Below are 50698 nucleotides of genomic sequence, written 5' to 3' on the forward strand. Positions count from 1 at the left end.
TGTAAATAAATAGTTCATTTACAAGAGCTTTTTAAATGGAAAAAACATATCCAATACACCAAGACATTTAAACTCAATCATACAGTAAAATACGGCAAACTGAAAAGCTGAATTCCAGAATGTTTTTATCTTTCCTTTCATGAAGTTACAGATACATTGAAATCTAATTTTTAAAAAAATTCAATGTCCCTTTAACTTCACAGGGTTTTTTCCTACTTGCTGTGCTTCAGAGATGTACAACAATTAATCATTTCATTTTTCAATAATTTCATTTCTCAGTCTAGTCTTTCTCTTCTACCAAGCTATTCAGAATCCTGCCTATGTGACATGGCCAGTAAAGGATATCCAAGTAAACTTTTTATATGATGCAAACTCCTTCTTTTATTTCTGGATGACTGATATGTTCATTATTACCTCAGTTATACTGGCCAAGGAACAGCAGGTACCAGTCCTGTAAGGGTTGTGCCAATTATCTGTGGTGGGAAATGGGTGGGTATCCCTTAACTCCAGCCATAAACTATTTTTTCAAGCATGTAGGCAAGAGGAGCTGGAGGAAAGTAAGGAGACCTGTACATTATCACAGTGTTTGACCAACAGACAAGGAAGTCTATGTTCCATCCCACTACATCAGCAAAAAAAAGTCCCATCTCTCTCTAATGGAGGACTGGTGGAATTCCACTGATGAGCACAGACCAAGAGAGACTGATAAGTGCCTTGAATAGGAAAATCAGCAGCTTGTGTAGGGTGTAACAGCAAAGGAGATGAAAAGGTGATGGAAGTCTGGACAGGAGAGATTTAGCATTTGTTGATGTACAGGAAAGGCTGCATCAGCCATGAAGGGAGGAGAGATGACATTCTTCACTGTTTTCCTCCTTCTGCCTTGAGCACTGTGCCTGCCTGCATTTCCCTGACTCTAAAAAGGGCCTGGATCTATCTGCAGCTCATGACAGGTGACACATACCCATGAAAACCTCCAGGCTTCAGCATCTGTCACTGAACACATCCAAAGCTTAGCAAAGTGTACCTGTTCATCCTGGCATTTATCCTGCACTTGCCTTATTTTGCATTGCTCAGGAAGTACAGTGAGAGTCTGGTTCCAGCTTCTTGCAAATAGCCCAAAAGCAAAGGTCAAAAGCAGACTTTAATCTTGTGACTCATACTTATGGTATTTTTCTTGATGCTCTGGAAAAAATTCCTGAAGATTAAGAATTCTCACTAGTGCACAGACACATACAAAATTTTGTCCTCTACAGCAATAATCTGGCAACAGAGATGTAACACCTTTTGAAAAAAATCAGGGAGTTTTTCAGTTGAAAAATATACCAATGACTTCTGTAACTCTAACTGAAGTTCTGCATATGCAAATGGTGCACAACTTGGGCAGAAGAAACTAAAAAATTTGGTGAAGTGTTCCAGTGTATGGACCATAATCTGTGTTATGGGCTAACACACTGGTATCAAAAGTAATTTATAGGTGAGCAATAGAATAACCAAACGTGTGCAAAAATCCGTATGGGATGAGCTTGAAATGAGTTGGATTGCTTACCTTAAAGGAAAGGACATACAAGAGAATCAGATAATAGAGATCAGCTAGGTCTAACTGAGTCAAAACACAAAGGGAACATTAAAAATGGGAAATTAAAAACTGGTGGTTAACCTTATTTTCCCAATTTCTCCAAGTGCAACAGAAAGCCCTTGAAGCCAACAACCTAGCGAGATTCAAGAAGGGACTGGACATCTGGACAAACTTCACTGTCCAGAGAAGTTTCAGCTCTGCTTAGCAACCCTCTGGTAAACACATTACATGATCATTTTAGCCATTCTTAGACTGCAAATGGCAGAGAAGTGTGAAAATTGCAAATGGCTGACCAGTCTCCCTATTGTTAGGCTTTACAACACAAATGTAAGAGTTCCCAGATTTCTGGGACTCATGGCCCACCCCAAAACCACTGATGTCCCTATGGATTGCCACCTAGCAGTGGAGAACTGATAGACTTGCTAGAGTTGCCATCCAGCACAGATCCATACATGATTCCCTTGCCATTCTCCCAGATTGACAGCCCATGCTGGGAAAGCTGGTACAAACTGACTTCTGCTGGCGTGCTCCTTGTGCAGACTTCAGTTCAAATGGGCACAGCACTCAAAGAAACAAGGCCACAGCCCAACAGACAACAGGACATCCCTTTCTGCAAGCAGGGTTATCTCCCTAAGCCAGTGATCCATCAGGAGCATGATTCCTCCCTACCACAACCCCTCATCTCTGGAGGAAGATCTGTAATTCCCATTCTTGATTTCCTTTCAACCTGTTTCTCTAAAACAATCTTCCCCTCAGGCAACGTGAGTCTCCAGCCTTTGTTTGGCTGAAGATGTAAATATTTGGGCACTCACTGATTTGATATATATACATATTTGTTGGAACATTTACCACCTGCTATTCAAAGTTAAATCCATAGATTACAGAAAACAAGTTCTTTATCACTTTTTGCCTAATGTAAAATTAAAGACAGCTGAAAGCCTACAAGCTTTCTCTTGCATGTGAATCACTTGGAGCATAATTACCCCTCCAAGGCTTGAATAGCAGTGAAGAGCCAGATCTCTCAAAGGCCCATCATCCCAGCAAGAGCTTCAGGAATTTCTCTGCTCCTGAGAACATTAAATCAGAGGTCACAGCCTAATGTAAACTCCTCGACTGTACTCTCTGTGAGCTCTTATCTGCCAGTGCTAAAACTCCCTTGGCTCCTGAAGCAGGAAGACCCAGGATCTCCACAAGGCATCATGTGCCTCCTTTGAGACCAGTGCTGATGCCACTGTAGTGGTGCTTGGCACAGGGTTTTCTCAGCCCCATTCCCAAAGGTAAAAGGAATTTGTAGAGGTCCATTATATCTTTACACAGCCAAACCCTTCCTGTGTGTGAGGTCAGATCTACCAAACATGCATTGCTTTCCCAGGGTGGATTTTCTTCAATAAAGGACTAAAACAGCTCTAGGAACAAGATCCACCACTTGCTATGGGCAGGTTTCTGCTCTCTGCAGGTTTTTTGGAAACTTTCTCTAACACAAAATTTGCTGAAGCATCTGGAGATGTTGTAGTGTGGTTCTGCCAATGTCCAAAACCAAACAAAACACTAACCAAAAATCCATGATGTGTTTTCCAGGAGAATTGTGCTGTGATCTCATGCTTATCATTTACAGTAGGTTTTCAGATGGTGATCTGGGTGGTGTGAGCAGAGGAGGGCAAATTACACAGAAGCAGAACATGTGTGTGGAATGTAGAGTAAACCTTGGACAAACTGCAGCAATGCCATGACCTCCAGTATCAAATTTGGCTTGATGGTCAGTGCGACACACAGGCCTCTTTAGGCTTATTTCACTCTGGAAGTTTTCAAAATATGCTTGAATAAAAAAATTACATCCCTAAAAGACACCAAGCTTACCTCAGACCTTTCAGAATTTCCCAGTCCCTCGTGGCTCCACCCAGCAAATAGGTCCCAGCTCAGATTCAATGCCCACATCCATCCAGACTCCAAGCACAAAACCAAACTGATCACCTGGTAGCTGCTGTTTTGCACTTAATTTTGTGTGTGCCAATATTTTTGAATATCCAGCTGTGTGTATGGGACTGACAAGACATCTAACAGGACACACAACAGCACAAGCAATATCCTTCAACCCAGAAGGTTTGAAAATCTGAGAAGCAGAAGAGTTGATGGCTGGTCATTAAACTGACTGTTATAGGAGAGGAAGGGAATGTCTCTGCTCCTTAATGAAAAGGATAGACAGATATTGAAGAGGACTAAGTTGGACTTTAATTACTGGTTTTGATGTCTGATCTATAACTCCCTAAAAGTTTTGTACGGGAGTAATAGGGAAGCATCAGAAAATTCCACTGGGATATAGACGAGGTCCAGTTTGCAAAAATATCCTCTTCATAAAGAAGCTCAATGCCCTCTTTTACTTGGCAAACCATCATGAATTTATGATGCATTGCATTTGGAAGGCAACACGGCGCACAGCTGAGGCAAGTAACTGAAACGCCGGGAGAGTAAAAGCAAAATGTTCTGAGAGTGAGGGTGCATATGGGGATGTATTTGAAAAAAAAAATTATATCTATATAAATATACACACACATTTGCTAGAGAAAATGTATATGTATTTATAAAAAAATCTAAACTTCTCACCAGTCAAAAGTTAGAAATGATGCAAAACGCATCTGCTTTGATAAGTCTGTTATAAATCTCTTAGCTTGAAGCTTTTAACTGACCCTTTCCAGTTCATGAATATTTTAAGGGAACCCAGTTTAATTTAAAACAACCCTGGATCAATATATGCATTTTTTCTGGCACTGTCCAAATTCCAGATCCTTGTATTATCAAAAATTGTATCATATATCTCCAGTTTGGCTCCAAATATGGGGTTCATTCAAGGCTGGAGCCCAAATTAGGGGTAAACCTAATTGGACTGAAACCTAAAAATGTCTGTATGAAACCTGGACAAGGAAAAGAATTAGGCAAACTATATTTAGAGCAATCCTGTGACATAAAGGCTCCCCTATTTCCTGACCCTGATGTCCAGTGAAGCACAAAAATATCCTGGGGAATGGGTGGTTCCCATTATCACTTTGGGATTTTGTTCAGCTTGGGAAAGCAGCAAGGAGACATTCCTGTGTGCTTCAGAAACTTGCCTGCTTGTTCCCCAGAGCACTAATGGGGAGAAGACATACCTGCCCCACCATGAACTGCCACCTCCAACCTCACCAGGAGCACCTTCCATGAGAAAAAATTTTAACAGCCCAAAACTGCAACTGCCCTGAACAGCCCTTGGAAGAATCCCTCCTGCCTGACATCAAGAACTGCAAGAAAGAAGCTGAGAACTGCAAGGCTGACAAATTATTCTTTGAAGATTTTCAGGATCTTGGAGCACTGGCATGACTTTGCAAAGCTTGCAAAAAGCATCTATTTATAAGAAGAACTCCAAACGTACTGTCCACTTTAAATATTAATGGCATTAACAACTCTTCACTGTCCCACAGATCAGCTCCATCTCTCATCTTCACATAAGTCAGAGGAATTTCTTAATAACTACAGTTAAAATTTAAATCCTGCCTTCCTCTAAAAGTCAGAGTTTTGCTCTGAGTCATGATTTATTGTATACTTATGTTTTTCCTTCCTAGCACTGTTCATTTTTTAAAAAAAGTTCTCTTGAAAGACACTAGCGCATATCCTACTGCAATAAATATGTTTTTCATTTTAGACCCTCTCTTTCCATACATCTCCATCCACTGCAAAATTCATTTGGTGCCACTAATGCAACACAGATCCTGTATTAATCCAAGCAGGATACTTCTACCATCATTAGGTTTTGTAGCAGTGATGGCTGCCTGACAATCATCCTCTCACCTGGTGCCAATTCCTGCACTGGGACACCCTTGTGAGCACAGCACCCTTCAGAGTCTTCCCAAAAGCATGGACACAAATTTACAGGTATCTCTGCAAAGAGCTATGGTGTTTATTTGTTCTCAGGCATCATTTTGATGCCTGAAAAGCATCAATTTCCATAGGAAGGAGAGCCTGAATCAGCTTCCAGATGCCTTGGTAAAAAGAAAAGCTAATGGTCATTTTAAATGCAATGAAAAACAGATATTTAGTCGAGACTGCATCACAACGCCAACATCTCCACCTAATCACACATGCTACCGGTGATAAAAAGGCAGAAACATGGACTGGTTTTGCATTTGAGGTGTATCTGTGGGGGTTTATTCTGTGCACAGATTGTGTAACCAACCTCTAAGGAAATACCTACATAAACACCCAGCCTGTGACTTCATTAAGCTGCTCCCTGACTCCATGGGAAGTCCGGAATAATCATCTCTATAGAAAGAACACGATCAATATGTTATCGAGAAGATAAGTCAGTGTCAACTCTAATGTTTAAATATTCATCTACTTGTACCAACATCTTGTCTGTTACCGAAACAACAGGAATATTCAAAGATTAACTCTACATAAAAGACTCGGTAATTTTTTTCTCCAATTCCTTGTTTTTCTCTCGTCAGTTCTACGAACAGTTGTTAAGTAGAACAGGTTGGCATTTTTTCATCAAAACGTTACTTATTTGAAAAATGGGTCTTGGAACAAACCAAGACTTTTGCAGGAAATTTTCATTTGGGGAAATTTTTCAGCTTGTTGTCAAGAAAAGTGAAAACTGAAAAGAATTCCTTTTCCAGGATACACAATAGTTCTGAATATATAATCAAAAGAGCTAAAAGAACCAGACGGTATTTGTTTTAATCCAAAGAATTTGAAGGGAGAGAATATAAAAGGACTCATATTAACTGCAAGCACATTTATGAGGAGCTTCGGAAGAGAGAAGATTTGCTTCTTCATTCAGGACTACTTAGAGTAACTCCAGAAAGTACCGGAGGAGAGAAGGAGGGAGGATAACTCCCAAGCATCTGCGACCCACTCAAGCCATTTCTAGCACTGAGAAGAGACTTTCCAACATTTCTGCAGTGAAAGATCTGTTTAAAATTAGAAATAAAGAAAAAAAAAATGCTATGCAGACGATGCAGGAGCATGTGAAATGCTTGGACAGAAAGATGCTGAAGTTCATTGAAGCTTGTGTTCTGCGTGGCTCCGCGTGGAGGATCTAAATATAACTAACGTTTCTGCCACCAGAGGCAACAGTCCCCTGCACAGGAGGAGAAAAGTGGTCTCCCAGATGATCATCACACTGCCCTGAGAATTGCTGCTGAAAGGCATTGGCTTGGTTTCATGCAAGATGCCGAGTACATCTACCTGAAGTCTGGAAAAAGTAATATATAGTGGTGAGCCAAGCCCTGCATCTAATTCCTCTGTAACAGCATAGGCACTTTGCAGCGTGTCAAAAGTAAACCAACACTTCCAACACCTTATTCCCAGGTAAGCATTAAAGTAGAGCCTGTTACCATTTCTTAGGTGGGATTTGAACATCAGAATTGGATGAGTGATGTGACAATAAGAGAAGTAACGGAGATGAACCACACTGTCATCAAGGGAGGATTGTAATGGAACAGCATAGCTTTTGCCATTTTGCTATTTACCAAAAGCCTTGTTTCAATCAGGGCTGTAATTAAAGCCCTTAATCATTCTGAACAGTTTCAAGTGAATGGCTTCTCTCATGCGTTAACATATCATTTATGCAACAACTGTACATGTAAGGTAGTGTCAGGAGTCTGTCTGGACATAGCAAGTAGCCTATGGAAACATAAATCTATTTCTCGGTATTTTAATACAAATCTGAAAACGCCAGTTTACACATTTAAGGAGCTGTTACAAACTGTTGAGAAAAAAAATATGTATCTTGTGAATTAATGAGGCTTCCTAAAGACACAAAGTGTGTCTATATACAGCCTGCTATGCCGGAGAGAGGGGAACAAATAGAGCATGGCAGAGAGCACTTGCAGTGTGGGGTTGTGTCCTGAAAGACATCTTCCAGGGTAGGGAGTATCATCCCCACACCCAGCATATATTCAAGAACATCTTCATGTCTTCAAATACATGGGATGGGACTGAGGTGGGAGTTACTTGTAGTCACCCATCAACAAGAGCCTTCCTGCTTTTGCTATGGCTGATGGAGTTCTGCCACCAGAAGCTTCATGGATGGGGATGGAGCCATTTGGGGGGCAAGCAAATGAAGGTTAAATCCAGGCCTTGGCACTGAGAGGTTTTTCTGGGCAACCTGAACTCTGCTTGGTCCATCTCCAGCATTCTTCTTTTGCTTGGTGTGATGGAGTGGCAGTGGCAGCACTGGCAGCAGAGCAGGGGAAAGAGGTCAGGTAGGGCAAGTGGGGAAAGAAGAGCTCCAGAGAAAGAGGAAAGAGGTCTGAATGGAAAAGAGACACTAGATAGGTGAGAATCTAGCACCAAGCACTTGCTGTGGGTCAAGAATTTAGAAGAATTCCAATCTATTGTAGTGAGAAGGCATTTGCTGTAGGACTGCATTGGGGCTCTCCATGGAAGAGCATGCACTTTTCTTCCCTGCTTTAAAGAATTGAAACAGTGTGGAAATTAGTATATAATCAGATTTATAATTACAGTGTAAAACACTTAAGATATTAGGCAAGGCTGGGAAAGTTATCCGATTTTCAGTCCTCACCTCCTTGTGTTTCCCCTCCCAACAACTGTTTAACTCTCTAGAAGTTCATAATTTTCTTGTAATGGGGTACTACTGCTCCATTTGTTCCTCCAGAAAGTTGCTGGAAAGGCAACAAGAGCCTCCCAGAGCTTTCTGCTCCCTCATCCAGTGGGAAAGGCAATCCCTTTCTAAGTTGCTAGCCAAAGTTGTGGGAACTCGCCAAAAAGCCTTTTGCCCTAATAAGGCAACTGTTAATTTCTTTAAGAAAAGGTTCCAAAATGGGTTTTGCTGAACTTCCAGTAAAACACTGGCAAGTTTCTGAGGAAGAACTGGTAGACTCTCAGGGCTGTGGTGGATTTCACAGGGATGTGCTGGCAATGGGATGGACTCCGCAATCTGGGCATGCCAGAGCCTGGACCTCCCAAAAAGCAGAAAACCATGAGGACTTGTGTCCTCACAGCACCTGGTAGGTCCAGTTTCCTTCACACGCAGCAGGAAGCCCTGAGAGCCGCATCTCACGGCGTGATGTCTCCTCTCCTGCTTCACACTGGCAATGTGAATGGTTCCCACCACGTGTGCTCCAGTTCTGGGCTGGAGCAGAAATGTGAAATGCACCTGCATGAAACACTTCACTGACCTGCAGTCCTTGGCTTTGCACACCCACATCCTCGAGGCTCCTGTGTCCCAGATGTCTTCCAGCACCAGAAATATTGTGTTGCCCCCCAGGGCTGCAGCAGGGGGTACAGGCAGCAGGTACTGCAGGTCACTGTCCTTGGGTCACCAGATGTCACCTACAGCACCTCTGCCTTCAGAGGCGCAACCTTAAAACATTTCTTTCTGGGTGAGCAATGAGGGACAGACCAGCTAGAGGTATAAAATCCCCCTTTTTCTCTCAGAGACCACAGCAACATCCAGCCCCACTTCTGTGTCAAGCTCAGGTCTGCATTTTAACATATACATCGATGAGACTGTGTTTAAAAAAAAAAAAAATCTAATATTATGCTTTTGAATATAGAATTTACCTAAGTAAATAATTATTTTTAAACCCAAGATTTAAGCAGCTTTAGTATTCCACATTATGCTAATGTTTGACAATTACTAAGTGTGGGTATCAGCCAGCATTTTTTTTTTAAGTTTAATTTAAAGCAATTTGACATGGAAAGGTTATTACTTTAGTTGCCAATAAAAGCTGTACTTTTAACATAAGTGTACACCAAGCCCTAGGGTATGTGACTATTATCTTTTCTGCAATTATGTGGTGTTCTACATAAATGTTTAAAAAAAAAAAAAAAAACTTAGAAATATCAAAAGTACTAACTTAGCTGCAATATAAAAGTTGAATAGCAGAGCCGGGAAGCACGGCTCCCGCAGACACAACACAGGTTGAGGTTTCCTCCTAGAGGTACCGCCGGGAACGGCGCCTCCGCCTGCACAGCATCGCATCCCCCGCACTGCATCCATCCTCCCCGCACTGCATCCATCCTCCCCACACTGCATCCTCCCCCCACATCATCCCCCGAACCGCATCCATCCTCCCGCACAGCATCCCCTCCACCGCATCCCCCGAACCGCTTCCCCCCGCTCTGCACCACCCCAGGGCTTCATGCCAGGAGGGTAAAAGGCTTTTCTCACATCCACAGGATCACAGAATGGTTCTGGTCAGAAGGGACCACAGTGTGTCTCCTGGTCACACCTTCACGCCCAAGCAGGGTCATGCTAGAGTACATAGCACAGGATTGTAGCCAGACAGTTCTGGGATATCCCCAGTGAGGAACACTCCACAGCCTCTCTGGGCAATCTGTTCCGGTGCTCAGTCACTGCACAGAGAAGTTCTTCCTCGTGTTCAGGTGGAACTTTTTGGGAAGCAGTTTTTGCCATTGCCTCTCATCCTATATACTCAGCACCACCACCATCCTCTTGACACTTTCCCTTTGGATATTTCTACACTTTGACATAAATGTCTCGAGTTTTGTTTTTCCCTAAAAAGTGGAAATTGCTGCTTCTGCTTGGCTTTGGGGCTGTGTCTCCAGAAGAGCCCCCAAGGCTGTGGCAGTGAGGTTCCCCCTCGGCACAAGGCAGAGCCAGGGCCTACATGGGCACATGGTGATGTGTCCAAAAAGGAGCCAAGCCACACATCAGCCTGTGAAGGTAAACTCACTCCTCTGCTCTGCCCGCTCAGCCCTTCAAAGGCAGAGCCTGGGGGCAAACAGAGCAGGCGAGACAAACTCTAGTCCAAGCACCAGAGGCTGCTTAGTTAAGAGATCATTGTGAATTTTTTTTTTCTTAAGTCTAGGTGAGCTTTTTTTTTATGTCTGGGTTTTGTTTTTCACTTGAAAATTGTGAAAATCTCAGCATGACCTTTGCTGGCTGAAAGTCTTCCCAAAACCAGCCAGCACCAGGGCAGTGAAGTTCAGCTTCCTGCAGTGCTCTGCCAGTGCCTTTTGGTGCTGAACTGCAACCATCTCCAGGCAGGGAACAGGAGTTTAACCCCAGCAGTCCATTCAGTCCTTTGTCTTTCTGCTGAGAAAATGAAAACACTGCTCATAGCTCCAGTGCCAACTGTAGTTTGTGTTTCAAATTAACTAAAGTTCATTATTTTACACTTTAGGTAGAAGCTGCAACAAACTGTTCACCAGCAGTCCAAGCAATAGTATACAAGCCCCTCTAGGATCCCTTGGAAGAGCTCCTGATGAGTTCACCAATGTTTGCACATTAACCTCTGGATGAAAAGCCAGCCAGACGGATGTGAGAACTCCGCCGAGCCCTCCAGAGCATGACACAGAATGATGCAAGTGTGGGAGCTAGGAGAGAAAAGGTTTCGTGTGCCCAGAAAAATAATAAAACGTTTAAATCCTTAATTGTTTTTCTTGAAGATTTATCCAAAATCAAGCTCTACTTAAGCCTGTGAGTTTGCAGAGCATTGTCAATAAATTAGATCATGCACACAAGGCAAGGATTTCAAGCCAAAAAGCTCTAGCCCTGAGTCGCTTAACAGCAACACTCCCCAGAAAAACGACTGGAGATGAAACATGAGATATGTATTAATTATCAATGGTCTAATAGAAAATTTAATGAAGACAAGTATCTTCTTGCACTTTATCCACGATAACGATGATAGTACGTCAGCGAGGCGCATACCTTACAACAGCAGCGAATGTCAAGTCTGAAGCCATTATAGCAATTCCCCACAATAATGGCCAGCCAATGCATGGGCTTGTAGCACTTAATCAAAGTAATGACATCCATCCACAATTATTTATGTTATGGTAACAAAGAGCTGCCAAATGCAAAACAAATGACACGAGGATTTGCAAGTGAATTTCTTCCCGTAAATTCTCCTTAGGTTATGCTTAAGGGCCCTGGGGATGGAAGTCTGTGTGTATCCAGAGCGAGATCAGAACTGTGGGGTTATTGTGACATGTTTTACTGCCTGTAAGCAATGAAACCAATGCTATCACCAAAATGAGCTCTTCAGCCAACAGAACTCTACCAATATCATTTGAGCTGGCCTTGGTTTATGCCCAAGAGTTGTCTTCAGAATTTTACAGGAGGGAAAAAAAAATATTTGGAAGACAACCTTTGCTTACTTCTGTCCATCAAGGAAAACAAGGACCCAGTTGTATCAACACTTAAACATGCATTTAACTTAAAGTATATGAGCAGTCCCTACTTACCTCAATGGGCTTTGGATTAGAGCCATTATAATTACCAACCATGAATCTCTATTAAGTGCAGCACTGTTCTTTCAGGGGCATTTATGTGGGTGTTTGTATAAAAACACTGTCAAAAACTAAAGAACACCAGTAAATATAAAATGGCAACACTCAGGTTCAAATGTAATGAACTAATTTATTTTTTTTAACACTACATCCAACTGTTTTTCACCACTCACAGATGTCACTGGAACAACTTGAATACAAAAAAATTGCCTAAGAACAATAAACTACACAGACCAGCTAATATTGATTGCTTTAAGAATGCCCCCTGTTAAACTTAAATAATAGCCAAATCTCACTGCAGTAAATGTACTTTTATATCATTAAATACTAATTTAACAGTAATGTGACTGCTCAGTGAAAAACATGAAAATGCTGTAACTGAAAGATTGCCCTCTTTTTTCACCTTATTTTACCAGTGCATTACACAAGCCTCCAAAATAACACCCAAAAGAAGAAAACAATAATTTCATGTTAGCTGACCACACAGTCACACAAGCCAAAACTGGGACTAAGCTAGACTCTAACACCCACTTTCCAAAGCCCTCTGAGAGGGAGACTGGATGACACTCCTCACCACAGGCTCTGGCCACCCTCGATGACCAGGTTGTGGCCAGTCATGTAGTCAGAGGCTTCTGAGGCCAGGTAGACCACGGCAGCCTGCAGGTCAGTGGGCTGGGCCAGCCTCCCGGCCGGAATGTCCACCAGCCAACGCTGCACCAGCAGCCGCAGCTCCGGCGAGTGGATCAGCGGAGTGTCCACAATGCCCCTGCAGAGAGCACAAGGGACAAGGGGTTACAAGGGATCCTGCCTAGAGGAAAGGCAGCACCCAGGGGTGTTGATTCAGAAGGAAAGCAGTGTAATAGCACAAAGGAGATGAGCACGTCCCACCTGCTCTGCCCTTGCTGAAAGTCATGGTGAAAACTTCCACAGCACTCCTTTCCTACCATTGTCTTTTGCTGCCCATGGGCAGCTGAGATGTTTCCTTTAAGGTAAATACACACACAATCTTCTTAGCTAAATGCACAACTCCCTTACTTTTAGGTTACTCATAACCACCGGTTTAAATTTTTTTTTCTAGAAAACAAGCACAGCATTGGAAACAAAAGTGCCTTGAATCGGATCTGTCACAGCTTTGGGGAATGGTTGTCCTTCTATCAATTTCTCATCACTCTACAAATAATGTCACACAGCGTGTTTTTTGTGTACAGCCCAGAGACTGAAAACAGACCAACTGCCCATATGTCAAAAAATGAGGGAAACAAAAGCCAGCACCCTTCCAGGCACCAGACCCTTTCCACACAAAAAAAGGAGAGGCAGAGATAAGCACAACATGCCCAGTGCAATCCCCCTTAAACCAACACCTGACAAATCACACTGATTTACCTGCCTTGCTTCTTTTACATTTATGAGTGATTCCACCATTTACTAAAACTCTGCTAAGTTCATTTTTTCTCAGGTGCCCTAAAAGTGAGTGATGCTGCGGAAAGCACAATGCAGGGTGAAGATTTGGCTGGCTTTTATGACTTTAGCTGCAACTGATTTGTCATACTCCTCCTTAACAACATATTTGTATTTTGTGAAATGTATAATTTTTTCAGCCCCTGAACAAATATATTTACATAACTGTGTCTAACGAGAAATTACATTTAACTTCTCAGAAATGACAATAACTAAAACCTGAACTGCCAATTCCACTTCATTAGTGTGGTAGAAATGCATTCCAAATGTTAATAAAAATTCCAACATGCTGATAAATTAGCGCTTCTAAGGAGCATGTGACACCTTGGTTAACATATTCAACCTCAATTATATTTCTCTTCAGCACCCTGTTATCTGGAACCTTTGCTGGCAATCAGAGGTGCTGTTTTTCAGCGGCCAATTTTCTAGATAATGTAGCTTATCAACACTGTGGGTAAACTTGCCAATGAAATCAGGCTGCACTGAACCACACACACGCTAATTGCATCTCTTTTTTATGCATATTTACAGACTGTCACTTCAAAGAAATCAGTGGCCCATTGAGGCAGCCAGTTAGCTGGAAGAATTGCCTCTTGCAAATGAAAATTAGCAAACAAGCTAGTGATAAATATGAAATGAACAAAGTATAAAAATACCCGTTTTGTTCTGAAACTTCATCGGCATCCCAATTTAGACTTCCAAGGAAATAATTTTTTGAGACAGACTGGATTCTGGGTATGAGATTTACCTTTTGTTTTAAATGAAGGCTGAAATCCACTATTTACTCTGTTATGAAGTGGAACTAATTCAGATTTTCTCCCAAACATTTCTGTTTGCACTAATCAGGCAGGATTTAAATATCGGCTTTATATTTTATTGTAATTGTCAATAAAGAGCAGAGCAGTTCAGAAACACTGAGCGATGCAGCTCACTTAAGTTCTGGCAACATAACAAAATCAAGCACATTCCAGTGTAGGACTGCGGATGGTTTACTTATTTCCTGCAAGCACAGCCCCCTGCTCTCCCTCCTCGCTTTCCCAAACTCCTCAAGAACTGGTTTTCTTCAGAGAGAAACGTGCTTTGAGCAGCAGACATGAAATATATTGAACTCCTTTCCCTTACGTGCCTCTAGCCCTGCTTACAAAACCATCACCGTCATCATCATTCTGGCTTTACACCATCAGAGACCAGAATAAGATCCATATGATTTTCTCATTTTTTTTCATTTACAGATATATTTTAACCCCAGGGGAATGCAGATTAGGAAATAAAACACACAGTCCTCCAGCACAACAGATTTTGCTAAAAAGAGGACGTTTTTCAATCTGTTCAGAAAAAATGATCTTTGCTCTGATCACTGCAGCCTGTGAATCACCATGCTGTGCTTCTCACTGGACCTTGCTTTAGGTTCATTTCATGTAACAAAAATTTAGATGTGCAACCAAACTTCACTACAAATTTTTGCTATAGAAATGAGAAAAAAATACAGCGCAAAACTTAAAAGTTGCAAACACACATACTGATGGCACTATAAATATTAGGCATGTCATTGATACTACACATCTTCTGGGAAAGCTTTGGTGCCAAGTTGGGCAATTTAATGTTGTCGAACCCTTTTAGGCAGATTTTAGTTGGCTCCTAACCAGTTCCAGCAAAGACAACTGCCAATGCATTAATTCCCTACCTCATCTTGTATGCAGTGCTGAGCCTATCAGTACTTTCTGTTGCATCTCGATGTAATATCAAACTGCTGGTTCCTTAATGTTAGATATGAGCATCAATATTTCATTATTGATACACAGGACAATTTGAGACATTAGGGAAAAAAAAGACCGCAAAAAAAAAAAAGGGGAGGAAAAAACAATTGCCTAAAACATTTCCACTTCGAGAGACACATTAGGAAAAATATCACTTACCAGATACTTAACTGGAATTGTTACGTGCACTCAATCCCCAAATGAGAGCAAAAAAAAAGATTCCATCTGTGTGTAACTTGATTTCTTTCAGATGAGTTATTAATTTGAATGAGTTAAGTACACTCCACTTAATCAGGAAGTGTTTAATCACAAGATCCACTTAATTGGGACATCTCCCAAGGAATTAAGATTTAAGTCCAAAGATACTTACCAGCAACGACTGCTGCTTAATGGGGATAGTAATGCTGCTTAATTGGGATGCCTTCAGGTGATGCTGGGGTGCTCCTCCTGCCAGCTCTGCCTCTCCTTCCCCCTACTGGGGTGTTCCCCAAACCTGCAGTGATCCTGCCCTGCCTGCTTTCTGGGGCCACAAGCCTGGTGCAGCACTGCCTTCCTGCTGCCCCAGAGGAGCAGGGCAGCCTGCAGGGCACACAAAGCCTCTCTGCCCATCAGCTCAAACCCAAATCCCTGCAGCCCATAGTGGGGACATGGTTAATGCCCCAGGGCTGCTGGCCTGGCTGCAAACTGACCTTAATATCAACCTCCAGCTGCCCATCCCAAAGGTCATTGCATTATGGCATTTCATGCCTTGCAAATCAAGAAGAGGGTAGTCATTAACCAAAAAAATGGACAATGAGTCAGTGTAATGGCTGCAAAAATGACATGTTCTAATGCCAAAAACCAGACACCTTCCAGAACCCATTCTTCTGTCACACCCAATGCATTTCCATATCCTGGGACCAACAAAGAGACTAAACCATGTGGGCAGCTGAGCATCAGCCACCAGTCAATGCTCTGTAAAGATCCCTATTCACACCCACGTCCCCTCTGCAGTTCAACCTCCACAGCCCTTTCAGGAAGACTCCAAAATCTTCTTCTTTTTTTTTTTTTTTTGTTGCATCATCTGTGCAGCAGGCTATGAGGTGATGGCACTGGATGGTGGCACAAGGACAGAGCACATTTTCCACGATAGCAACTGCATAAGTCAGCCAAAGAATCCAGGGAATCTCAGCTACCTTCTCTCCCTGGGCATCAGGTTTGCCTGGCCAGCAAGAGAAGCTTGCATGTTCAATTTTATAAATGCAATAAATCATCCTAAGGACTCTGTCATAACATTTTATGCATTGCTAACTTTTATGCATTGCTCTGCATAAGTTTTATGCACTCATTAAGAAATTAAGTTGATAAAAAGTGACCAGATAGGAAGAGGGGGAAAAGGCCAAAAGGTTTGCATGGTGAAATAATGTTTAAGGCCAGACTGGAGCACTTGGAGCTTCAGACAGAGGCCCACTGAGAGTGCCTTAAAGCTTTAATGCAACCACAACTGGGATGGGCAAAGCACTTAAGGACACAGATATTTTACTTATCCAGAGATGTTCTTGGGTAGCATCATGCCCTATATCTACATCTGTGCTCCTCAGACTCCTTAAAATCCCATCCTGTTATAAGATGACACTGAGGGTCCTGCTGGTGTTGGGTACTCAGATAAAGTGGGTTGAAGGTGTCCCTGGTCCTTGAGGAGTCATGTCAAGAGACAATGTCACTGGTGGGGTCCATGGTTCTGGGGATGAGTCCAAATGAGCCCTGAGATGCAGGGTCACATCTCACACAGACTGAGGTGTAAATGTGGATGGTAATTCACTCAGAGGCAGATGTGGCTTTTGTTCATGGTGATGAAGGATCTGAGCTCTATGAACTGCTGCAGGCTGCTTCCTCTGAACTCTGCCCAGAGCTCCCTGGGCAGCTCCATCATGAGGGGCTCAGCCAGAGCTTGGAATCTCCATGAGGAAAGTTCTGCCAGTCTCTGGAGCAGCTCTGTCCAGGTTCCCTCCTGCATTAGGGAAAACTGTTCTGTCCAGAACAGGGGACCTCAAAGACAGCAAAACTTTTGCTCTCTGTGTGCCCTTCCTGGCTATTCCTCCAAAAAAGCAACACACCACCCCTTCCTGCTGTAGGATTTTGAGCTCAGAGCTAGAGTTTAACACAGGTAGAGATGAACAAAATGCAGCCCTGTGTTGCCTTGAAAAGTAGAAAGAGAAGCTGCCTATTTTTATTTTGTGCTCTGGCAGCTGTCTCCAGAAACAAAACTTCTCTAGATGTGAGAGCTTGCTTCCAACTTGTGCAAAACAATGCATTTTGATCATTCAGCATCTATTTTTTAAATTTATTTAAGCCCTCTAGGAATGGCTAATTCCTCCTCTGAGAGCCTTCTCATCTGTAATTGCTGTGAATGTGGCACAACTATCCCACCCCTGTTGGTGCAGATTACCCGTATGTTTTCAGCCACAATTCCTGCCAGGTCCTGCTGAGCTTCCCTAATTCCCTTCATCTCCCCTGGCTCCCAAAAGCCACTGTAAATTCACCAGCACTAGTTGTGGGAACACTATTACAGTGCTGCTAGCATTGGCAGGGGGAAAATCCCATTAGGAAGTAAGATGCTGTTGAAAGAATCTGTGGATCACATAGAGCGACGGCTGGAGTCACTGGTATAATTAGTAATAAATAATCATAAGGAAGACAGCTAGCACAAGCAAGGGGAGAGCAGACCGGCAGTAAAAACAGAGGCACTTGCCATTAAGCTCTGTGATTTTTTTTTTTCCCCTCCACTTTGTGGATTAAAATATGTAATTTGTTTTCCCTAATTTGATGTACATTATTATCTTCATTATTACAATTTAACTCCTGGGTTAAAATCCTGCCCTTCTTACTTACTCTGATTGACTTCAATGGTCTACAGAATTTGACCGCTTCCAATTAACGCTATCCACTTGGGTTTCTGCTCAGCACTATCATGCACTGCTAATTGTTTAATGAAATGACTGGTTGGGCATGTGTGTGAGAAACAGGGAGAGACGGAGTGGATCTGGTAGGAAAACTTTTCTTTGTGAATAAATATCCTAAAACAGAGAGCTTGAAGTCTCTAAAATAAGGAAAATGTAATTTGTAATAAATACATATATATATATATACATTTACAAAACTACACCTGGCCCCCTGTGATTGTCAGAGCTGAACAGTAGCTCAGTAACAGCAATAAAACGTAGCTTTTAAAGTGCCTATATATTCGTCTCAAGTAAAAAGGGAAAAGAAGTATTGTCTATTAAGTGTCAAAAACCTTTTCTTTAACCACAGAAAGCTTGGACAGACTAAGGAAATATTTCATCTGGAAGGGAAATGCTAAAAACTACCCTTCACATTATTGGAAAACCTATTATCAAATGCTAAAACCTCTCCTTAAATCCCTGAGTATACACAGCAACAGAGCAGGCTTGGTTCTAAGTATTTAAACCTTTGTTAAGGAAAAGACAACCTAAAAAGGGATGCAATCCACCTGCTAATTAGAAACTTTATTTGCTGAGATAGTGTTCATTTGAGCTTTGTAGAACATTTCATTCCCTCTGTAGTTTCAAAATGAGACTACATTTTACTTACGGGGAAATGCAGTTGACTTTTACTCCTCTGTCAATCCACTCGGTTCCCAATGTCTGTGTTAATTTTACGACCCCAGCTTTGGAGACATTGTATGCCAACTGCTTCTGTGGGTGAGGGACTAGAAGGGATTCAGAGGGAGAAAATTATTTATTCTTCCCAAATTAAGATAGCTTAGGCACTACACAGACAACTCCCTGCATTGAGATGAGCTATTTGCCCTTTTCCCAGGTAGCAGGCAGGGAGCAGCAAGAATTCAGCCACCTGCAATACAAAACCCCAAATATGTATTTTGCCATTTAACAATTTTTTTTCACCAGCTGGGCTACTGGAAAACAATGGAGAAAATTGAAATAAAGACATTTAAAAGGTTCTCTATTCAGGCAAAGGAAAAAAAAAAACCAATGTATTAAACATATATATGCAATATTTGACTCCCCTGAAAAAAGAACAATAATAATAGAAACACATTCATATTCATATATCATCCACATATGTATTTTTATATACTTGTACACTGTAATACTAATAAAATATATTATATAATTATAAGGTATTCTATAATTAATATTATAATGTCTAATATATTATCTCTTGTGTATTCTATGTTATATAACATATTGGTATTATTTATAATATTTTAGATCATATATGATGTGATATAGATAATATATGATGCCATAATTGAATGTAACATTAAATTGTTTGATATGACATTATATGATATAATACGATAGAAGTGTATAACAGATTTTATATAACATATTATATATAGCTACTTGGAACAAATTATTCTCCCTAATTTTTAAATTATCCATAGTCTGAAGCAAACACATCTTATTATCTAACTGGTGTTTGTGTGGATGTGAACACAGGTGCATCCCAAAAATTCAGAACACCCACCACTTTCAAAATCTGAAGCTTTTGAAAGTGTTTCAGAGATGTCACATGTCAGTCAGAGACAGAAAATGATCAGCTTGCTAATTACAATGTTCAACTTGTTAGTGCTGTGTGCTCGGGTGGCTCTGCCCCTCTCCAGCTCAGTGAAAGCTACTTAAGGACAAATCCCCAGTGGGTGTAAAGTGCTTTAAACCCACGGGAGGCAATCCAAGGCAGCCCAGGTGTTGAGATTTACACCCACAAAGTGTCTCTCCTTGGACTTTTCTGGCTGCCATTAGGACTTCATTAAACAAATCCAGCGCAAAGCATCAATCCATAATTAGCTTTGTATCAGCACTGAGCTTCTCTGAGCTGCTGATTCTGGTGGAGGGAGAGTGGGGAAAATCAGGGCTAAACATCAGTAGTCACAAAGACAGGCAATTCCAGCCTGTGGGGCTGGATAATGCTGAACCCTGGAAGAAAGGGAATCACTGGGTTTGTGCAAAGGTTCAGCAGCCAAACCCCAACACAGCATTTGGATAAAAGCACATAAGGAATGCCGGTAGCTGGCATTAAACTGGGCTTAATAAACCAGGCTGATGCATCAGTTCTGTATCACTTCCACCCGTGGCATCCCAACACACCCACTGCTGATTTTATTGACTTAAACTCCTGGGTTTGAATATGTCAATGTAAAGGGAGGAAAGAGAGTGATAACGGAGTTACCCAAATTCAGAAAGAGTCAAAAGCCCTGCTGCAAATTACTGAGCATATGAACAAGGACCTTTGCCTTGAACAGAGATGTTTGTGAGTAGATTCAAAGCACACACATGATGGGAGCAACAATTAGAGAGTTTTTTTCCTACATGTGCAGCTGGTTTTCTCAGAATTCAGAGGCTTTTTCCTCACTACAAAGAGCATTTCATACTATGGCCTTCCTCTGCCAGCATTTTTTCTGCGCTCATTTCTTGTTCCATATGAAATAATTTGCATCTTGACCAGCAGAACTGCCTTGCCCTCTGTGTGTGCTGTTGCCCCCTGATGCAGCACGCCGTGGGGGCTCTCAAAAGATGTGGAGCACAATTTCTTGATTAATTGCCATGCATCAGCTCCAAGTTACATACAACTTCGGTAGTTAACCTCGTAACCTCCCAAAAGCAGTCCTTTGCTAAACTTTCCAAACATGTCTGTCTGTGATAAATCATTTTGGTGATCCCTTGCTAAGAGGAGAGGAGTTCTGGCACTGGCTCTGCACCTACAGTGCATGTGGGTGAGAACAAGTTGCTGCAAGCTACAGGAATCAGCTTCTGACTTGGGGTGGGGATGAGACAGAGTTATCAAAAGTCCTTCCATGGACTTTTGTCTTTATAAGAATATTGAAGGAAGGTAATTAGGAGGATGAAATTTTCCCCTGCTGAGACACTCAGCCACTCTCAACTGGAAGAACTCAAGGAGAAGCCAGTGGGTGCTGTGAAGTTCTGGGGATGGATGGGATTTCTGCAGCTAAGCACCCCACACCACCTCCTCTTCCCTTACCCAAGGTGGTCTCTTACAGACAGAAAAGCAAATCGGTAACCCTCCATACTCATACAAAATGGGGCTTGGGATTAAAGCTATGCCTTCAGCAGTGTCACCAAAAATTCTGCATTGCTGAGGCTTCTGGGAAGCTAGGACACTCACTCCTGTTCAACACAGAGATGATAGGAGAAAGCAGATAAAAATTCTGCCAACATTAGCTGCATTATATTTTAAACACCTTTGTCCTGGTTTTGTCTGGGATAGGATTAATTTTGTTCCCAGTAGCTGCTACAGGGCTGTGTTTTGGATTTAGGATGGGAATAATGTTAACACACTGATGGTTTAATTGTTGCTACGTGGGATTTAGTCCAAATCAAGGACTTTTCAGGACGTCATGCTGCCTTGCTAGTAAGGAGGCTGGGGTCACAAGAAACTGGGAGGGGACATGGCCAGGACAGCTGACTCCAGTTGGCCAGAGGGATATTCCAAATCTCATGGCATCCTGCTGAAAAATAAAACTGAGCTGAGCTGGGAGTCTGACTGGGCACTGGTCAGTGGCAGGTGAGACACTGCATTGTGCACCACTTGTTCTGCATGTTCTTTTGTCCTTATTACTATTTGCCCTTCCTTTCCTGTCCTAATAAACTGTCTTTTTCTCAACCCACAAGTTTTATCTTTTCTCCCAGACTATCTCCCCCAATTTTGGGGGCAGGGAGGGAAGGGCCATGGTGGTTATACCACAACAACCTGACACTGATTTTGCACCCTGGTTTTGGGCACCAGCCTGCCAGCCTGACCTTGAAGCAGCCACATAATGTTAATGAGAGAGAACACAGAGCAGAGCAGAGCAGAGCAGAGCAGAGCAGAGCAGAGCAGACCACTTCCCACTAAAGATATTCACTGTAAAAATTACAGCTCTGAGCTACACCTGTGTGAACCGCCGAGCCGCTGCTGCTGGAGTGTATGCCTGGAATAATTCCAGTGCAATACCAGAATCAAAATGCACATATGCAAAATGTATGCAGCTTATCTTCAATTAATTAAAGCTGATTCTGAGCAGTGTATCTGGAAAAATCACAAACAAAAACCTCCCTATCCTGCTAAGTGTCTCCTCATTTTCCTGTATCTCTGAGGAAGGACTCAACCTACAACAACAACAAAAAAAATATCCCCTAACTATTTCTAGAAACATTTCATACTATGCCAGTTGGCCAACATACTTAAATAACCAACCAACCAACATATTTATTTAACATTCAGCAGATGGACATGATATGAACATCGTGGTTTTCAGTCGTAGTTTCATAACTACTAGATTTTTTCAATGCCAAGACTCAAACAGGTTCAGAAGGTAAACACATCTCTCCATCTCTTAACTTCTGGCCTAGCATGCATTAACTTTCCCTGACATTTAAATGCATCTTGGAATGACCCTTGCAGGCTGCTCTCAGGGCTGCTTTCCAGTGTTCATTCCTGTTCCAGGACTGGTCCTGGCCTAAAATGTGATCCCCAGGTGGATTTCTGCACTTGGCTCACCAGCCAAGGAGGTGCAGCTCCAACTGGGGCTGGGATGGATGCTGTGCTGGAATGGCATCACCTCCCAGCTCAGCAGACCTGTGCCAAGCCCCAGTGGAAAAGCTGGAAAATGCCTCTGCCTGAGCAGAGCAGACCACTGCTGGGAGCTTTGTGCCAAACCAGCAGATCTCCAGTTGGTGCCAATTGCCAGAGCTTCCCAACTTTCTCCAGGATGGACTACCTCCCTGGAAATATTGCTTTGTGACAATGATGTGGATGGTGACAGCCCAAGCACAGAGCAGAGCCTGACTGCTCAGAGTAGAGCAGGAAAGCTTGAGGTATTTGAAATTTAAAACCCCACGATCTTTTCAGAACTACTTTTCTTGGGGAGATTTTGTAACTTTACAAAGCTGGGATGGAGGAATGGTGCCTGTGTTTAAGCAGAAGTAAAACAGCTGGTAAAGACACTTGAAAAAAATATTAACAACAACATTATAAATGGATTTTTGAAGAACCATTTAAAGTTACTGTGCAATAAACTGAGTAGAATGTCATAGAATGTCAAACTGGGCACAGTAAAAATAAACGTTATTCCGAAGGAAAATAAAAAGACTGCATATTTATGTAACATTCAGCAGATGGACATGATATTAATACAGGGGTTTTCAGTTGTACTTTTATAGCTACTAGATTTTCTTGCCTAACTTGGCAACCCAAGGCACCATTTGATTGTTGGATTTGGACAATACTGCAACAGATGTCCAGACCAATAAAATAAATTCCTAAAGGGCTATGCTTAATTTGTGTAATTGATCAATTTTTGTTACATGGGCTTCAGCTCAGCAGCCTTCCAGATTAGCTCAGCAGTAGGGATTTCATTCCATATGTTCCAATGGTTTATTGGTGCTTTTGATGACACTGCTGATTCAGCAGCATTGGTGAAGCACCTGTTGGCAATGAGAATGTTATAAAACCCATGGGTGCTGGGGCAAATAATGGCACAAAAATCCTTTTGGGTGGCTTGTAAGCATCTTGTGGGCTCAGCTTCCCACATGCCAAGGGGTTTTCCTGGAGCAGCATGGAGGGAATCAACACCTCTCCCGTGGCACCAGAGTCAGAAAAGGTGACTCCACCTTTTCTATAAAAAGTAATAAGTGCTCTAAAACATCGAGGACAGATAAATGTTGAAAAATGATATCAATAAAAATTTTGTAGTACATTTCCTCTAATATGAAATGTCAGTGATTTACTCCTTCCCAATACAGGTTTAATTGATTCAAATAGCATCGGTAGTAATTAAAATATGGATTCTGAAGCACAACTGTTAGCTCTCATCACTCACCTATTAAACTTGCCATAGATGCTGTGTTAATTATCTTCCCATATCCTTGATTCAGCATAATGCGGCCTGCAGCCTGTGACAGAAATTAAAGGGAAGACCAGTGACCCTTTCTGTGATTGTGCTAATAATGACATGATAATAAATTAGTCTTCACTTTTCAGAAGAGTTGATGTGCTCACACTTTTTTTTTTTAAGCACTTGATGTAAAAACTTGGTATAAAAATGGCTGATGCAGGAAAAAATCCCATTGCCATTTCATACCTCTTCACTCTTGGCAATATTTTTACAAAATAATCACTAATGTTGGGAAATTCCCCCTCTAAACCTTCTGGTTTTCAAATAACCACCCTTCAAAAATTTTTTGGTCATTCTTTAATGTCTGGGCTTGGGCAACCAATAGGTACCAGCTGCTTTTAAACATATTGATCAAAATCTGTAATTGATATAAATCAAATCTCACCTAAACTCCACCAAAACTAGGACCAATTTTATTGTGATAATTATCAACATAGTGTTATTAAATATTGAGATAAAGTAAATACTTAGAAAATGATTAGCCATTTGCAAAACTAATCAGTGCATTTCCCACTTACTTGGCAGCACAAAAATAATCCTCGTAAATTGACATTAATAGTTTTGTCCCATTCCTCCAGGGAAGTCTCTTCACTTGCAGAGTTCAGATTGATTCCTGCATTGTTGCATGCAATGTGAACTGTGCCCCAGCGAGCCACAATTGCATCCACCATCCTTTGCACATCCTCAGGCTTGCTGACATCTGCTGCCAGGGCAAGGCTCTTGATGCCTGCATTGAAACAAGAGTGATGGAGTCAGGACAGAAATTCAGAGGGAAAGGAAAAAAAATCTGTTTCATTATTATCCTTAATTCATATGTACATATATATTTATATGGCTGTATTTTATACGTAAAATATATATAAATATATATATTATATATATTTATATGTCTGTGTTTCATATATATATATATATACATATATAAATATATCTATAAATATATATAAAAATGTATAAATATATATATACACATACACATATATTCCACCTTAATTAATTTCTTCACAAATCGTAGCAAAACGTGTGTTTGTTACTTCAATACCATTACAAAGTTACTGACTGGTGTGAGGGTTTTTTGCCCGCTGGATTCCAAGCTGGAGCCCAGGTGGAGCGAAGGCTGCCACTCTGGCAGGACGAAGCTTGGAACACTGCACCATCTTCTGTCCAAACCCTCAACTGCAGCCTCCCCAGACATTCGCAAAAGCTTTTCTTATGGCAGGTTCTCCCGAAGAAGATCAAGAAATCAAATTAATTTGTCCCAAAATGCTCTCTGGGTGAACTACAGCATCCACAGAGCTGGGAGCCTCAGAAAAAAAATCAAAGCAATTTCAGGTGGGAGCTAAGTGGGAATATCTGGAGGTGCACAGGTAGGGTGGTCACAGTGCCTGGGCTTATTTACTGCAAATCACACTGCCAGAATAATGCAAACATCTGGAAGTTAAGGGATTTAACAAACTTGAAACATGCAGAAGTTTTGCTGGTTTTCCTGAAAATAATCCAGCCGTTGACTTTTGCACCAGCACCGATCCATAAATAACTTCATTTAATTTATTATAAAAATCAGCTTTAGATACACTTATTATTAAACAACATAAGAAGCCTGCTGAGGCCCCTGATGCCACTGGGATTTTACTCATCTTCAAAGCCAAACAAGGCTCCACCAGTAAGGGCTGTGGTGAAATGGGTCCTAGCTCAGAGAAAGGAAGAGGGACAGCCACTGGAGTTGGACCATGGATCAGCAGCCTGGGTAAGAAGTTACAGCCATTAAAGCAAGATTTTTTTTTTTTTTTACATCTATATAAATGACAAATTTGTTCCACATTGGTCCCTCTTTTAGATCATTCTGATAAAACATTTAAAAGAAGGGCTGAGCCTATTCTTAGGAGAATAGGAGACTCTCCCAAAATGAAGCTGAGATGGAGGAATCCAGGAAAGCAAGGCAAAGCAGGAATTGCCCAGTGGTGTGTGAAGAAAATGGCAGGAAAGAGGCTTTTGCATGGAAAAGCTCCTCCTCATCTCCAGTGCCTCCTGGAGCCTTTCAGAGTGCACAGCCCGAGGTGATGCTGCTCTGCAGTGCCAAAACATGGGAGATCCTGTCCCCTTCAGCTGTGGCACAGTTCTCTTGATTTCCATGGCAGAGAAAAAAGACAAATAAAAAAATATGAATGCATGCTCTGCCACACAACAAGACCTCTTATTTTATTTTATCTCAGGTTTTATGCTAAATATGCTGAAAGAATAAGAATAGCCAGACAGCCCCTGTTGCTCCTCCTAATTGTTATCAAGACATGTAACACACAGGGAGTTGCTGCAATCTTTTTTTCAATTTGCAGACAAAATGGGTGCAAGCGTGTTACTAATGGTAACAGAAAGACTCTTCACCTGCCCTCCAACTCTCACCCCATTTAGAGCCTCATCTTATAGGTCAGTTCATAAAAACAGACAAAAGGTGCCACGTGTGAGTGCCTAGCAAAGACACAGTGAAGCCACGCTCACTTCAAACCAAAGTCCCACACTCGACCTGAATCAATTCAGTTGATAGGCCTGCACTCTGAGTGGGGGGAGGAAACCACTTTCTGTCTCTCCACCATCCCCCCCAAACCACCTGTTCAAAATAATAAATAAAACGAACCATGAGAAAAATAGCTTCAAATCTGCAGACACAAGCAGAGGCACAAAAGCCAGCATAGGACCAGGCTGCTGGTTGTGTGATGGAGGCAGAGCACCTCCACAGCCCCTCAGTTCAGCTTTGTGGGGCTCCTGGAGGCAGTTTTGGGATGAGAGGGGCAGGAGAGGAGCCCAGTGGCTCTGTGCTGGAGAGAATCGCTGTGCTGAGCCTGCCCAAGGTGTCCTTCTGCAGGGACACACATCTCCATCTCTGGTCTCTGGCTGTAAATGGAACTAACACCTTGCATATAGACAAGAAGATCAGGAGTGACATTGCACAAGGCATTTGCATAGTTTACAGTGAAAATGCACATTTTAAAAATCCCATCAGACTAATTCTTCCCTTAGGGTAGAGGCAGTGATTCCCCCTGAAGACAGAGGTGTGTGTAGTGGAAGGTAACCCTTAGGAATTTTTGGTTGTGTTTCATCATTTTTGGTTCTTCTGTCAGGATCCATTAGCAGCTGTTGAAAAAGGTATTCACACAGGATCTAGAAACAAAGACCCCTGCAGCCAAGGGACGTACACCCGAGCTGTCTAACAAAGCTAAAACTGAGATCACAGGCGTTCTGATGCTCAAAACTCATCATGAAATGATGGCACCATCCCGAAAGGCACTAAAGGGCTCCTTGGTATGAGAAGCAGAGCAGCTCTAAGCAAGCTAAGCAAAATGTTTTGAAAAAGTATCAGTGTGGGAATGACTTGGGGCACTGAGCTTCCTACTTTGAGTTAGAGATCTACAGCCATAGAGGAGGAGAAAAAAAAATCACAGCCCCTTTGTCCTTATTACAGCAGGAAAAATATGTATTAATGTTATGATTGCTTTAATTTACTCATGTGAATATTTTGAGAGTAAAGCCAGCTGAACCTTTTTGTCAAAATTTATTTCCAACAGAGCAAGATACTTCTTTGAAGCCAAAATGTTTCATGGAAACATTGATTTCAACAAAAAGTTTTCAAGGGAAAGCTTCTGAGGTCCAGGCTAGACTCTCTAGTTACCTCTGGAGAGAAAGAGATTGAAAACCTGACCTTTTCAGATCCTTTCCAAAAACGGGCATTTGGATATAATTCCCTTTCACAAAAGCCTTACAAAGTTTGGGGGTTGTTCCAACAGGGAACGACAATAAATTCGAAACCTCAAAACCCATCATGAGATGGAAGAGATGTGCCCTGACCAGCTGCACTGGTCAAATTGACAGATAATATTTGACCTCAAAGGATAAAGATGTGTAAAGAGAGAGAAGTGAGATTTTCTTTACTTTAGACTGCAATAATATTTGCTATGCCTCATGACCTCTCTGGCTGCATTTTGGAAGAACCCCCCACCTCCTCCAGGCTGGCAGCCCACTGCTGAAGGAGCAGGGATGTAGGGCAGCCATTGAAGGATGGATGATCAAACTCCTACTGCAAATGCCCTGGAGATGAGTTAAGTTCATTTTGCAATAGGCTGTTGGCATCCAAAGTCTCATGGCTCTATCAAGCAGCCCATTTCTACCCGAATAGCTCTGCTTGATATGCAGGAACTCACGGGGAAAAAATGTCCAAAAGGTGTAGGGCACTTTGTAGCTACTTTGTGCCAAAACCATATGGCTCCTGTGCATGAGAGAGTGAAAAGCTTCAGGGAAGGAGGGGTTGGATGACTCAAGAATTTGTAATAGGAACAGGACACTTTCTATTCTAGGTCGTTATTTGGGATCAGAGCTTTAACCATTGCACTGACACTCAGAGCAAAGTGTCTCCTGCTTGCCAGAGCTGGGACTGTGCAGACAGGGATGTTTTGTTTTAAATGCACTCTGGGATGGTTCAGGGAAGTATCAAAGCCAGAATGACACCGTTCCTCACCCCTTCCTGAGACTAGGTAAGATAAATACACCAGCAGGGGCTGGTTTTGCTGGAGAATATGGTTTCTAATGGTCTAATCTCTTGCAGAAGTCAGAGTGGAAACAAATACTGGTGACTTTATCCAGATGGGAATGTGAAAATTTCCTGGGTAAAGCTCCATCTTTAAAGACAATGAAGTACTGAACTTCAAAGAAGGCTCAGGTGCAATCTCACAAAAGGAATTATAAAATGAGTAATACTTCCTTTCTTTGGTCATTAAAATTATATTTCCAGTTTTCTTTTTCTCCTTTACAATTGCAGTTTAGCCCAGCTCTAGGGGGAAATTCAATTTTATGCTACATTTTCTGTTTTTACTGCTGAAACAGAAGTGGCTTGTAGAGGATTTTACCTCTTATTTGGGATTTTACTTATTATGTCTATTAGTATTTTGTTCCCATACCTGACCTTGCATACATGTTAGAAAGAGGGCTTGAAAAAGGACTTGTCATCAATTTGAGGGCACAATGAGAGGTTCAGACTGACAACACAACCACCTTGTTCTTGTGTTTTGGCTCATGGCACAGACATTAGGTCTGGCAGAAGGGGTAGGTGAGTTTGCAAGCTCTATCTGTCACTGATCTGTGAAGTCTGAGGTGCTGCACAATTTACTCTGAGCAACACCATCTCTGTTCAGTGCTGGTTACACAGATCTCACTTGTACCAGGTGTCCCTTCTCTGCTCATGGCTCACCACTTTGGGCACTTTTGGCAAGTTTTTTCTTTGATTGTTTTGCCTCTCTAGTTGAGTTTATATTGATAAATAACTCTTGCAGAAAGCATGATATCAATGACTGGTGGAACAACACTGCCAGGACAGGAGAAATCCTCTGCTCTAACCAATTCCCAGCAGGACTGGACAGGAGGTGACTGCACTGCAGAGAAGGGTCAGGTTTGGAGAAGAAAAGCCACCCTGACAGTGCCCATTGCTCTCAGTGCTTACCTTTGAGGCTCAGCTCACACACCACCCCTTCTGCCTTGGCAAGGACCAGATCCACCACAGCTACTTTGGCTCCAGCTTCCCCCAGGGCATGAGCAAAGGCTCTCCCAATTCCCTGCCCTGCTCCTGTGACATAGGCAACTCTGCCATCCAGGCGCAGCCGCTCCAGGATGCGGCGCCTGTTGCAGCCCCAGAAGATGTCATCCCTCACCACTTCTGCCTGAAACAAGAACAAACACACAGAGCACAGTGAGCTCACTGACAGCTGGGAAGGACTCAGCTGGTGAGAGCTAGGTGGGAGCACCAGCAGGGATCTGTGTCTTCTTGGCCCATTAATTAATACCAAAATAACATTAATTCAAGCCCAAAACTCCCTTACCTGTACAGACAGCAATATAAAATAAAGCACTAAAGTGTCAGACAATGAAGCAGAAGGGCTGTGCTTTGGGGAGATGCTCCAACCAGTACACTTTCAGGAGAGTAGGGTATGGCATTTCCTAGCCTGGCTTCCCATGGGAGATGGACTTGGTGCAAAGTCTGAGAAGTCAACTGATTAACTCTTCCAAATATTTCATCCCCAGGGTCCAATCTTGCCCTCAGGCTCAGCTAAGAGGCTAAGAACAAAGCTCCAAAGGCAGGATTTGGGTCAAGTTGAGTGCAATCAAAATATCTTCACAAGGCTGGTGCACAAATAAAGATATCAGCCAATAACTTAAACCAAGCTGTCATCTGATCAGCTGCCATACATCATTTCCCCCTGACTGGAATCAAAATGCAAAATACAAGATGTTTAAAATATTGAGTTTGAAATGCCAGGAATTACCAGTGGGTGTAGCTTTGGGAGCACTCAGAAACTGCAAAACAACATGGATGTTTGGGTGTGGGTTTACTGAGCTAGGCCATTATGATTCCAGATGGGAATTTCATTGCAGCTGGATGATGCCCACTACATAAAACAGAGAAAGATAAAAGCACCATCTCTTCCACAGAACAAACAAAATCTAAGGCCATGAAAATACCCAGCTCAGAGAGCACAGGAGGGCATCATGTGCTGCCTTTGGGCAAAAGGAGCTACTTCAGAAATATTGCACTGGTTCATCACAGCTGGTCCTCAGCTCCATCTCCCCACACTCCTCTGCATGGGAAGGATGGGAGAGCACCAGGCACAGACACACCAGTCGCTCCAGAGATTCATCACAGGACCAGCTGATCTGAAAGACTTTGCAAGGAATCAGCATTTTACAGCTTTAGTGTAACCCTGGACTAGGGAGGCTAAAAGGTGCCAAGTCCTAAGCTACCAAGTCCATGATCACAGCACCACGTTTACCACCACCAAATCCCTGAAAATTATTTTGTCCTTGTCCTTGCAAAGTCAAAATTTTCCCAGAAGTGCTCCCAGAGAGGAAATACCCACCTTGGATTCAATCACTGCATCTGGAGGCACAGGGCTCCTTCGAATGATGCTCAGTCCACTCTGCACAGGTAAAATCACCTGCAAACATAACACAAGTGCTTTGTACCTGGCTTTCTGTCACCCAGATTCCACGGATATGAAGGAGAGCCCTCAGGCCACAGTAGCTTTTCCCCCACTCCTATTCTTTAGATGAAGTTCCCTCCAACACAAACAAGCTGGGTATTTGTTTGTGCTCACATTCCTCTTCCAAACTCATTGCTTTACAAGTGCCAGGGGAAAAAAATGCAGTCGTATCTCTCCAGTTTCTAAAATCACAACATATTGTTTGTGCATTCTATTACTTCTTTTTTTCTCTTCTGCTGGAGCAGGACTTTGCTGACTCCTGTTGTGCTGGTGATGCCCTACAGCCCCCAGAGTCTTTAAAGCAGAGTGGTGATTCTTCAGTTGTGCTGTAGAGCTGATTATTCACTCTTAAGTGCTCTCCTTTTATCTTGCCTTTAACACTCTATAAGATGTAGACAGAGTAGGGACCACTCCTGAATATAGAAACTCATACCTAGAGCTCAAGTGAGGTGAATTATAATAAAATCTGAGTTCATTTTAGGTCCTTTGGATAATGGCACCAACAAAAGAAACATTTTAAAGAGTACTTTGCAAAATCCATAGATACAGCACCACGGGCACCTTAACCAATGGCATTGCACTAACCTGCTCAACACGAGGATCTGAATTAATCACTGAATTTAATTTTCTGACAGCTAGTACATTTTCATCTGATATGTTCTCCAGGTAGACTTGTCCTTTCATGAGTGTATTCTCTACACAGATCACTGCATCCATTCTCACCAAGTGGTTATCCATGACAAAGCTGTAGTACTGAACAGCATTCCTTTGATCAGCATCAATAAAGACTATATCAAAGTGCTCGTCCTCAGCATGTAATTCCTGGGGAAAAAAATTATGTTGGAGAAAACACTAATTATTTACCTGAAAGTTTAAAATGCTGCCATTAATTTGCCCTTTATATAAATCCCAAACCAGAGGGAAACTTGTTCTTTTAAGGTAACACTGCTAGAAATGCTTGGGAGTTTTCTACACTTTGCAAACAATTCTTCAGCAACAAATTCCTAAAATTCTCAAGGAAAATCAGGATATAAAAGAGGAGGCTCATCTGAGCTTGTGGTGTTAAGAGTCTCAGCAGAAACATCTGCATACCTTGAGTCAAAGTAAATAGAACCATCAGGGTAAGTCTGGCATCAAACTCTGCCACTGAGGTGCTGCAATAAGTTCTCTCTTCTCAAAAGAGCAACTATCAACAAATTGAAGAGTGGCAATTATATCAGTCTGGGGGGGAAAAGAGGCGTAAGGCAGATCTGGGAATTGCAAACTAGTGTGTCCCACTTCAGTAGCAGGAAAAGGGTTGAAATCCCAATTAATAATAGAATTATAAAGCACATGAAAGAACAGGTCATGATAGAGATAAAGCAGCACAGCCCCTGTGAAGGAAAATGATGTTTCTTTAATCTAAAAAAATGCTTTGGATGGCTCAGCAACAGAGAGGATAAAAGAGAACTGGCTGCTATCATCTAATTGGATTTTCAGAAATGTGGCACACCTTCCCTCCAAGCAGGCTGCTGATGATAATGTATAAAAGTGTTGATGGATGACCAGATGGGAGCCTTTACAGCCTTCTCCTGTGGCAGTTAATGCACTCGCTGCCCAAGAGGCTGCTATGGAATATTTCAGATTCCATCTGGGACTATTTAACTGCATCTGTGTGCGTTGCAATGAAACAACAGCTCATCCACCTATCTCGGCGAGCAGAAATGCTTTCAAGTCTTCACATTTCAAGGGAAAAGAGAAACAGCTCTGTTTTCCAGAAATCACTGTCTCTAGCACAACTTTTAATGGCACTTCTTGAGTCCAGATTTCCCTTTTGTGTTTGGAGATGTTGTGCACAACGAGTGATGAGCCATCCCTTGGGATGTACCAGCAAAAGCATCAATAATGGCAACAGAATGTGAAAAACTGGTTGGGTTTTGGGAGGGAGGTTAATGGCTCCCAAACAGATTTCAGGAGACTTTCTGAGGCAGGGACTGTGTGGATCTGAAAAGGAAATAGGGAAAGTGGATCAGTGAAGCTCTGAATTCCTCTATCACTGGTGTCATTGTGAGCTTGTTAGTGGTGAGGGAATTAAGCTTGGACAGTCACATTTAACTGCAGATGCTTGATAGCACAGAAACTCTGCCAAAAGCATTCATGAGTCCACATTTAGGACACCTTTTGATACTACAGTATAATGAAAGAAGACCTTAAGGCCAAATATATGCTGGTTTATAATAAATGTAGCAGAAACTGGGACATCTGGATTCCTGGGATTCATCTTTTCATTTCATGACCAGTGAGAAAATCTTGCCCTGGCTCCCTCTTGAGCCATATTGGTGGAAAGCAGCAGGAACATTTTTGCTACTGTGGAGGAGTATCTCGTGTCAGGTTGTGCCTCAGTCAGGCTGTCCAACATAGATACTTCAGGAAGGGTCAGAAGATGAAAGATGGGTGGAGAAGCCCATCAGGAAGAGAGATTAGAGTTCTCATTCCCCAGGGAGAAGAGCCAAAGCCAAATTCAAGTAATTATCATGACTTATCACTTCTTTCTGACTTGTAACCTTCCTGGGTGGAGGAGGTGGGGGGCAGACATTCAGAAACAGATGTGGCCATGGCTGAACATATGTTACTCCTGCTCTGTAGGATGGCTCCCTAATGAAAACGAATCTCACTTTTATGCATTGACTTCATTAGGTCCATATGGAGTTGTGCAGCTCTCTGGATATTAGCTGGACTTCTCATTTCAGCCATCTTTCTGTACCTGCTGACAGCTTATCTCCTTCTTATCTGTCTGCTGGTACAGATAAACCACTTTTTAACATCCCAGCATCCATCCCAGGAGGGTGCCTGGGTTGGATGTGTATCCAATGCACACCTGGCTTGTCCTTGCACTGCCTGGGTGTGCCAGGCCATGGTTCCTGAGGCATTTCTCCTCTGCCACTTCACTGAGTCCTGAATGACCACAAGAAAGGTCACTTGGGCTCCTTTGCTGTCTTCCAGACACCCAATGCCTGGCACATGTAAGGAATGGCCAGAGCTTGTCCTGGGACCTGCCATCATCTCAGCTTCTTTCCACAGCTTCAAAACTCCTGCTGAGTTTTCTGTATTTAGCTAGAAACAGCTCCAGGGATATAAGAGGAATCCATGAAACTGCCTGAACCAGCCTTGCCTCTAGAGCAGCCTCTAAACAGCAGGATTACAGCCACAAGCAGAGGAAAGTTCCCTGTGTCCTGGAGCCCCTTGGCTAGCAAAACACAGGTCACCCAGACAGGTGGTCACCATGGCCAGGGCACCACACTGCAGAGGGTTTCCTCACTGCCAGCACCCACTGCTGAACCAAGACAGCCAGAAAGGAAAAAATCTGCTCTAAGTGCAGAGCCAAGCACTGGAAAGATGGGTGCAGTGATGGAGAGGAGAACTCCATGCTGTCCAGTATGGATGAGGAGGTTTAAGAGGTGGGAGTGACCACCCTGAGCCTCCCAGCACAGACTGGGACCTCTCAGCACTCTGGAGATGCCATTGTCCTTTTCTTGGAGAGAGGCAGACCCCAAATGCCTCCAACTGTGAGGAAAGCTGAGATCCAGAAGGAAATAATCTGCCTGCAAAATATCCTGCTGAAACTAATTTCCTGAGTGTTTACAGAGCAATGCCTGCTCCTTGCCACAGAGTCATCATAGATGGTAACAGATGGCAATAAGAGTTTTAATTCAGAGCTAACTTGGCTAAAATTAATGCTTTTGCTTACAGTAAGACATTGACTTCCTTTTGGATTAAAATAAAATAAGTGTAACACTGCATTCCATCAAGGAAATGCACCAATAGGGACCACAAGAAAGGGCACAGCAGCACTGCTGATGGATAAGCAAAAGATCAGGGAGAGGACATCCCGAATAAAAACATGAATGAATCTTCTGCCAAAGCTCAGACAAAACCCAACTGCAGCCCTGATCAGAGACAACACTCTCATAAGGCTCGTACAAACTCAATCAGAAAAAAAAATGACTGCCCAGTTCCTTTGATATGGATCATACAGTCAGCATATTTGTAATAAAGATGTACTCAAAACTTATTACCTTTCCTGTGCCTTGTTCTTGACCTAAATGTAATAGCAATCCATCCTTGGGGTGCACAGAACACATGAAAAAGTACAGTTTCCTTTTAAAACACCATTAGAATATTTTACTGTGTGTGGACATACACTCTTGTTACTCCTAAATGCTATTCTATTGAGTACAGTTTATATTCACCGGCAAGGCAAAATCTCTGGGGAAGCCAGGGAGGGAATGCAATTTCTAGTAATAACAGCTCACAACAGTGAATACTATCCACTTATCCCCACAATTTCCAGCTATTTTGGACTCCTTTCTGAATTAACCTTTCATATCAAAAGGAGCAATTCTAGAGCACACTAGAGACTCCGACACAATTTCATGCATAATTTATTCACTCAGTTCAACATTAAACGCAGAGTCCTTGACTTTGTCAAGGTGGATTCTGTTGGCAGACTTCACAAGCAGCAAAACAGGAGAAATGAGATCTGCAGCTCAACCTCTTCACCTATTCTGTCTGCTAAAAGGAGGGGAAAAAAAGAAGAAAGCAAACCCCGACATGCTTCCACAATGCCCTGCAATCAGCAGAACCGGCTGCAAACACTGTGTTATTTTTTGTGTTGCATTTTCAATTTGAAAAGGGAAGGATGGAAATAATGGACGGGAATAATTTCCTGATAGTTTGCATTCCCTCCAGACTCGATCCTGCATGCATTGTTCATCAGAAGTCCACTGGGGATTGAAGGAAGCTCTTTGTGCAGGATCAGGCTCTTGCTGGCAGCGGATCCATGGCAAGGCACATTATCCAGGCACAGCTCAACAGAGTTCAGACTTAAGGATCTTGCTGGGAAATGTTTTTAAATCCTGACCCAGCACATCTCAAACAGGTAGCTAATTCCCACTGAAGACACCTGTACCTGAGACTGAACCCAAAGAAAATCTTCCCCTCAGTCCACATTTCAAAATATTATGAAAAATTCCTGAGGCCCTTGGGCACAGAGAGTTGTGTTGTGGTCTGTGTGAGCTCTGTGCTCTGGTGGGGACCTCACCCAGCCTGGCTGTGCCTGTCCCTCACCTCTGGGGAAGGTGGATTTTTATCACTGTGCTTTCAAGTACCAAATGAACCTCACGCCAAATACAACTCTTGGGTGGACTAGTTTTTCACCAGAAGGGAGAGATCATACACCTTCTGGCAGTTTGGACATTTCAAATCATAGCTTTATGCAGCAGGAATGGAATTCCCTGACAGGTAACTGATCATATGACATTTTCTTGCTTTGAAAGGACCAGTGCAGCAAGGTAAATATACTCCCAGGAGTTGGCATTACTGCAAAAAAATTTGAGGAGCAGCAGACAAGCAGAAATCCTGCCCTGTTCTGCTCAGTTTAGAAGCAAAATTCAGCCATCATCACCAGAGCAAGAAAGCTGCATCAGACACCTCCAAAGAGCAAGTGGTGGGTGACCATCTCTGCCCTCTAATTTCTCCAAAGGGACAAGAATGACACCTAGGGCTGCAGACACTGTAGGCAGCAAGGACCATCCTTGCCAGAGCTTGTTCCTGCTCTTCACTGTGCTTTTCAATAAATGTTAACCAGCTGTGCTCTAGAGCAGGCTCCCCACAGACTGTCAGGGACAGAAATGTTCTCCACCTCCTCTGTGAAGCTGAGCTGTGAGAGCTCTGCTGTGCTGTGCCATTCCTCACCCATCTCCTGCCCTGACTGCCTCATCCTCCTGCCTTTCAGCTGCTCATGGGGCAGCAGGGGAAGCCTCATCCCTCTCCAACCTAAACTGGTCATCTGGAGGGAAAAGGCAGCACTCTGTCCACAGCCTGAGCCTCTTCCACACCTCCAGCTGGGCGAACCTCAAGCAGCCCAAAATGCAAAGGCACCAGAGAGGCCACAAATTCATTGCTTCAGCATTTACAGCCATTGTGGATTAAAGCTGTAGGACAATCCTGATTGTCCTGATAGCAATGACAAAACAGCTGCCACAATGAGCAGCAAAAGTTCAGAGCCCAGCACAGAAATCCTGCACAGAGAGGTGTTCCCATGCTGGGCTCTCTCCTGCCAAACACGAGCATCTCTGTTCCCAACAGCTCCAAGAGGTATTTGAAGTCCTGAGCACCTGCAGAACTGGGGTCAGGATGTGCCTTCGTGTTGCAATTGGAGGATATAAAATCAATTGCAACATTCTGTTTTAAGGATTTAATTTTCATGTCTTTGCTCCCTTCTTTAATCTCTACACAGCATGTACTCTGCCTGCCTCTAGATATTTTAATTCAGTCACAGTAAGTCAGTTGCACAGAATGGGCACTAGAGAGCAACAGCAATTCAATTAATTTCACACTCACTGCGGGGAGCTGGGATTTTAAATGCTGCACATTGCAGGTGATCTGTAACATTTCGTTTATTCATATACTTCCAAAGCTCTTTGTTTCTTTTTTATCAAACTTGGAGGTCATGGAAACCAGAGGTCAGAAAGCTCCTGGCCATTTCATTTTAGAAATAAATATGGTACCTGCTAATGCAAATAAAGTTACAATCAGGCTCACACTGACACATCCAGATTGAAAATGGAATCAGATCAAATTGATTTGTATTAATAATAGAAAGGCTATTTAATGAACCTGGTATGGGCATCACCTGTGTCATGCTGGACCCACAGCAAGGTCCTGGAGATCCACAAACTGGAATTAAATGAGCTGCCAGCAATCATAAGATTTCTCTTTCTTGGGACAAAGTCACCAGTCAGAATGAAACAAGTACAGCTAATGCATTATTTGTCTGAGGCTTATCACATTGCTCTGGAAGTGAGAAAGTGCAGTCTAATTCCTCTGAGAGCTTGCAGTGGGGGAAAACAGTGAGAGGTTTTGGCAGAATTACAAACTTCTCCAGGACTTTCCCAATTCTTGTGAACATTGGGAGCAAGCTGTCCTTCTCAAAAGCTGGCTCAGCAGGGCACAGATACACTCTTCCTGTTTGTTATATTTGGAATTAGGGATCTGAAACAAAGCCAACCCATGTTGAGTTAAACTGCCACTGAAGCCTATCGACCTGCATTGAGAGCCTGTGATTCCTCTGATCAAACAGCTGCAGGATTTCAGTTAAAAGGGAGAAAAACTGCCTTGTGTGACAGAGCTGCCCCATCACACACCGAGAATAAGAAACAACCTCAGGGTTCACACGTTTGCGAGCAAACCAGGGCACCACCCAGCACCTTGTGGGCAGGAAATAGGACCTGCCTGGAACTCTCTCATGTGCTCTGCACAAGGATTCCCAAAGTCCCCTTCCAGCTGGCTTTACCTGCAAGGTGTCTGCCACTGGTCCCACTCGCATGCTTATCTTTTTGCCATCTGAGGAACAATCCAAAGCTTCCTGGCTGTTCACTCCGACATAGGGTGCTTCTGCACAGGCAAAGATTTTGCCATCGTCTGGCAATTCCTCTGCAATACCAAGGATACTGTAACCTTTAAGCTTGCCAATTAATAAAATCTTCCTGGCTCGGATCACATGAACAAACATCCTAAAAATTTGGCCTGCGGAAAGACAAGAGTGAAAATTTGAAAATAAAACCATGAGAAAGGCTATTCCTTGTTCACAATGAAAATTAGATGTGCCTTTTAAGTGATTGTTAAAAAAAAAAAAAACCCTAATCTTAAAACACTCTCAAATAAGGGTTTAACAACAGAATCTGACAAAATTTCATCTAAAATGCAGCTAAAAGACAACAGAATAAAGGGACTGGTTTTAAATGTAGAACCTTTATCATCAATGCTGCTATTGTTCAAGTGCTTGTTAAATAGTGCTTGAAATATTGCATATTTTAACATTCCCCCCATATGGAAATGGCTTTGAGATGGTTCCATATTCTTTCTGGAATCCAGTATTAAAAAAAAAAAAAAAATCACTACATTACCTTGCATTTGCTCTTAGAGTCATTATCCCCAGACAGCACCATCATTTAAGAAATTTATCATCAGTGGTGTCCGTCGAACAATGTATTAGTGTAATAGATTATAAGAGTACTTCACTGGGATGATCTATTACCCCAAAGATGAGAACATCTGGGAAGAATGAATCTGGGAATAGATTTAGTGTAATAGGCTTTATAAGGGGATATGAGCCTGGCTATTGCTGCTTGTGAAGGTGCCATGCTTGGCCACAGCCACCTCCACCACAAAAAGCACACAAACCCCTATCAGACACCCTGAACCCAAAGCAGAAGTATTTTTCCCTCCCTTTCCCTTCCAGGAAGGGTGAGGATCTCTTTGCTGCTCACTGGGGATGGAGCTGGCACTGTGAGGTAAAGCACCTGTGTGAGTGAATACAGAGGTAGGGCACAGGGAAAACTCATGCCAAAGGAACATGAAAGCCCACAGAAAGCTCATATCCTTCTTTTTAAAGTAATTTTCCACATTTTCTGCACATTTCCATGGCATTCATCCCCTCCTTACTCAAGACAAAGTACAGGGTGATAACTCCAAATTCAGTGAAAATATTTCCACCAATTTGGTGCAATTTTACCCTCTTGGCTGACCAACTTTGCCCAACTTGCCATTCAAAGAGCCAGAGGAATGTCCTTCCTGCAGCCTGACTCTGCTTTCAGCTCCTTCAGCATCCCCTGGGATGTGGCCAGGTGAAGTTTTTCTGAGAAAAAAAAAAAAAAAAAGACGTTTCAATATTACGATAACAACCAAAATCTGAGAGTCCAGCATAAAAAGCAGCAACCAAAAGGGAACTCCTGGAAAAGTTCCACCTGTGCATGACCATGAAAAATTAGCCCAGCAGCATCTCAAGTATCCTAAATTCCAGTCCTAAAAGGACCTGGCAGTCCTGGTAGCCACCCCAGCCATAGCGACTTGGGAAGAAGGGACCACGGGATTAAAGGAAAGAGTTCCCCACTGTTCAACCCCAAACTTTTCCCATTTCCAGCTGGTCCCAGACAAGTCTCCATCTATCTTCTGGTTTGGAGTAAATTACTCTGGTTACCCTAACCAGGTTTTGTTCGGTTCTTCAAGGATCATTTTTTTTTTATTTCAGACAAAAATAAGGTTTCGTAGCAGAATAGGGGAAAAGATATAAAATCTAAATATTTTTACAAGACATGAAAAAAAATGTTTTTCCTCCCAAAGTGCCCAGAAAAGCAGGATGTCTTCAGATGCTATTTCACAGAAGCCAGGCCTGTGGCAAAGTCTGTGGATGAAGTGAGATGCTACCTATTACAGAGGGAAGGCAATAGATGACTGGAAGAAGTCCATAGCCTCCAGACAGGTTAGATTACCCCATCTGAAGAAAGTAACCACCAGAAATGGATGGTGATCATTCTGCAGGCCAGAATTTAGAGCCATTTCAGTGTTTCTTTTACCTCCAGCTCCCCCCCTCCACTCCTCAGTAAAATGACAAAGAATTCATAACCCGTGTCAGCCACACTCAGATAATCCAAGACTTAAAGAGTAGAACATTTCATATAACCTCTTTTCTGCCCCTCACAAATGCTTTAACAACTTTAATAAGATAATGTATAGCTATTATCCTACAGCAAGTGTAAGTCAAACAACTATCAGCTATTATTTCAGCAACAGAGAGAACACTCAGCGTTCCCATAATCCACAGCCTGGAACAGTTTACACATTGTCAATTTTAGACAGAACTGGCTTTTTCCACATATCAAAATGTACACTGATAAATGGGAATTGTTTAGCAGACCCCACATGGCTGGGTAATATACTGTAGCTCAAAAAAAGAATAATGAGGGTATCAGTTGGACTTCTGAATTAATGATACCTTAAATTAGTTTAATTAATTAGTTTAGTTACTAGAGTAATTTAGTTAGCAGATTAATTAATGTTTGTTGAGTGCTTGGAGATAAAAGCCACACATAAAGGCTGTTATTAAGAGGGTGGATCCAGAGGTGCAGATTTTCCTCACTCTTTATTTATCCCAGCACAAATTGGATCCAGGGGCTCACCCTCTGAGCCTCCAGCAGTCTCTGTGTGGAGGTTGGTGTTCCCCAGGATAAGCTCCAGCACAGACACTGCCACAGTCAATTGGGAGAATATCTGCCAAAATTTAAAGCTTTTTGTAGTTCCCTCCTCTCCTCCAGGCTGTGGGCTCACACTCACATCCATGCACACTTTGCTAGGTGTTTGGGTGCATTAAGCTCTCATTAATCCTTCCTCCCACTGTCCCCCATGTTTCTGGCATGTTCTGGACAGAAAATCCAGCAACATACTCATCCCATCACAGACAAAAGCACAAGGCTAGAGAGGAAAATCTGTACCTCTTGGGAGTTGCCATCACATCCAGGTAAGGGTCTAGGCCAAGAGCAACATCAAGAGCATTTTGTAAGTAATTCCTGAGCTGTTCAGGTACACGAGAGTCATTCAGGGCTATTTCTTTGGCTTTGAGAAGGTTCTCAGCAATGTGCCCGGCTGGGCTTTCTGAAATGGAAATTATAGGGAAGAATAATGATTTTGTAACTGCTGGAATCAGTGGAAGTGGAATTTAGTGTACATAAACACAGGTGGGCTTTATTTTTGTATAAAATACAGGTATTTGAAGGACTATGAAAACGATCATGAAAACCTTCCAAATGGAAAAATTCTTATACTTCTAATACATTTTTTTCTCATGTATTTTCCCTTTTTCCACTCAGAGCTTATCAATGTTTTAAGTACATGAATTTTGCTTTTAAAGCTCCAAGACAAACACCAAACAACTGCATACAATCCCCACTCCTCCAGGTAGGATTTTTCTTGGAGAAAACAGAATGCTTACAAAACTGCTCTTGCCCAACCAGGCAGGAGATGCAGGCAGTGGGTGAAGCTTTGTAAAAAAGGAATGCACAAGTGTCCCTGAGCTGTGTGTGTGCCAGAGAGGCTGCTGTGCACCACACAAAGGCTGTGAGAACATCTCCAGCATCCAGATCACCCTGCCCTGGTGGCAACAGCAATGCTGCTCATGGCAAAAAACCCTTCCTGAGACCCCAGAAAACCTTTATGATCCACCTTGGATCACAGCAATCCACCTTGGATCACAGCAATCCACCTTGGATCACAGTAAACCACAGCCCCAGAGAGAGAGGCATGGCTCAGAGGAACTCCCCCACTCCTCAAGTGGAAGAGAACGTGCTGGGTTATGAAAGCATCTCAGAGACACAGGCCAAGAGGCTGGGAGTGTAAGTGGGGTGGAGCAGATTGCCCCTGGCAGGGTTTTTATTGCCTGTGATAGAAAAGCTGCAGAGAGCTATGTGGAGTGAGTGAGAGGAGGACATCTGACATCTCTTTTACTTCTGTGGCTTTTCAGAACCTGAAGAGAGCCTGCAGGAAAGATGAAGGGAAACTATTCACAGGGCATGTAGTGACAGGACAAGGGGGAATGGCTTCAGACGGAAAGAGGGGAGGTTAAGATTAGATATTAGGACAAAATTCTATGCTGAGAGCATGGTGAGACCCTGGCACAAGCTGCCCAGAGAAGCTGTGGCTGCCCCTGCATCCCTGGAAGTGTCCCAGGCCAGGCTGGACAGGGCTTGGAGCAACCTGGAATAGTTATAGGTGTCCCTGCCCATGGCAGGGTGTGGAATGAGATGAGCTTTAAGGTGCCTTTCAACCCAAACCATTCAGTGATTTGATGATTTACATATCATCCTAATCTATACCCATCAGTGCCAGCTTGTATCCCTTCCAGCAGTTTTAGAAATAATTAGAATTGCAGGAATAACCATCCTCTTCCCAAACCATGCTGGTTTGCTGACCTCAGCCCAGCTCCACACTGAGAGGACACACACCCTTTTTGAAGCATTTTCACCACCACATGAGGGAGAATCCCAAGGCTCCCACTGCACAGCTGGAGGATGCTGGAGGTTGGGATCTTCTCATCCTCCCTGCCAAGCACTCTGAGGCTTTTCATCAATTTAGGGGGAAAAAACATGTTAGTAATCCATGTTGGCTTCTAGTAATCATCATGTTATGCTTCTGGATAAGTAACAGACACGGATTGCCTGGCACACAGAGGGGAGGAAACAAGCCTCAGCTGTTTTGTAACCTGTGTTATAACACCAAACGTGAGCACCAAGAGGTGCTGCAGGGAGATGCAGGCATGGCATGCCAGGAGCAACCCTCCATCCACAATTACACAACCTCTGCAGGGAGTGCTGCACATTTTGCAGCCTGGGGATGCTTTGGGCCAACAGCAGAGGTCACAATTGCCCTCATTTATGCAAGCAGCAGACAAGTCAGAGCAGCGCTCAGGGCTGGCTGCCCAGACCAAGGCTCTGAGCACTAAAGTGAGCTAAACTTTATGTAAGTACTGCTTTTTTTAAGGTTATTCCAGGCAAAAAGTGCTCCACTTCAGTGTTTGGTTTTACACAATGCCAGCAAACTGCTGGACTATATTAAGCACTAAACTAAATTGCCTGATTGCCTCCCCATGGCTCTGTGTGTGCACAGACAGCTCTTTCCCTTTCCTATCTAGTTGTGCATTATCATCAACAGCAGAAAAGAAAAAGAGCTCATTCAGAGAAAGAAAATGCTGAAAATGGCCCTACCATGGAAGAGCAGGAAAAGGCTGGTTTAAGTCTCCAGCAGTTTCATAAAGAAATAAAAGGTCATTTATTTCTTTCATAAAGAAATAAAATGCAATTCTTAAAACGGACCATTCTTGCCAGCAGGATGGTTCCCAGCATCTTCCTGGGTAGGTGCTGATAGCACAGCCAGCCTGTTTTAAAACTAGGCTGAATAATAAATTGCAGCTTCTACTCTCTCTGAAATCAGGCACTTTTGGTTCACACCAAAGTCAGGAGTAAGGATTGCAAGGCTCTGTGTGTGGGACAGCAGTGTCTCCTGAGCAGACAGGCAGTGCAGAGCCACGGAGGGACCTGCTGCTCCAGAATCAAAATTAAACTCTGCAGTTTGTACCTGGATAGCACTTTTTAGGTGGGGAAAAGAGGAGGACACTTGACTGTTTACAGGGGGCTGCCCAGGAGGAGGCACAGAGACAAGAAGACAGTCTGGATTTGGCAAAAACAAAGGAAAGACAGGAGACCAAAAAGACAAAATCTTTGGTTCCTGTTTTTGGACTATGCTCATTTCCCCTTCCAGCCTTCAGATCTGTTTTGCAGCCCCAGCAATGCCTTCCAAAAAAGCCCTCCTTCCCAGGCCAGGCAGAGCACTGACTGATCCACCTGAACACTTTGCTGCCAGACTGCTGGTGCTCCAGTGCCAAGCTCTTTGGCAGGAGCTGCTCTGTGCTAAGCCCTTGGAAATCCAGTCTGCTAAACTCATCCTGAACAGTTCCAGCCATCACATTCACCAAGGCACCTCAGGCATTGTCAACAGCTTCTCACAGCCCTCACCTTTTGCATTAGTGTGTAAACACATCTGGGCACATGTGGGGACAAGGGTGGCCTAGCAGTGTGGCCAAAACCTGAGTGTGTGGCCATCAAACATTGCAGGGGTAGAAAGGGTAGAAAGAAACAGAAAAGCTGAATTTCCCCAGTGCTCCATTAGGGAGAGAAATTATTTATAAAGCAAGCATTGCAATTCATCAGAAATTAGTCACAGCCAAAGCTCTCTTGGCACTGTGAGTGTCCACCACCCCACCATCCCTTTCTCCTGGGAGCATCCTTCTCCCTGCACCCCAGGCTCCTGCAGACCCATCTCCTGCGCTCAGCCTCTCTCCTCTCCCCAGCAAACCCACCCTCTGCTCCTGGCTGCAGAACCACAGAGCCTGCAGGTCCCATCTCCAGGGGGAAGGTGGGCACACAGAACAGGGACATCACGCGGCGTCCCCTCCTGTCACACCACTCTCCTGGAGCTCCCCACCCCACACAGGGAGTTTACCTGAAGGGTTGTGCATGTTCCCTCTTGTCCCCAGAGGATGCTGCGGTGGGTTTGCTGCCTCTGCACAGCCAGAAGTCGGTGCTCGATGCCCGGCGAGGGGACAAGGTCTCCTCCCTCAATCAGAGGCAGAGCCACAGCCCTGGGGAGAGGCTGTGCAGGGAGGATGGCCCCGGGCTGGGGCTGCACCCGGCTGTCCCACCCAGACACAGGCAGCAGGTGAGATCCAACAGCATCTGACACGAAAAAAAGCACAACAAAGGAGCCGACTTTCAACGCCTTTGCTTTACGTAAGAAAGTTCACATCCTGACCTTGGGAAGCTGCTGGCTCTCAAGGAAGCGATTGGCAGTTTCATAACCTTCTAGTTACATATCACAGACATGTCCTGGCTAAACCACCATGGATGGAGCCAAAAATGTCCCAGGACTCTGAACCCCAAACTATCTACAGTGGTCTTTAGCCACAAGGTCACCACTGCCCTGGACAGCCAAACACTGGAATAGCCTCTGCTCTGGGGTCCAGGACTCTGCACTGCCTGGGGCAGGTTGTGTCCCTTGAATACCATTTGATCTGCACCCAAAAATGGTCCCAGGAATGGACTGGCTGAGGGAGGCACCAGGAGCAATCAGTGGGAACATCTAAGGTATCCAAAAGCCTGCAGTGACCTGCAGCAGAGTTGGGCAGAAAGGGCTGGTGAGGAATTAAAGCCCTTAAAGAGCATGTGATGGAGCCAAGGTGGGCTGGCCACCTCCTTTTTGCTCAGATAAAACACAAACTGAAGCCAATGAGGACATATGGACTCCCCCATAACCAGAACAGCATCTTTCACCTCTGGGATGGATCACCCTGGGCTACTTCAGTCAAGGACTGAATCAATGATCCCACAAAGTGTGCAGAGAGAGCCCAGGGCTGGGCAGGGGAGGTGAGCAGGCTGGCAGAGCTCACACACAGCTCTTGGCAGCCCCTCTGCAGGATGGAAGGGACAGAGACATGGCAGTCACTGGCGCTGGCAAGCAGCTGGACTGTGGAAAGTTAATTTGTCAGCTTATCAAATGTAACAGAAGATATTTCAGTGCCCCCAGAATAGAACAGGGAAGTATAAATAGAAAATAAGTAAATGCACACGATGAAAGAGTAAAAGGAAAGCAAATAAAAGAAGTCTCAGTGCTGAGTGTATTGCTATTAATTAAAACAAATAAACAAGATGAAAAGAGCAGAGCTCCTGGCATACCTAAGATTACTCTATTTTATGATTTAGTAAACAACAAACTGCATTGGAGTTTCAGTTCCTGCAGAAAGCAATAAAAATTGTGTTTAGATTGGGAGTTAAAATTTCAGACTAGTATTTGGTAAACAGGCTACGAGCTTTAGTGTGCCATCTAATCTACATCCACCAGCTTTAAGGTGACTTTGGGCAAGTTGTTTCACTTCTGGGACTCTATTTTCTTCTTCTACGAAATGGGGATAACAGTCCTTTTGTCCCCTTTGCAAAGAGCTTTGCCATCTGGAGATGAAGCCAGCAGTGAGACACTTCCAGGAGCAGGGCTGCATGGCTTTGGAGATTGTTCTTGTAGCTCTTTCCCAATATTAATTTTGAGATAGATGAAGATTTCCAAGTGAATTTGGCTGAAATTAAGCCTTCAAAGCAATGGCACAGTCTTGTCCAATGGGTTCTTAAAGACCCATTTTCTTCCTGCCTCTGCTTTTACATCTGTTTTTGGTTTTCTTGATCTTTGTTTCTGAAAAAGGACAGCTTTCAGAAACACGGCTGAGAAGGTGGCAAAGATGGGTTTGTGCCTTCAGGCACTGCTGGAGAAATCAAAGGAAGATCTTCCTGTGCTCAGCACACAGAGCTGTATGCCAAGGGAATAGTTTGTGTGGCAACCTGAGCCCGGGGCCCTCTGAAAGCCCCAGCTGGAAGATCATATGGAAAAGTGAATTGTGCATCCCCCAGTCACGTGGGGATCAAAACTCAGCTCATGCCTCAAACAGCCCTTCAGGAGATAAGCTCCCTCTGATAATTTTTTTAAGCCCACCATAAAAGCTAAAATATATATTTTATATACATATAGTTTTGTTCCTCAATTCAAGAGAATTCCAAGAATGTGAGCTCAAAAGAGGTTTAACCAGCTGGTATTGATCCCCATGCTTCTGCTTCTGTCTCATCCCATAAGAGCAGCTTAGAGCTGCAGCCAGATCAGAGACTCTGCTCAGCTAAGGAGGTTCCTGAATGATGTGAAGAATCACACAAACTGCCTTTCATAACTTTACATTTGCTGTAGGGCATCATGTTGGAAGTAAATGTATGCACTCCTACTGTACTTCTCAAGAATTACAAAACTAGCTGATTACACAACCCTGTCCAGGTAGTCACACGTGTCTTCAAACGTTCCTGCCACCCCAAACGTGCATCCCAGATTAGATAATCTCAGTTTTGTAATTAGTCTCTCACATGGAGACGACAGCTCCCCTCCCAATGCCTGGTCACCCTGGAACCTTTAAAAAGGACCTCAAAGGCACCCTGGTGATGGGAGATCTCTGGATAGGGAGATTTCACCTTCTGGAAGCATGCTGGTGTCAGAAGAGGCTTGTGCTCCAGCAGTCCCAGCAGCCACCATGCCCCAGGAACCCCAGCAGACGGATTTCCAGCTGGTGAGAGTCAAGAGCACATGGTGCCGCGTCAAGAAAGGAGAAGCCCTTTCCAGTGATGAGGACGAGATCACTCACTCTGAGGCAAAAATGTGAGTATGGGAAGGAGCCTGTGTTGCTCTGCCAACCAAACTGGGCAGTCTTCTTGGTGGGATGGGAAAAAACATTTTGGGTACCATGGCGGCTTCAACCTGCAATGATAGAATTACAGAATTACAGAATTTTACAGAATTACAGAATTACAGAATTACAGAATAGTTCAGGTTGGAAGGGATCTTCGAAGGTCATCGAGTCCAATCCCCTGCAATGAGCCCAGGGTGCTCCAAGCCCTGTCCAAGCTGACCTGTGTGTACAACCCTGGGAAGGTGTCCTTGGGAACATGTTCAGTAGGGCAGCACGGGTGGTTGCTGTGCTCCTTGGCACAGCTCAGAGCTACAGAGGGAATTTTATCCACAGCTTCCATTTTTGTAGATGGGACTTTTCTCTAAACTTCTGAAAAGCTTACACAGGGAGGTCTGTGTGCTGCACTTGGGCTCTTTTTCTCCACCTCTGTGAACCTGCAATCTGTGTGTGCAAAATCTCATGTGCAGGCATGGGAGATGGATGGGTTTATAGAGGTGGTCGCAGAGAAATGAAATGCACAGGTGGGAAAAATAAACTGTCACTGACAGGAGCAAAACCCTTAACACATCTCTCAAACTGCAGAAGTCACCTAACGCTGCTTCAGACAGAGCAGAGAGACAAATTTCCTCCAGGGATACATACAGCTCTTTGCTGATAGTACATCTCTCCAGTTAATTATCTTTTAATTACTGGATACTCATTTTCACGAGCGCATGGAGCCCCATTCATGGTGCAGATCTTTCTTAATACAGCTCTGTTTGGCATGTCAGAAGATTCCTAGCCTTTGTCATGCCCAGATTTTAATGGCACAAGTCTAACCCTTTTCTCAGCCAGGTCAGAGGGACCTTGACCAGTGCTGGCAGTGAGCAGTGACCAAGAACAAGCATCGCTCAGGCAGAGCTGCAGGAGGTAGAGCAGGACTTCTGCAGACCCAAAAACAGCCTGCTGGACCTCAATAGAAAGATGAACCTAGGGCCCAAGAACACCCAGAAAAATCCTCAAATGACGTATACCCCCAAAAGGGAATGTTCAGCCCCAAATTCACTATGGTTTTCATACAGCAGAGGGGCTGCAATGGGTGCTGGTTGTACAATCCAGCACCCAAAGCTAACTCCACCAACTAATATTCCAAACCTCTTGAAGGGTCACACACCAGGGATGGATGCACATGCAGTTAAAGTACATCTATAAGGTAGATATTTTGTGCATTAAAATGTACACAACAATGCCTTTTGCAATACCACATTTGAAAAGCCCAGAAGAAATTTTCTGGAAAGTGTAAATCCCCACTGGTTTTCTGAAACAGCTATGAGGGTTAAGGGCAGACTTAGAGATGATTTGGCAAAGAAAGCAGAGAAGCATCTATTTCAACCTCTAAGTGAATGTTCAGGCATGTGAAAAGAAATTGGGCATGTAGGGAAATCTGATTATCCAATGAGCCAGCTGCTCACTCAGAAAACAAAACAGAGGCTCACAGAAACTTTCATTTTTTACCAAACTGCAGCTCAAGAAACAGTCTTATATTAAAACATTTTGCTATTTCCTTCTGCCTGTTTTTTTTTTCCTTTTTTGATTCCAAATTTGTTTTTCCCCTGTCTTGCCCATCCCACAGAAGGAAGGGGTTGTAGGGCTGTGTTTTTCACTGGTTTAGATGGATAATAAATTCTGGCTTTTATTTATTCTTGAAAACTCCAGTATGGAAATGTTTCCCAACCCCCAAATCATTTCCTTTTCCTCTCTGGGAGAACTTCTTATTTCTATCACACCTTTTTTGAGGTAGAGATCCACTAATTTGACTAAAACACAGTAGAAACACTGCTCTGAATGGAAGTGTGTGACTGTGTATAGACAGAGAGAAACAAATTAACTCCTATCACCCAGATATATCATCATAGGATGCTTCCTCCATAAATATAGACAATTTTGGCAACCTCTTCTCTTCCCCACTCCCTTTTCGGAGGCTGAAATTATTTGGCTGGGTCTTTTTTTATGGGTTTTCAACTTCAAGTGTGAAAAATATATTCCAGCTCTCCTTGTCTGTATCTTCTTAATGCCAGGTAGGGATTCAGACATTTAACTCTTCACTAAGACCTTGGAGAGCTTCTCCATTAATAAAATTGCTGAGCCCTGACTCCCAGGAGTCACAGCCCCTCACTTCAGCAGTGCACAGGCAGGAGACTCGACATTCTTCACCCCTCAGCTACATCCTTAAACTAGTTCAGACATGCAAAGGTCCAAATAGGAGCACAGTGATTTCAAACCTTGTTTTCTGCTCCTTGCCAGAGGTGAGTGCGTCTCCGAAGGTGGGATTTCCTGGATCGTTGAAGCTCCCATCTATTTTTGCTACAAAGTGGTAGAAACATACAACATTCTGGAACCCTCTAACACCACTTTGCTCTGGGGTCACATCACTGACCCCCAGCAAATAGAGCTCATCTCTGCCAGCAAGAGGAAACTGCGGCGCTTCATCGTCATAGACGAAGTCGTCGACAAACTCTACGGCTCCAAAGTCAGGCGATACTTCAAAGAGAACAACGTCCAGCACAAAATCCTCGCCCTGCCGACCACTGAAGAAACTAAATCCATGGACTTGGTGCTGAACATCCTGCACGAGGTGCAGAACTTCAGCCTGGACCGGCGGACGGAGCCCATCATCGCCATCGGCGGCGGCGTGTGCCTGGACATCGTGGGTCTCGCCGCGTCGCTCTACCGCAGGCGCACTCCCTACATCCGTGTCCCCACCACCCTCCTGTCCTACGTGGATGCCAGCGTGGGGGCCAAGAATGGGGTGAACTTCCTGCAGTGTAAGAACAAGCTGGGGGGCTACACCCCACCCGTGGCGAGCTTCCTGGATAGATCCTTCATCCGGAGCATCCCTCGGCGACACATCTCCAATGGCCTCGGGGAAATTTTAAAGGTATGAGCTTTTGCGGAATGCAGTTTTTAAAAGTGAAATTACTGAGTGGTTTGGGTTGGAAGGGATCTTTGGAGGACAGCCCCATGCCCCTGCAATGAGTAGGGACACCTTTCACTAGATCAGGTTTCTCAAAGCCCCGTCTAAAACGTTCTTGGGTATTT

The 50698-nt window shown here is 43.4% G+C and overlaps 1 protein-coding gene across 1 annotated transcript; it reads right to left on the reverse strand.

The window, feature by feature from the left end:
* Positions 1-11940: 11940 nt before the first annotated feature.
* On the reverse strand, positions 11941-41428 carry LOC146431552 (uncharacterized). The gene is made up of 10 exons (XM_085072155.1): positions 41292-41428; positions 39567-39658; positions 38315-38547; positions 31567-31803; positions 30859-30936; positions 29448-29664; positions 24481-24689; positions 23888-23960; positions 18637-18754; positions 11941-12596 (listed from the first exon to the last, which is right to left on the reverse strand). The coding sequence occupies exons 1-10, from the start codon at positions 41306-41308 to the stop codon at positions 12401-12403; spliced, it is 1470 nt and encodes a 489-aa protein (XP_084928281.1). The 5' UTR covers positions 41309-41428; the 3' UTR covers positions 11941-12400.
* Positions 41429-50698: the final 9270 nt, after the last annotated feature.

This window comes from Lichenostomus cassidix, chromosome 12 (assembly GCF_008360975.1).
Source record: "Lichenostomus cassidix isolate B80296 chromosome 12, HeHo_3.0, whole genome shotgun sequence".
NCBI lineage: Eukaryota > Metazoa > Chordata > Aves > Passeriformes > Meliphagidae > Lichenostomus > Lichenostomus cassidix.

Excerpts from the sequence above, each read along its gene's own strand:
- LOC146431552 (XM_085072155.1), bottom strand. Across the intron at positions 29,665-30,858 it reads ATGCAGTGATTGAATCCAAG|GCAGAAGTGGTGAGGGATGA; the intron begins GTGGGTATTTCC and ends TTCTTGTTTCAG. Across the intron at positions 23,961-24,480 it reads GATTATTTTTGTGCTGCCAA|GCTGCAGGCCGCATTATGCT; the intron begins GTAAGTGGGAAA and ends TTTCTGTCACAG.